The sequence below is a fragment of the Coregonus lavaretus genome, assembly GCF_964263955.1.
Source record: "Coregonus lavaretus genome assembly, chromosome: 11".
NCBI lineage: Eukaryota > Metazoa > Chordata > Actinopteri > Salmoniformes > Salmonidae > Coregonus > Coregonus lavaretus.
The window spans coordinates 54,988,368-55,060,456 of NC_139998.1; the positions used below are offsets into that span (position 1 = coordinate 54,988,368).

A 72,089-nucleotide genomic window follows, 5' to 3' on the forward strand; every position below is an offset into this window, starting at 1 on the left:
GAGCGGAGGGATGAGAGGCAGTGGAGGAAAGGGAGAGCGGAGGGATGTTGAGAGGCAGTGGAGGAAAGGGAGAGCGGAGGGATGTTGAGAGGCGGACCCCCAGTCTGCTGCTCTCTCCCTCCGCTGAGACTGACCATCAGATGCAGGCACCATCAGCCCAGTTAAATAAAAATAACAACTCATTATTTAAATGTCTGCTCACTCAGCTGTGCCTCACAAGTAATACAACAACAGATCTATTACCGGTGGGATCATATAGCCTACCTCAAATGTTTCAATATATCATTTTAAAAGAATGGCCCGAACAACAATGCATTGGCAGGGCAATTCAAGCAAAGCCAATATGCAGTGATAATGTATTGGGCCTATAGCTTACTGCACAAACCTCATTGCTGCAGAACTGTTTTTAATTGGTTAATGTTGCATAGGCTTACGTTTTTTAAGTCATGTTAAAAAAAAAAAAAGATGTGAGCGGTAGATCTCGGCTTGCGTTTTGGCTCAAAGTGATCTGGACTCAGAAAAGGTTGGTGACCACTGTTCTAGAGTTTCCCCTGTTAACATTATCAGCGTTTCCCTTTACTGTGGAGTTGTGATCGAATCAACACAATATTAGCCACTTTCAATACAAAATACTGAAACAAAACAAACTATCCAAGATATTTTGTTGTAGGCAGAACACATCGGAGTAGGATTCTATTGCATTGACACGCACTACTCAGTCGGTACTCTACACAGACCGGTGCGGCATAACCAATCAGAGCTGCAGTAGGCCTATATGCAAATAGACCATTGCCATATATGGATCTGTGCCATTTACTTTGAACTGGACTGTGTTTACAGCATGAGCGGTCGTGAGTAGATGCGCTTGTTTTGAGATCAAAGCGAGAGCTGCATGTAGCCACGTGTGCACGTTTTGTTCATATCTTTTGCTAGTTAGTGAGTTATTAGCCCAGTTATAGATCATTTGTAGTCAGCAATAGGGGAGTGATTGCTTCCTACAAGAGCACAAAACATCAACATTTCTAGACATCTTTTTTGTCTTAAAGGGGCAGTGTTGTATTTCGAGACAGGCTTGAATAAGCTAAGTAGGCAGAGGGTAGCATAATTTGTCTGATTCTCTAATAATGGTATGGAAATAATAATGCATTTTATTTTGTAAAGTGGTTTCTTGCATCAAACACCACAACATTTTCAGTCACCTCCTTGTCTGAAGGACAAGTGGATAAACAGGTTAATGTCAAGCCCTGCATGTTTTTTTCCCCCCTCAAAAGTCTCATGGAATGTAGGCCTACATTGAACACCACACATTGGCTTCTACTGTAGGCTGAATGATACAACAGCTATTTCTATGTTAAAATGTTATGGGATGCATTTTCTCCATTGTTTTTTATTGTAGGCCACTCTGCTAGGCCTACATTATGATAAAATAGCCACAGTAGCCTACATGGCCACAGTTAAAACTGTAACTTAAAGCAGGTACAGCCTGTTTTCACAGTAAACGCGCGCTGGAAGTTGCACAGAATTTTCACAACGTTCAAGTTTGCGCTCAGCAGACCTGAAATTTGCTCAGTGCTGAACTTTAATTCAGCAGTTTTTTCATGTTTTATATTCATTAATTCTATTGCATCAGATACTACAGTACATAATCCCCTCTAGTGTTGTATTTGAGATAATTTATATATAGCAGACAATTGTAATGATATGGAGTGAATACCATTTTGATTGGTCAAAGCTTTCGCATGACCTAGTCATTATTGTTGTCAAATGCAATCAGCCTCAAGTCCTTCCACTCTGAAAGGGGTCTTGCCCCCCACCTATGGAAAGACGTTTTAACATATGCATTGAATTATTGATATTAATAATTGTATTTTTTATATCAATAATAAAATAGTATAAAAATAATTCAAATTGTTTAATATCAAAATTATTTTGCGATATCAAATTTGATTATTGATATAACAAAATAATTAGATTTGTTTAATATTGATAATTGCATTTTGTATAGAAAAGTATATGTTAATTTTACATTTACATTTTACGTCATTTAGCAGACGCTCTTATCCAGAGCGAGTTACAGTTAGTGAGTGCATACATTTTTTTTATTTTATTTTTTCATACTAGCCCCCCGTGGGAATCGAACCCACAACCCTGACGTTGCAAACGCCATGCTCTACCAACTGAGCTACATCCCTATGACCTTCATGGAGGCGGGATTATAATTTGCATGCTCCGACATACAGTCGCTAGTGAAAGTCTACACACCCCTTTCACATTCTTCACATTTTGCTGCCTTAAAATGAAATCTAAAAAGGTATTACATTGGGGTTAAAATAAGAACTGAAAATGTATCGATTGCATATGTCTTCACGTACTGGGTGCAAGCACATTTGGCATTACATTACAGCTGTGAATAATTTTGAATAAGATTGTATTAACCTTGCACAACTCTTACGACAACATGTCCATTGTTTTTGTCAAAATTACTCAAACTCAATACATTTGGTTGGGAATCATTAATGGACAGCAGTATTCAACGCTTGTCACCTGATTTTCAAGCAGATTTAGTTCAGGTCTGAGATTACTGGACCATTCAGGAACACTCAACACCTCTTAGAAAGCCATTCTGGTGTGTCTTTGACATTAGTATTTGTGTAATTGTTCCGCTGAAAAATTAAACTATCGCCGGTTTAGGTTTTTAGAAGACTACGGCGGGTTTTCCTCTAACTTTTCACCTGTCCTTTGCTCCTTTCATATTTATTTTGATCCTAACATACTCCTCAGTCCCTGCCAGTAAAAAGCAAACCCATAACATGATGCTGCCTGTAATTGTAATAAGAAATGAGTTAATAAAGCCACGTACAAACTCTCTTTTTTGCTTTCTTGAGTAAGGCAGCTCCAAAATGCAGGTGTTTCAGCCCAGCTCAGTGTTTTCTGTGGTGGAGGGGCAGCCAGCTGAAAATACGGAATGTAGGGGTTGGTAATGTTCTTGAGTTGCGCTGTGATTGGCTCAGTGTTCTGTCACTCATGGGGACACTAGTCACCGCAAAATCTACGGGTAGAGCTTGAAAATTCAAGCCCCTTGGGTGCTGCCATAGAGTTACATTAGAAGTGCCCATCCAAGAAGGCTCGAGATCATTGGCCACAGATAAAATGACGTCAAATCACGTTATATCTACAGTAGCTTTGATTGGACTGATCATGTCAACGTCATACTTTCAGAATCTTAGCTAGCAAGCTAGCAGTCATCATCATGAATCAAGTCGACAGTCTACTGGCAAATCCTTTTCAATCCTTGTCATATGAAGAGAAATAATGAAGGGAAATTATAGATCAAACGTTTCGGTGCTCATCGGCCATTGGACATAAACATTACACAACAAGTTGGAAATCGTAATTTCAACATTGAGTGGTTTGGAAGGAATCAGTGGCTAACTGCAATCATTGCAAAGCAATCACTAGCCTGCTATACAGTGGAGTGGGTCCTTGGTCCATGTCTGGGTTTAAGGTTCTCTTTTCCAAGCTTAAAATGATAAACATTCAACAATGGCCATGCTGTCAATCCAGCATGACTTCTGCAGCGCTCAAAACAACTGGAAACTCGGGAACTGGGAAATGTCTGACTTCAGTAAGTTCAAGACAACTGGGAACTCTGAAAAAAAACTAGCTCCGACTGGGAAAGTACGTTTTGAACGGTCATCCAACTCGGAATTGCAAGTCAGGAACTCTGGCCTCTTTCTAAAGCTCCGACCTGAAGATCACCTGACGTCATCATGATTAGACCTTGGTTTTTTTCCGAGTTTCCAGTTGTCTTGAAAGTCCCATAAATCCAGAAAATGCCAGACTTTGATGACAAAGTTTGATGACAACATTTTCCCACGAAGGACCGCCGCACAACCTTCCTGTTCAAGTGAGCACAGCACAACAAGGTGAGTCCAAAAATGTTTTGTATGTGTGTTGTTATCTGATAATTTTCTGGTAAAGAAAAACATAAATAACCTATTTGTATTTGCTCCATGGCTCAGGTGGCCAAGTGGACACAAGGCTGTTTGGTTCATCTCAGTAGCAAAGAGGAATAACTTTGCAGTTGTTTCTGATTAATAAACAATGCCATGCTGGTGGGTGGTAACGTTCAAATAAAACCCAGCCCTGAAACTAAATGTAGGCTGAAAATAAAATGTACAGTGGGGAGAACAAGTATTTGATACACTGCCGATTTTGCAGGTTTTCCTACTTACAAAGCATGTAGAGGTCTGTAATTTTTTATCATAGGTACACTTCAACTGTGAGAGATGGAATCTAAAACAAACATCCAGAAAATCACATTGTATGATTTTTAAGTAATTCATTTGCATTTTATTGCATGACATAAGTATTTGATCACCTACCAACCAGTAAGAATTCCGGCTATCACAGACCTGTTAGTTTTTCTTTAAGAAGCCCTCCTGTTCTCCACTCATTACCTGTATTAACTGCACCTGTTTGAACTTGTTACCTGTATAAAAGATACCTGTCCACACACTCAATCAAACAGACTCCAACCTCTCCACAATGGCCAAGACCAGAGAGCTGTGTAGGGACATCAGGGATAAAATTGTAGACCTGCACAAGGCTGGGATCGGCTACAGGACAATAGGCAAGCAGCTTGGTGAGAAGGCAACAACTGTTGGCGCAATTATTAGAAAATGGAAGAAGTTCAAGATGATGGTCAATCACCCTCGGTCTGGGGCTCCATGCAAGATCTCACCTCGTGGGGCATCAATGATCATGAGGAAGGTGAGGGATCAGCCCAGAGCTACACGGCAGGACTTGGTCAATGACCTGAAGAGAGCTGGGACCACAGTCTCAAAGAAAACCATTAGTAACACACTATGCCGTCATGGATTAAAATCCTGCAGCGCATGCAAGGTCCCCCTGCTCAAGCCAGCGCATGTCCAGGCCCGTCTGAAGTTTGCCAATGACCATCTGGATGATCCAGAGGAGGAATGGGAGAAGGTCATGTGGTCTGATGAGACAAAAATAGAGCTTTTTGGTCTAAACTCCACTCGCCGTGTTTGGAGGAAGAAGAAGGATGAGTACAACCCCAAGATCACCATCCCAACCGTGAAGCATGGAGGTGGAAACATCATTCTTTGGGGATGCTTTTCTGCAAAGGGGACAGGACGACTGCACCGTATTGAGGGAAGGATGGATAGGGCCATGTATCGCGAGATCTTGGCCAACAACCTCCTTCCCTCAGTAAGAGCATTGAAGATGGGTCGTGGCTGGGTCTTCCAGCATGATAACGACCCGAAACACACAGCCAGGGCAACTAAGGAGTGGCTCCGTAAGAAGCATCTCAAGGTCCTGGAGTGGCCTAGCCAGTCTCCAGACCTGAACCCAATAGAAAATCTTTGGAGGGAGCTGAAAGTCCGTATTGCCCAGCGACACCCCCGAAACCTGAAGGATCTGGAGAAGGTCTGTATGGAGGAGTGGGCCAAAATCCCTGCTGCAGTGTGTGCAATCCTGGTCAAGACCTACAGGAAACGTATGATCTCTGTAATTGCAAACAAAGGTTTCTGTACCAAATATTAAGTTCTGCTTTTCTGATGTATCAAATACTTACAGTGAGCTCCATAATTCATTGGACAGTGACCATTGTTTTGTTATTTTGGTTCTGTACTCTAGCACTTTGAGTTTGAAAGGATACAATGACACTGAGCGTGAAGTGCAGACTGTCAGCTTTAATTTGAGGGTATATTCATACATATCGGATGAACCGTTTAGAAATGACAGCACCTTTTGTACATGGTCCCCCCATTTTAAGGTACTACAAGTATTTGTTAAATTGGCTTCACAGATGTGTGTCGTTAGGCAGGTGTATTCATTTGTGTCGTTAGTGAATGCAGGAGAGCTGTTGATGAATAGTAATGATTCTAGACGTTGCTATTGCCTTTGGAGGTTGTTATTGGGGTGTGACAACATGAGGAAGACAGCAGTGTCGATGCAAATGAAGTTGGCCGTCATAAGGCTCAGAAATGAAAATCAATCATTCAGGAACATTGCAAAAACCCTGGCCATGCCCAAGTCAACAGTTTTGTTCATCATTAACAAGAAAAAAACAACCGGTGAACTCAATTATGTCAAAAGACCCGGTAGACAGAGGAAGACCACTGTAGTGGATGACCGGAGAATACTCTCTATGGTGAAGAAAAACCCCCTGATAACAGCCCAACAGATCAAAAACACTATCCTGGATGCAGGTGTAGATGTGTCAAAGTCTACCATACGCAGAAGACTACACCAGCAGGACTACAGAGGGTACACTACAAGATGCAAACCACTGATAAGCCTGAAGAACAGAAAGGCAAGATTAGTTTGCTAAAAAGCACCTAAAAGAGCCCCAAGAGTTCTGGAAAAAAAGTATTGTGGACAGATGAGACAAAGATTAACATGTACCAGAGTGATGAAAAGACAAAAGTGTGGAGAAAAAAAAGAAATGCCCATGATCCAAAGCATACCACCTCATCCATGAAACATGGTGGAGGGGGTGTTATGGCTTGGGCCTGTACGGCTGCCAGTGGAACAGGCTCACTTGTCTTCATCGATGATGTGACTGCAGACAGAAGTAGAACAATGAATTCTGAAGTCTACAGAAATATTTTATCTGCTCAGATAAAACCAAATGCCTCCAAACTCATTGGACGGCACTTAATCATGCAACAAGACAATGACCCTAAACATACTGCTAGAGCAACAAAGGGGTTTTTGATGGCCAAAAAGTGGAAAATCCTTGACTGGCCGAGTCAATCACCAGATCTGAATCCAATTGAACATGCATTTTACATGCTGAAGAGGAGACTTAAGGCAATAAGTCCCCGAAACAAGCAGGAACTTAAGATGGCTGCAGTACAGGCCTGGCAGAGCATCACCAGGGAAGATACCCAGCGTCTGGTGATGGCGATGCATCGCAGACTTCAAGCAGTCATTGCATGCAAAGGATATGCGACCAAATATTAACAATGATTACTTTATTCTACATTATGTTAAACTGTCCAATGTTTTTTGATGCCCGAAAATGGGGGGGACCATGTACAAAAGCTTCTATAATTCGTAAACGGTTCATCCGATATGTATGAAAATACCCTCAAATTAAAGCTGACAGTCTGCACTTCACCCTCATTGTCATTGTATCCTTTCAAACTCAAAGTGCTAGAGTACAGAACCAAAATAACAAAAGAATGGTCACTGTCCAGTGAATTATGGAGCTCACTGTATGTCATGCAATAAAATGCAAATTAATTACTTAAAAATCATACAATGTGATTTTCTGGATTTTTGTTTTAGATTCCGTCTCTCACAGTTGAAGTGTACCTATGATAAAAATTACAGACCTCTACATGCTTTATAAATAGGAAAACCTGCAAAATCGGCAGTGTATCAAATACTTGTTCTCCCCACTGTATGTCATATCATAGGAAAAAACACGCATTCACACAGATTTGCACGAAGTGGGCAGTTCGGATTTGTCATACTTTGACTAAAACAATGACTTATTGACTTAAATCGTTGTGCAACTTCATGGGTAAGCTCTGGCCATCCTCTTTGTAGTATCTTCTTGTATACATGGTATCAACACATCAACTGTCATGTTCACTGCTCACAGTCGATTGTTGCTACACTCTTAGAAAAATAATTATACCTAGAACCAAATTCGGCACACGGGAGATTTTATGTTAAAACATTTTCGTTGTTGGACAGAGAATACTGTAAAATCACCAGGAAATCAGCTCAAAGTTATTTTAATGTAGGAAATCTTTTCCCAAGTATTCCAACACATAAGTAAAGAGGCATATCATATCCCAATGTAGTCTAATCAAGGTCTGAAATAATTCTGTTTTTGTCATATACTATATCTGTTTGAGATTCTTGCGGTCAATTTGCAGTGTACAAATTATTTATAACTATGTCCCGGCACCGAACATCCGATCTTTGTCATTTAGCAGACGCTCTTATCCAGAGCGACTTACAGTTAGTGAGTGCATACATTTTTCATACATATATTTTTTTTTTTCAGACTGGCCCCCCGTGGGAATCGAACCCACAACCCTGGCGTTGCAAGCGCCATGCTCTACCAACTGAGCTACCACTCTCCAACCCATCGCTGAAAGTAATTGGGGACCCCTGGTGTGTTTTCAAAAACGTGCAATGTCTCTTTTCTTCGCAGTAAAGGTTGGTACACTTAAACGGCCACACCAGTAGAAATCCACTATTTCGAGCTGAAAGACCATGGCATATTGTATCGGAGGCCAAGTGTCCACTTAGGGGACGCGCAGCCAGGCGCACAGCAGTTGGAGAGCGGGAGACTCCGGTTAACTTGAATAAAGAAGGACTTATGTTTTAAAGAACAGTTGTTTTCTTTAGTAATTCCTAGACAAGAAGAAACATCATGGTACCAGGAGTGGGGTACCTATAGGAATAGCCTATTAATGTATTACATGACTTTTTGTCTGTCTCTACTATATAACACTCTATTGATAGACTCAACATGCCTTTCCTGGAATAACCAAGACCAACAGTCGCAGTAGCCTACGATGAAGTGTGATGTACCATCTCTTGGGCAAATCACATCTAAGAACCATTTTGTCTTTCATGGTCACGCTATCGATCGAGCATTCTATTATTTCTAAACAACGGTATATCTTTCATTCTTCCTGTGTTCTTTCTCAAATAGCATTCACTCAACGAACAACACGTATAGATAAAGACGTTAGAAGTAAATGAATTGGGGGTGTTGAATTGAGTCGATCGTGCATTACATGTCACCATTTTACAAATCTGGAATATATGCATGTGATCACCACCCAAAACCAAAGCAACAATATTATTCTGGGAATGTAGTAAACCACTCCCATTCAGTCCCTATTGATACTACTGGCAGTGATTTTGAGGCAGACAGTCTGACACGGGAGATGAATAAACTCATCCTGCTGGCTAAAATGTTATGCTTCCATTGAGGGATTTAGGGAGCAAAGACCTCCATGCAGCTGACAGGTTCATTGTTCGAAAATGTTGCACTTTTTTTTTACCCGGCGTCAAGCCATCCATCCATCCATCCATCCATCCATCCATCCATCCATCCATCCATCCATCCATCCATCCATCCATCCATCCATCCATCCATCCATCCATCCATCCATCCATCCAGCCATCCATCCAGCCATCCATCCATCCATCCATCCATCCATCCATCCATCCATCCATCCACGTTGACAGACTGCGTCTACTACCCTGAGATGCTCTAGTTTGGGCAATCCAATGAGCCACAAACGCAAGCAGGATTGTCTGTAATCAAAAAAATGGTGTTAGACATTTTCTCTTGCTTGGTTGTCTTCTTAACAGCTATATTGTTGTGGGATATGGAAAGCCTTTTAACAAATACAGTGCATTGCAAAAGTATTCATACCTTTTGGATTTCTTCACATTTTGTGTTACATACAAAGTGGGATTCAAATTGATTTGTCATTTTTTGTCAATAATCTGTACACAAAATACTCTAATGTCAAAGGGGGAAAAATATTATTTTACATTTAAGTCATTTAGCAGACGCTCTTATCCAGAGCGACTTACAAATTGGTGCATTCAATTTATTATTATTTTTATGGGGGGGGTGGGTGGGGGGGTAGAAGGATTACTGTTATACTATTCCAGGTATTCCTTAAAGAGGTAGAGCTTCAAGTGTCTCCGGAAGGTGGTCAGTGACTCCGCTGTCCTGGCGTCGTGGGGGAGCTTGTTCCACCATTGGGGTGCCAGAGCAGCGAATACCTTTGACTGGGCTGTGCGGGAACTGTGCTTCCGTAGAGGTAGGGGAGCCAGCAGGCCAGAGGTGGATGAATGTAGTGCCCTCGTTTGGGTGTAGGGTCTGATCAGAGCCTGAAGGTAAGGAGGTGCCGTTCCCCTCACAGCTCCGTCGACAAGCACCATGGTTTTGTAATAGATGCAAGCTTCAACTGGAAGCCAGTGGAGTGTGCGGAGGAGCGGGGTGACATGAGAGAACTTGGGAAGGTTGAACACCAGACGGGCTGCGGCGTTCTGGATAAATTGAAGGGGTTTAATGGCACAGGCAGGGAGCCCAGCCAACAGCGATTTGCAGTAATCCAGACAGGAGATGACAAGTGCCTGGATTAGGACCTGTGCCGCTTTCTGTGTAAAGTAGGGTCGTACTCTGCGAATGTTGTAGAGCAATTATATAATATATTTTTTTAGATAAAAAAAAATTGCATCACTAAAATATAGTCGTTGCATACAGTGCGTTCAGAAAGTATTCATACCCCTTGACTTTTAACCCCAAAAACATTGTGTTACAAAGTGGGATTAAAATGGATTTGTCATTTTTTGTCAAGGATCTACACAAAATATTCTGTAATGTCAAAGTGAAAGAAAAATTCTAACATTTGTAAAACACACACACCAAAAAAAAACACTAATACAGTGTATCTTCATTAGATAAGTATTCAACCCCCTGAGTCAATACATGTTAGAATCACCTTTGGAAGCGATTACAGCTTTATTCCCATGCATAAATAAAGAGGCAAATCATATCCCAATGTAGCCTAATCAAGGTTTGAAATGATTCTGTTCTTTGCCAATTTTTTTTAGCAGTTTTACTTTAGTGCCTTGTTGCAAACAAGATGCATGTTTTGGAATATGTTTTATTCTGTACAGGCTTCCTTCTTTTCACTCTGTAATTTAGGTTAGTATTGTGGAGTAACTATAGTGTTGTTGATCCATCCTCAGTTTTGCCCTATCACAGCCATTAAACTCTGTAACTGTTTTAAAGTCACCATTGGCCTGATTGTGAAATCCCTGAGCGGTTTCCTTCCTCTCCGGCAACTGGGTTAGGAAGGACGCCTGTATCTTTGTAGTGAGTGGGTGTATTGATACACCATCCAAAGTGTAAATAATAATTTCACCACGCTCAAAGGAATATTCTTTTACACATCTACCAATAGGTACCCTTCTTTGCGAGGCATTGGAAAACCTCTCTGGTTTTTGTAGTTGAAATTCACTGTTCGACTGAGGGACCTTACAGATAATTGTATGTGTGGGGTACAGAGATGAGGTAGTGGTTTAAAAACAAGTGACTTGTTTAGCACATTTTTACTCCTCAACTTATTTAGGCTTGCCATTACAAACATGTTGAATACTCAATGACTCAAGACATTTCAGCTTTTCATTTTTAATTAGTAAAAAATTCCAAAAAACATAATTCCACTTCGACATTATGGGGTATTGTGTGTAGGCCAGTAAAAAAAAAAAACTAAATTCAATCATTTTTACATTCAGGCTGTAACACAACAAAACGTGGAAAAAATCAAGGGGTGTGAATACTTCCTGAAGGCACTGTATGTGTCACTTGACTAACTGACTCAGTGAACTGCAATCAATGCCAGAGAGAAAATGTGATGTCGTAGTTGCCTTTATTTTGTCTTCTGAGTTCACCAGAATCACTAAATATCATACCATTGAACTACTTGTGCAGGGAAACTGACATAGAGGCCTACTTTGACACAGCTAAGTGCTCCAATGTGCAGTGTTGATAATCTCTTTACTCTAAGGTGGTACATGACAACGTTTATTACCACTAATATGTATTTCTATGCATGTGTATAAAAACCCTTTGATTTAAGCAAAGGCTTCACATTTGACAAAGTACATTACAGTGCTGTTAAAACTTATCCTCTGCTGACAGGTATTCCCATGGAGTGATATTAGTGCCACCAAAAATGTATCGGGATTAAATTGATTTAATTTCTAGCACTAATAGCGCTCCATATATTGCTGTCCACGGATGGGTAAGTGCTTATTCATCATTGTCATAGTTGCTGTCCAAAAACAACCATATACAGTCAGTCACTATCATTTACCATACAAGCAAGCTTCAGCCCAACTCAAATACTATTCATTACAATTAAATTAACAATTGTTATAATATTACAGAAAAGACCCCCTTTAAATATTTATAAAATTAATTTACAAAAATCCACAAACAGATGAAATCCCAGACACAATCCTCCAACAACATATTACTATTATATGGAGTAATTATCGCATACTTATCGCATACTTCAAGAACTCTACTCCATGTATTCAAGAACTCCACTCCATGTATTCAAGAACTCCACTCCATGTATTCCCAAGTTTGAGATAATAATAATATAATATGCCATTTAGCAGACGCTTTTATCCAAAGCGACTTACAGTCATGTGTGCATACATTTTTACGTATGGGTGGTCCCGGGGATCGAACCCACTACCCTGGCGTTACAAGTGCCGTGCTCTACCAATTGAGCTACAGAGGACCACCTTTGCGTGATAAGCAGCATAGCACTACCAACAGCAATTTATGTTAAGATTATTTTAAACCTAAAACATTTACAAGCTGTTAAATGAGAACATGTCAAGATAAAGCTTTAGATATGAAGGCCTCCTTTCTTGCATCCATCTTGAAACTGAAAATGAACACCGCACATTCAAAATTCAAAACGGTTACCCAAGGCACCATATGATTCACATAATGTGTTTTGACTGGACTAAATAAGCCATTGTGCATCCGTCAAAACAGCTAGCTAATAACTGGACTATATGGAAACAACAGGAGGGACTGGTGTGTGCTTTAAGCAAGTGTAGAATATGATGCTAACATGCATTTGATGAGTATATTATTTTCAACAGGACTATAGAGGTGTCACCTTATCATTACAGTCAAATGAAGGTTACAGATAGCAAGAGGTTCTGATGCTAAAGAAAGGCTAAAAGCATTGCCATAAATGACACAGCAGTGATATCCAGTGTAAACACACAGCATATACACTATACATATAGCATGCATACACACACCTCTTAAGAGCCTTGTGGAGGGGTACAGGGGCAGGTATGTCCAAGGATGTGGACTGTGTGTTGTGCTTGTTGTGGCTTCCAGTGTTCCCAGTAACACCAGATTTAGGAGCTATAGTTTCCACGGTGGTTTCCAGTGTTCCCAGTAACACCAGATTTAGGAGCTATAGTTTCCACTGTGGTTTCCAGTGTTCCCAGTAACACCAGATTTAGGAGCTATAGTTTCCACGGTGGTTTCCAGTGTTCCCAGTAACACCAGATTTAGGAGCTATGGTTTCCACGGTGGTTTCCAGTGTTCCCAGTAACACCAGATTTAGGAGCTATAGTTTCCACGGTGGTTTCCAGTGTTCCCAGTAACACCAGATTTAGGAGCTATAGTTTCCACGGTGGTTTCCAGTGTTCCCAGTAACACCAGATTTAGGAGCTATAGTTTCCACGGTGGTTTCCAGTGTTCCCAGTAACACCAGATTTAGGAGCTATAGTTTCCACGGTGGTTTCCAGTGTTCCCAGTAACACCAGATTTAGGAGAGATAGTTTCCACGGTGGTTTCCACAGATCCCAGTGCCAGCCAGCAGTGTCATGGACACTGGGCCCAGAGTTTCACTGTCCTGTCTGCGGAGGAGGACAGGAAGGTGAGGTCGTGCGTGTGCCACCTACACTGGATGACCTTGTCCCCGTGCTCCGCCGCCACCGTCAGAGGAAGCTGCTTCGTCAGGTCACCTGGCAATTCATTAACAAACAAACCATGAGGCACGTGGACTCCACACTAAGTGTAAGGCTACATCACGATTCTCCACCCTTCTCCTGAAGTGTGCACTAGCACAATTTTGCAACGTAAAGATTCCCTTTCTGAACACTCGAGATGTGTAGTTCAGTTGCGTAGCTAGCATGACTGACTTTGTGCTAGCTAGCCAACGTTTAATTATGAAAGGAACTAAATGTACTGTAGCTACTGCCTGTTGGGTAACGTCCTGCTAGCTAGCTAACGTTACTGTAGCTAGCTAACGATAGATATTTGGCCGACTAGCCAGCAAGGTACTCTGGCAATGTTAGTTGTAGCTAGTCCGATTTAGTCACTTTTAGCCAACGGACACAATATTGTTACAGTCATTTTAAAAACTCAAGATATATAATATCAAAGTAACTCACGTTAACTGATTTTATCTCAGACAGTGGTGTGACGCATTAGTTAGCTAAACAACAGAGTAGCTAGCCCTGCCAATGTTTTTCTTACACCTGACCTGTTTTAAAATACTTACTTATGGGCCGTTTTTGATGTATTCCTAGAAAACATTGATCCGCTGTAGTTTACAACAATTATAATTTCTAAAGTTAAAGTTGGGAGAGTTATATTTGAGTGTTTCAGTGGAAGGTAAGTGACGGAGGCCCCACTCTCTCGCTTTGCCAGATGTTTAGTTTATTTTATTCCATCTCTCTTGCATTATTGTAGCCTTTTCTGTAGCCTGTCAACTATGTGTCTGTCTATCCCTGTTCTCTCCTCTCTGCACAGGCCATACAAACGCTTCACACCGCGTGGCTGCTGACACTAATCTGGTGGTCCCTGCGCATGACCCACATGGAGTTCCAGGTCTCCGGCAGCCTCTGCAACTGCCGTTCTGCGGCCAACAAGGCAGAGTTCATCTCAGCCTATGCTACCCTCCAGTCCCTCGACTTCTTGGCGCTGACGGAAACATGGATTACCACAGAAAACACTGCTACTCCTACTTGCTCTTTCCTCGTCTGATCATGTGTTCACGCATACCCTGAGAGAATCTGGTCAGCGCGGCGGTGGCACAGGAATCCTCATCTCTCCCAAGTTGACATTCTCTCTTTTCCCCCTGACCCATCTGTCTATCTCCTCATTTGAATTCCATGCTGTCACAGTCACTAGCCCATTCAAGCTTAACATCCTTGTCATTTATCGCCCTCCAGGTTCCCTTGGAGAGTTCATCAATGAGCTTGACAAGTTCCTTTATTGAGGATGGCTCACCCCTCACAGTTCTGGGTGACTAACCTCCCTACGTCTGCCTTTGACTCATTTCTCTCCGCCTCCTTCTTTCCACTCCTTTTCTCTTTTGACCTCACCCTCTCACCTTCCCCCCCTACTCACAAGGCAGGCAATACACTTGACCTCATCTTTACTAGATGCTGTTCTTCTACTAATCTCACTGTAACTCCCCTCCAAGTCTCCGACCACTACTTTGTATCCTTTTCTCTCTCGCTCTCCTCCAACACTCAGATATGTAATGTGCCGTCGCACTCTCTCTCCCGCTACTCTCTCCTCTTCCATCCTATCATCTCTTCCCTCTGCTAAATCCTTCTCCCTCCGATCTCCTGATTCTGCCTCCTCAACCCTCCTCTCCTCCCTTTCTGCATATTTTGACTCTCTATGTCCCCTATCCTCCCGGCCGGCTCGGTCCTCCCCTCCTGCTCCGTGGCTTGACGACTCATTGCAAGCTCACAGAACAGGGTTCCGGGCAGCCGAGCGGAAATGGAGGAAAAGGAGACTCCCTGCGGACCTGTCATCTTTTCACTCCCTCCTCTCTACATTTTCTTCCTCTGCTTCTGCTGCTAAAGCCACTTTCTACCACTCTAAATTTCAAGCCTCTGCCTCTAACCCTAGGAAGCTCTTTGCCACCTTCTCTCCCTGCTGAATCCTCCTCCTCCTCTTCCTCCCCCTCCCTCGCATTTATTAAGTCAAATGACACTGCTGGTCCTGCTCACACTGCCCTACCATATGCTTTGACTTCTTTCTCCCCCCTCTCTCTAGATGAAATCTTGCGACTTGTGACGGCCGGCCACCCAACAACCTGCCCGCTTGACCCTATCCCCTCCTCTCTTCTCCAGACCATTTCTGGAGACCTTCTCCCTTACCTCACCTCGCTCAGCAACTCATACTTGACCGCTGGCTACGTCCCTTCCGTCTTCAAGAGAGCGAGAGTTGCACCCCTACTCAAAAAACCTACACTCGATCCCTCCGATGTCAACAACTACAGACCAGTATCCCTTCTTTCTTTTCTCTCCAAAACTCTTGAGCGTGCCGTCTCTAGCCAACTCTCCTGCTATCTCTCTCAGAATTACCTTCTTGATCCAAACCAGTCAGGTTTCAAGACTGGTCATTCAACTGAGACTGCTCTTCTCTGTGTCACGGAGGCTCTCCGCACTGCTAAAGCTAACTCTCTCTCCTCTGCTCTTATCCTTCTAGACCTATCTGCTGCCTTTGATACTGTGAACCATCAGATCCTCCTCTCCACCCTCTCCGAGTTGGGCATCTCCGGCACTGCTCACTCTTGGATTGCGTCCTACCTGACAGGTCGCTCCTACCAGGTGGCGTGGCGAGAATCTGTCTCCGCACCACGTGCTCTCACCACTGGTGTCCCCCAGGGCTCAGTTCTAGGCCCTCTCCTATTCTCTCTATACACCAAGTCACTTGGCTCTGTCATATCCTCACATGGTCTCTCCTATCATTGCTACGCTGACAACACACAATTAATTTTCTCCTTTCCCCCTTCTGATAACCAGGTGGTGAATCACATCTCTGCATGTCTGGCAGACATATCAGTATGGATGTCGGATCACCACCTCAAGCTGAACCTCAGCAAGACGGAGCTGCTCTTCCTCCCGGGGAAGGACTGCCCGCGCCATGATCTCGCCATCACGGTTGACAACTCCATTGTGTCCTCCTCCCAGAGCGCAAAGAACCTTGGCGTGACCCTGGACAACACCCTGTCGTTCTCCGCTAACATCAAAGCGGTGACCTGATCCTGCAGGTTCATGCTCTACAACATTCGCAGAGTACAACCCTACCTTACACAGGAAGCGGCACAGGTCCTAATCCAGGCACTTGTCATCTCCCGTCTGGATTACTGCAACTCGCTGTTGGCTGGGCTCCCTGCCTGTGCCATTAAACCCCTACAACTTATCCAGAACGCTGCAGCCCGTCTGGTGTTCAACCTTCCCAAGTTCTCTCATGTCACCCCGCTCCTTCGCACACTCCACAGGCCTCCAGTTGAAGCTCGCATCTGCTACAAAACCATGGTGCTTACCTACGGAGCCGTGAGGGGAATGGCACCTCCTTACCTTCAGGCTCTGATCAGACCCTACACCCAAACGAGGGCACTACGTTCATCCACCTCTGGCCTGCTAGCCCCCCTACCTCTACGGAAGCACAGTTCCCGCTCAGCCCAGTCAAAGCTATTCGCTGCTCTGGCACCCCAATGGTGGAACAAGCTCCCCCACGACGCCAGGACAGCGGAGTCACTGACCACCTTCTGGAGACACTTGAAACTCTACATCTTTAAGGAACACCTGGAATAGTATAACAGTAATCCTTCTACCCCCCCCTTAAAATAAAAATAAAAATTAAAATAATATTTTGAGTGGTTGTGCCACTGGCTTTCATAAATTGAATGCACCAATTTTTAAGTGGCTCTGGATAAGAGCGTCTGCTAAATGACTTAAATGTAAAATGTAAATTCCCCATCATGTACACTACCAGTCAAAAGTTTTAGAACACCTACTCATTCAAGGGTTTTTCTTTATTTTTTACTATTTTCTACATTGTAGAATAATAGTGAAAACATCAAAACTATGAAATAACACATATGGAATCATGTAGTAACCAAAACATTGTTAAACACATCAAAATATATTTGTGATTCTTCAAATAGCCACCCTTTGCCTTGATGACAGCGTTGCACACTCTTGGCATTCTCTCAACCAGCTTCACCTGGAATGCTTTTCCCAACAGTCTTGAAGGAGTTCCCACATATGCTGAGCACTTGTTGGCTGCTTTTCCTTCACTCTGCGGTCCGACTCATCCCAAACCATCTCAATTTGGTTGAGGTCGGGGGATTGTGGAGGCCAGGTCATCTGATACAGCACTCCATCACTCTCCTTCATGATAAAATAGCCCTTACACAGCCTAGAGGTGTGTTGGGCCATTGTCCTGTTGAAAAACAAATGATAGTCCCACTAAGCCCAAACCAGATGGGATGGTGTACTGCTGCAGAATGCTGTGGTAGCCATGCTGGTTAAGTGTGCCTTGAATTCTAAATAAATCACAGACAGTGTCACCAGCAAAGCACCCCCACACCATAACACCTCCTCCTCCGTGCTTCACGGTGGGAAATACACATGCGGAGATCGTCCGTTCACCTGTCTTACAAAGAAACGGCGGTTGGAACCAAAAATCTCCAATTTGGACTCCAGACCAAAGGACACATTTCCACTGGTCTAATGTCCATTGCTCATGTTTCTTGGCCCAAGCAAGTCTCTTCTTCTTATTGGTGTCCTATAGTAGTGGTTTCTTTGCAGCAATTCGACCATGAAGGCCTGATTCACGCAATCTCCTCTGAACAGTTGATGTTGAGATGTGTCTGTTGAACTCTGTGAAGCATTTATTTGGGCTGCAATTTCTGAGGCTGGTAAGTCTAATGAACTTATCCTCTGCAGCAGAGGTAACTCTGGGTCTTCCTTTCCTGTGGCGGTCCTCATGAGAGCCAGTTTCATCATAGCGCTTGATGGTTTTTGCGACTGCACTTTAAGAAACTTTCAAAGTTCTTGAAATGTTCCGTATTGACTGACCTTCATGTCTTAAAGTAATGATGGACTGTCGTTTCTCTTTGCTTATTTGAGCTGTTCTTGCCATAATATGGACTTGGTCTTTTACCAAACAGGGCTATCTTCTGTATACCACCCCTACCTTGTCACAACACAACTGATTGGCTCAAACGCATTAAGAAGGAAATAAATTCCACAAATTAACTTTTAACAAGGCACACCTGTTAATTGAAATGCATTCCAGGTGACTACCTCATGAGGCTGGTTGAGAGAATGCCAAGAGTGTGCAAAGCTGTCATCAAGGCAAAGGGTGGCTATTTGAAGAATCTCAAATATAAAATATATTTGGATTTGTTTAACACTTTTTTGGTTACTACATGATTCCATATGTGTTATTTCATAGTTTTGATGTCTTCACTATTATTCTACAATGTAGAAAATAGTAAAAATAAAGAAAAACCCTTGAATGAGTAGGTGTTCTAAAACTTTTGACCGGTAATGTATTTGAAAGCTTTCAACTGGTGTTAGCATTGGCTAAAGGGAGTTTCCACCCTTGTCAAATCCACGAGAGTGAGTGGGAAAGTGCACACTTCAGGAGAATGGAGAATCGGGACAGAGCCTTGGAGAGATCTAGGGGGGAGGGATGCCAGTCAGGATGATGATTATGTCTACGTCTGACATCAGACGACATGAGCGAAGCAGTCAAGACAAAAAAAACTACAAGTAAACCAAACAAAGTTTTTCACAATAGAGAAAGCTGTTGTGTTACACAGTATATGAAACACTTTGAAAGCTGTGTTTGGTTTATGTGTGTGTGGACCAGGAGGTACCTTGCAGGTCAGTGATTATGACTTTGTTGTCGTAGGAACCCGTGAGCAGATAGTGTGCCTCGGGGGAGAAACGGACGGAGCGCACGTCGCTGGTGTGTGGGCGGTAAGTCTGCACCATCCGGCCTCCTCTGATGTCATAGAGCATGCAGCTGCAGTCCTCCTGGCCCGTTGCCAAGAGACGAGCGCTGGGGTCCACAGCCACCGAGGCCACTGCACTGCCTGAGAATACAATACAGGGTCTGTTCAGTAGGGCATGACGTAGCAAAACGCTTTGCAACAGGAAACACAAAATTTGTGTTCTTATTGGACAAGTTCAGTTATAAGCTCAACATCTTCACCCTACTGAACTCAACCCATTGGTTGTCATTTGTTTCAACTAAGGCTAAGGTGAACGCAAGTCCACTGACAATGCTATTAGTGCCCCCTTGTGGGTAAACTGAATCATTACACATACATATTTTGCAGCCTTCGGCTCAGTCTTGTCCAGGCAGATAAAGAAGACTGGGCAGAAAACAGAGTTTTAAACAGATGCTCATCACCATGTCTTGTCCAGTCGGGTCCAGTTGAACTGGTGTGCCAGTCATATTGCCAGGAACTAGTAGGATCCTTACCAGAGCCATGCAGGGCTGTCCCCACCACCCTCACACAGCTGGGCACTCTCAGGTCCCAGAAGCGGACAGTCTTATCCTGGGAGCCTGTGGCGATCATCCACCCCCCCCACGTGTACAGTGACAGGATGTGGCCTGGCAGAAGGACACATGGACACAGTATGAACGTCATGTTGGACACTGTCTAAATGTGCTTGTTCAAGTGTGTGTGTGTGTGTGTGTGTGTGTGTGTGTGTGTGTGTGTGTGTGTGTGCGCGCACCTGTATGCCCACTGAGAGCGTGTAGCCCCTGTCCTCTCTGGCAGTCAGTGGTGTAGATGTTACAGTCTCCGGCCCCAGCGCTGATCAGGATGGACCCTCCACTCTCTGGACCCTCCATGAACGCCAGGTCTCTGATGGTGCCGTCGTGCATACTGAACTCCAGGTCTGGCCCTGCAAACACACACATATACATACACACATACAGTCATGGCCAAAATTGTTGGCACCCCTGAAATTTTTCCAGAAAATGAAGTATTTCTCACAGAAAAGTATTGAAATTACACATGTTTTGCTATGCACATGTTTATTTCCTTTGTGTGTATTGGAATAACACAAAAAAAAAACAGGAAAAAAGCAAATTTGACATAATTTCACACAAAACTAAAAAAATGGGCCGGACAAAGTTATTGGCACCCTTTCAAAATTGTGGATAAATAAGTTTGTTCCAAGCATGTGATGCTCCTTTAAACTCACCTGGGGCAAGTAACAGGTGTGGGCAATCTAAAAATCACACCTGAAAGCAGATAAAAAGGAGAGAAGTTGACTCAGTCTTTGCATTGTGTTTCTGTGTGTGCCACACTAAGCATGGAGAACAGAAAGAGGAAAAGAGAACTGTCTGAGGACTTGAGAACCAAAATTGTGGAAAAATATCAACAATCTCAAGGTTACAAGTCCATCTCCAGAGATCTAGATGTTCCTTTGTCCACAGTGCGCAACATGATCAAGAAGTTTGCAACCCATGGCACTGTAGCTAATCTCCCTGGACGTGGACGGAAGAGAAAAATTGATGAAAGGTTGCAACGCAGGATAGTCCGGATGGTGGATAAGCAGCCCCAAACAAGTTCCAAAGAAATTCAAGCTGTCCTGCAGGCTCAGGGTGCATCAGTGTCAGCGCGAACTATACGTCGAAATTTGAATGAAATGAAACGCTATGGCAGGAGACCCAGGAGGACCCCACTGCTGACACAGAGACATAAAAAAGCAAGACTACAGTTTGCCAAAATGTACATGAGTAAGCCAAATTCCTTCTGGGAGAACGTCTTATGGACAGATGAGACCAAGATAGAGCTTTTTGGTAAAGCACATCGTTCTACTGTTTACCGAAAATGTAATGAAGCCTTCAAAGAAAAGAACACAGTACCTACAGTCAAATATGGTGGAGGTTCAAAGATGTTTTGGGGTTGTTTTGCTGCCTCTGGCACTGGGTGCCTTGACTGTGTGCAAGGCATCATGAAATCTGAGGATTACCAAAGGATTTTGGGTCGCAATGTAGGGCCCAGTGTCAGAAAGCTGGGTTTGCGTCCGAGATCATGGGTCTTCCAGCAGGACAATGACCCCAAACATACTTCAAAAAGCACCCAGAAATGGATGGCAACAAAGCGCTGGAGAGTTCTGAAGTGGCCAGCAATGAGTCCAGATCTTAATCCCATTGAACACCTGTGGAGAGATCTTAAAATTGCTGTTGGGAAAAGGCACCCATCCAATATGAGAGACCTGGAGCAGTTTGCAAAAGAAGAGTGGTCCAAAATTCCGGGTGAGAGGTGTAAGAAGCTTATTGATGGTTATAGGAAGCGACTGATTTCAGTTATTTTTTCCAAAGGGTGTGCAACTAAATATTAAGTTAAGGGTGCCAATCATTTTGTCCGGCCCATTTTTTGAGTTTTGTGTGAAATTATGTCAAATTTGCTTTTTTCCTGTTTTTTTTGTGTTATTCCAATACACACAAAGGAAATAAACATGTGCATAGCAAAACATGTGTAATTTCAATACTTTTCTGTGAGAAATACTTCATTTTCTGGAAAAATTTCAGGGGTGCCAACAATTTTGGCCATGACTGTATATACACACACACACACACACACACACACACACCGTCAGACAAAACAGATGACAAATGCAGACACATGAAAAATAACACTCACGCGCACACGGACAAACACACGCGCACACACACCTGTGGCATTGCAGGTTTCTGCGTTGAAGGGCAGCACTTTGACATATTTATCATTGGAGCCTGTGGCCAGCAGTTGTCCACAGTGACTCCAGGCCACACAGTAGATGGAACCCTTGTGGTGCTTGTTCCTTCTGAAGAGCACCACCGGCTGCTTGACTGGGCCTGGCCCACTAGTGGGAGACAAATCAAGGGAGAAACCATACAACAATTAACAGCCAATGAGCTTTAGGAAGCTTCATCTGTATTGCTTAAACCTGGTTCTTTCCAAACACCCTTGGTCTTTGAGACCAACGGTAAGTAGCAGGCATTTGTTCCAGCCCAGCATTAATACACTTAATCTGTGTATCAGGCTTGTCAACGCTGAGCTGGACCAAACACCTGCACACCCTGTAGTTCTCCAGCACCAGGGGTTTGTGAACACTGGGGTAGGAGCTTTGTTAGTTTTTGGGACTGGTCTGAGTATAGGTAGTTAGTTACCTTGTGTTGAGGGTGTCTGGGTAAGCACAGACGCGCAGGGTTTTGGAGTTGGAGCCCACGGCGTACAGCGCCCCCGTGGGGTGGAAGGCCACCGCGCGCAACGCCTGCGTGTCCTCCAGACTGTTCACAGCCACAAACTGGGCCTTGGGCTTCTCCATCTGAACACACATCAATCCATCGTGAATCAAATCCATCTTTTAAAGCCCTTTTTATACAGTGCCTTCAGAAAGTATTCACACCACATTTTGTTGTGTTACAGCCCGAATTCAAAATGGGTTACATTTATTTTCTCTCACCCACCTACACACGATACCCCATGTTTTTATGAATTTTAGCAAATTTATTGAACATACAGAAATATCTAATTTACATAACTATTCACACCCGAGTCAATCATTTGTAGGAGCAACGTTCGCAGAGATTACAGCTGTGAGTCTTTCTGGGTAAATCTCTAACAGCTTTCCACACCTGGATTGTGCAATATTTCCCATTATTAGTTTCAAATTTCTTCAACCTGTCAAATTGGTTGTTGATCATTGCTAGGCAACCATTTCCAGGTCTTGCCATAGATTTTCAAGTAGATTTAAGTAAAAACTAACTTGTCCTGCTGAAAGGTGAATTCATCTCCCAGTGTCTGGTGGAAAGCAAACAGAACTAGTTTTTCCTCTAGGATTTTGCTTGTGCTTAGCATTCAGTTTCTTTTTTATCCTGAAAAACTCCCCCGTCCTTAACGATTACAAGCATACCAATAACATGATGCAGCCACCACTATGCTTGAAAATATGGAGAGGGGTACTCAGTAATGTGTTGTAGTGGATTTGCCCCAAACATAACACTTTGTATTCAGGACAAAAAGTGAATTGCTTTGCCACATGTTTTGCAGTATTACTTTAGTGCCTGGTTGCAAACAGGATGCATATTTTGGGATATTGTATTCTGTACAGACTTCCTTCTTTTCACTCTGTCAATTAGATTAGTATTGTGGAGTAACTACAATGTTGTTGATCCATCCTCAGAGCCATTAAACTCTGTAACTGATTTAAAGTCACCATTGGCCTCATGGTGAAATCCCTGAGCGGTTTCCTTCCTCTCCGGCAACTGAGTTAGGAAGGACGCCTGTGTCTTTGTAGTGACTGGGTGTATTGATACACATCCAAAGCGTAATTAATAACTTCACCATGCTCAAAAGGATATTCAATGTCAGTTTTTTGTGTGTTTTTCCTGAACCAATCTACCAATAGATGCCCTTCTTTGCGAGGCATTGGAAAACCTCCCTGGTATTTGTGGTTGTATCTGTGTTTGAAATTCACTGCTGTTACACAAAATGTGGAAAAGTCAAGGTGTGTGAATACTTTCTGAAGGCACTGTATAAGTAGTTGTCACAAAGTTATTTTCAGTAACCTGGACTACACTCCAAAGAGCAGGCAGTAGGAGAAGCACAGTGGGCAGGAAAAACTCCCTAGGATGAAGATACCTAGAGAGGAACCAGGTTCAGAGGGGAGGTCCACTCAGAGGAACCAGGTTCAGAGGGGAGGTCCACTCAGAGGAACCAGGTTCAGAGGGGAGGTCCACTCAGAGGAACCAGGTTCAGAGGGGAGGTCCACTCAGTGGAACAAGGTTCAGAGGGGAGGTCCACTCAGAGGAACCAGGTTCAGAGGGGAGGTCCACTCAGAGGAACCAGGTTCAGAGGGGAGGTCCACTCAGAGGAACCAGGTTCAGAGGGGAGGTCCACTCAGAGGAACCAGGTTCAGAGGGGAGGTCCACTCAGAGGAACCAGGTTCAGAGGGGAGGTCCACTCAGAGGAACCAGGTTCAGAGGGGAGGCCCACTCAGAGGAACCAGGGGGAGGTCCACTCAGGGTTGAGTCTCTCAGTCCACTGGAAGCCTACCTTCTGAGAATTGTTGCGCATCGGGGAGCCGCCCGAGTCATCCTGAAGTGTAGGCAGAGGGGCCCTGTTCCTCTGAGCACTGAGGGAATCAAAACACATAGAGTTTTCATGTTATTGTGTACCAGTGGACTTACGTCAAATCCTCCCAAACAAGGGGACAATGCTGTATGGCTATTGTTTAGAACGGTGGTTCCCAAACTTTCCACCCCCAGTGACCACAAGGAAAACCTTGAGGGTCTCGGTGGATACTAATATTCCTTAACCACAGGAAGCATTTTAGGAAAACACAGATTCTTGTCTGGCCCTCTTCGTGACCACTCACCTATGAGTGTTCTGGACGGGGGACTCGTCGAAGGAGGGCATGCCCTGAGACCCTGCCATGAGAGGGGTGCTGCTGACCCCCCCCGGCTTGTCCCTGAGGGGGCCTGTCTCTTGGGTCTGGGTACTGGAGTCGGGTCCAGGGCTCCCGTTACACTGCTGGCTCACAGACTGGACCCCCCCCTCCTCCCCCACATTGTCCATCCCCACGTTCATCTCCTCCAGCTTCTGGATGGACCTGCACACACAGAGACACAGACACAGACACAGACACAGAGACAGAGACAGAGACAGACACAGACACAGACACCAGGGATGGGAGTCAGTGAAGCAGCTGATAGATTATACATTCTTCCACACTAACTAAAACACAAGCTCATTGAACTACTGTGACACAAATAAGACCACTAGATCACTAACCACAAATAAGACCACGAGATCACTAACCACAAATAAGACCACTAGATCACTAACCACAAATCAAATGCATGTATACCTCTGTCATTGTTATTAACACAATGGTAATTGATCAAATTAATTTTTGGAGCGTGTCAAAAAAGTTAATAAAGTATCTACGAATAAAATTATGAGAAGAATAATGGATGTATGGATTAAAGAAAGAACGTATACTTGGAGAGATAAAGCAGATCATGGATAGACAGAAAACTAAAGGAGGGATAGATGGAGGGGTGGAGGGCTGAAAGCAGGTATTATTTAACTTCTATAGCGCTTTTCATTACAAAAAGAAATCTCAAAGTGCATTAAAAAAAAAAGCAAAAACAAACAAGAATCAAATAATACAGATATATGACAGAGTAGAGGTATGGACTACGATTTTCAGCCAGAGTTGAACGTTTAGTGTTTCAAGCCTCCAACAGATGGAGCGACAGTCAAGATGGCGCCACCTAGCTGAAGCAGAGGGAAGAGGCCAAATAATGCCAGGTGAAAAGGATGTTGGGGTGATTGATTTTGATTAGTTTGATGGATAGAGGATGAAAGAATGTATCTGTAATGGAAGGATACCATAAGTTATGGATGGAAGGATGAATTTAGGTTAGAGGGGTTGATGGATGGATAGAGCGGTAGATTATAGATATTATGCAGTTGATAGGATTGAAAGGCTTACAGAGGCTAGAATGTGTGATGTCGTCGCTGATTTAACAATGGGAGCTTTAGAATGTTGTGGAAATACCATTAAAGTGGATAGGATACAAACACTTTATGACATAACGAAGTGATTCTCTGGTTCCGGAATGTTATTTTTCTTATCAGAATTGTTTTTCCATGAGCTCTAACCTTTCTTGGGCATATTTAGCTAGCTGTTTATTGAAACAAACAAGGAAGCTCATCTGTGTCAATCAAGAAGACATCAGCCTGTAAACTTTCAGAAGTTTGTTTTCTGCACATTTTTTACCCTTGTAAAATGAATCCCAGGGGAACTAGAAACCCTAGAGGCTCCCTGTATGTGGGAGACCTTCATCAGGATCCAAACAAGGCTATCCTCTATCAGAAGTTCAGCACCGCCGGAGCATTACATTCTATTAAGGTTTGCAGGGACAAAGCCACACATCGATCCCTGGGATATGCTTATGTCAACTTTCACCGGCAAGCAGATGCTGAGAGGGCTCTGGAGACATTGAACTTTGAAGTGGTCAAAGGAAAACCTATGCGCATCATGTGGTATCAACAAGACCCTACCATGAGGAGGAGTGGCGTTGGTAACATCTATCTGAACAATCTTGATAAGTCAATTTGCAGCAAAGCCCTGCACGACACCTTCTCCATCTTCGGAGACATCAGCTCATGCAAGGTGGTTTGTGATGAGAATGGCTTGTCAAAGGGTTATGGTTTTGTGCACTTCACAATCCAGGAGGCTGCTGATGGAGCCATTGAGAAACTGAACGGCATGATGCTCAATGAGAGAAAAGCGTTTCTCAGACCCTTTAAATCTCACGAAGAGAGAGAGAGGCTGAGAAAGAGCGAGAGGCGGAGCTTAGAGCCAGGGCCAAGGAGTTCACTTACCTGTTGATTAACAACTTTGGCAAGGACATCAACGAGGAGAAGCTCAGCGAGATGTTCAGAAACTATGGTGAGTGTTTGCCAGACGTGTGTCATATTATCTTGTGTGTTTAGTAGCTTTTTTATTGAGTCAAGGGTGATTCTGTCCATTTCAGGAGAAACCCAGAGCGTCAGGGTAGTAACTGATGACAGTGTCTGCGTTGAGAGGCATGAGGATGCCCAGAGGGTGAGTGATGCCATACATTACCATCACAGTCTAGATGTGGAATAGAGCTCAGTGTCTGTGAGTCCAGTGTCTCAATGGAGTATATCTGACCTCCTCAGGCAGGGGAAGAAATGAACGGGAAGGAGTTCAAAACGGGAGGCGGATCTATGTGGGCCGCGCCCAGAAGAAAGGAAAGAGCCAGACTGTGCTGAGACACACGTTTGAGAAGATGGAGGAGATGTTGGGTGAGTCTGATGTCCCTCTGTTCCATTTTCTTCACTTTACTAACATAATTCAGGAAATTGTAAATCCTGGGTCCTTACAGATGGTTTGCGTCTCCCTCCAGGTGTCCACAACAAGCGTCCCAGTCTGGCTGAGAGGAATACAGGCATGGAGAAAGACAACTCTGAGTCCCTGTGCTAAAAAGATGGATGAGGCAGTGGCTTTTTGCCTCCCAGTCGCTCCTTTTATGTGGAAGCTATAAAGTGTCTCATCTTGACACTTATCTCACCGGAGCAAAAATGGAATATTGAAAAATATGAAACTCTTTTAAAACGCATTGAAAAATTCATAAAGTATTTCTTTAAAAAAATGATTGCGTGATTGACCGTCTGGTCTAGATAAGGTTGAGCTAGCCAGGTATAACATCTACGATCACTGGATAGAAAGCAAGATGGCGCCGACAGACACGGTCACCCTGTTTCCAACTCCTAGACAACTGTGCAGTATTTGGCTTTTTTTGTGTTATTCCTTACACTATTTGCTCAGAACGTTTCTAGTATTATTTCCTACAGCCGAAAATAATTTTGGGACATTAGATTGGCGGTCACCAGTGACCATCCTTAGTGAATTTCATATACATAAAAAGTGAAACATAGAAATAAAGTCAACAATGAATTGATTAAAACACACTGTTTTGCAATGAAGGTCTACAGTAGCCTCAACAGCACTCTGTAGGGTAGCACCACGCTGTAGCCGGAGGACAGCTAGTTCTCACCCCCTTCCATAGACTTACACAGTAATTATGACAACTTCCAGAGGACGTCCTCCAACCTATCAGTGCTCTTGCAGCATGAACTGACATGTTGTCCACCCAATCAAAGGATCAGAGAATTAATCTAGTACTGAAAGCATAAGCTACAGCTAGCTAGCACTGCAGTGCATAAAATGTGGTGAGTAGTTGACTCAAAGAGAGAAAGACAATAGTTGAACAGTTTTCAACAAATACATTTCTTTAAAAATGAAGGAGAAGCAAGAGAGCGAGCTAGCTATATTTTGTTGTAGTTTTTTTCTTCACTTTCACTAGTCGCTAGTGACTACCCAAACACCCGGCTCAAACAGACACACAGTGCATTCGGAAAGTATTCAGACCCCTTGACTTTTTCCACATTTTGTTACTTTACAGCCTTATTCTAAAATTGATTAAATAATTTTTTCCCCTCATCAATCTACACACAATACCCCATACTGACGAAGCAAAAAAAGGTTTTTAGAAATGTTTACCAATTTATAAAAAATAGAAAACTGAAATACCTTATTTACATAAGTATTCAGACCCTTTGCTATGAGACTCGAAATTGAGCTCAGGTGCATCCTGTTTCCATTGATCATCCTTGAGATGTTTCTACAACTTGATTGGAGTCCACCTGTGGTAAATTCAATTGATCGGACATGATTTGGAAAGGCACACAGCTGTCTATATAAGGTCCCACAGTTGACAGTGCATGTCAGAGCAAAAACCAAGCCATGAGGTCGAAGGAATTGTCCGTAGAGCTCCAAGACAGGATTGTGTCGAGGCACAGATCTGGGGAAGGGTACCAAAACATTTCTGCAGCATTGAAGGTCCCCAAGAACACAATGGCCTCCATCATTCTTAAATGGAAGAAGTTTGGAACCACCAAGACTCTTCCTAGAGCTGGCCGCCCGGTCAAACTGAGCAGTCGGGGGAGAAGGGCCTTGGTCAGGGAGGTGACCAAGAACCCGATGGTCACTCTGACAGAGCTCCAGACTTCCTCTGTGGAGATGGGAGAACCTTCCAGAAGGACAACCATCTCTGCAGCACTCCACCAATCAGGCCTTTATGGTAGAGTGGCCAGACGGAAGCCACTCCTCAGTAAAAGGCACATGACAGCCTGCTTGGAGTTTGCCAAAAGGCACCTAAAGGACTCTCAGACCATGAGAAACCAGATTCTCTGGTCTGATGAAACCAAGATTGAACTCTTTGGCCTGAATGCCAAGCGTCACGTCTGGAGGAAACCTGGCACCATCCCTACGGGGAAGCATGGAGGTGGCAGCATCATGCTGTGGGGATGTTTTTCAGCGGCAGGGACTGGGAGACTAGTCAGGATCTAGGCAAAGATGAACGGAGCACAGAGAGATCCTTGATGAAAACCTGCTCCAGAGTGCTCATGACCTCAGACTTGGGGGAAGGTTCACCTTCCAACAGGACAACAACCCTAAGCACACAGCCAAGACAACGCGGGAGTGGCTTCGGGACAAGTCTCTGAATGTCCTTGAGTGGCCCAGCCAGATCCTGGACTTGAACCCAATCGAACATCTCTGAAGAGACCTGAAAGTAGGTGTGCAGCGACGCTCCCCATCCAACCTGACAGAGCTTGAGAGGATCTGCAGAGAAGAATGGGAGAAACTCCCAAAATACAGGTGTGCCGAGCTTGTAGCGTCATACCCAAGAAGACTTGAGGCTGTAATCGCTGCAAAAAGGTGCTTCAACAAAGTACTGAGTAAAGGGTCTGAATACTTATGTAAATTTGATATTTCCCTTTTTTTTATTTTGAATAAATTAGCAAACATTTCTAAAAAACAGTTTTTGCTTTGTCATTATGGAGTGTTGTGTGTAGATTGATGAGGGAAGAAAACAATTTCATCGATTTTAGAATAAGGCTGTAATGTAACAAAATGTGGAAAAAGTCAAGGGGTCTGAATACTTTCCCGAATGCACTGTGTGTGTGTGTATGTGTTTATCTATATATATATATATATATATATATATATATATATATGCTTTTTCTGAAATGTCTTAATTTAACTTTCTGGTTATTATTCATTTTTATTTTAGTCATTTAGCAGACGATCTTATCCAGATCGACTTACAGGAGCAATTAGGGTTAAGTGCCTTCCTCAAGGGCACATTGACAGATTTTTCACCTAGTCAGCTCAGGGATTCGAACCAGCGACCTTTCAGTTACTGGCCCAACGCTCTTAACCGGTTGAGTGTTAACCGCTTGGCAGTTTATTAGGTACACCACCCCATTCACGAAAAAATGGTTCGCTCCTACAGACAGTGAGTCATGTGGCCGTGGCTAGCTATATAAATCAGGCAGACAGGCATTGAGGCATTCAGTTACTGTTTGGTTCAATGTTAGAACGGGCAAAACTAGTGACCGAAGTGACTTTGAGTGTGATATGATTGTTGGTGCCAGGCGAACCAGTCCCAGTATCTCAGAACAGGCCGGCCTCCTGGGCTTTACACGCACGACAGTGTCTAGGGTGAATGGTGCGACAAATAAAAAAAACATCCAGTCAGCTGCAGTCCTGTGGGTGAAAACAGCTTGTTGATGAGAGGTCGAAAGAGAATGGCAAGAATCGTGCAAGCTAACAGGCGGGCCACAAACAGGCAAATAACGGCGCAGTACAACAGTGGTGTGCAGAACGGCATCTTGGAACGCACAACTCGTCGGACCTTGTCACGGATGGGTTATTGCAGCAGACGACCACACCGGGTTCCACTCCTATCAGCTAAAAACAAGAAGAAGCAGCTCCAGTGGGCACGCGGTCACCAACACTGGACAATTGAGGAGTGGAAAAACATTGCCTGGTCCAACGTATCCCGGTTCAGGATTTGGCGTAAGCAGCATGAGTCCATGATAATAATAATAATAATAATATGCCATTTAGCAGACGCTTTTATCCAAAGCGACTTACAGTCATGCGTGCATACATTTTTTTTTTGTGTATGGGTGGTCCCGAGGATCGAACCCACTACCTTGGCGTTACAAGCGCCGTGCTCTACCAGCTGAGCTACAGAGGACCACGACACTATCCTGCCTGGTGTCAGCGGTACAGGCTTGTGGTGGTGGTGTAAATGGTGTGGGGAATGTTTTCCTGGCGCACGTTAGGTCCCTTGATACCAATAAAGCAACGTTGTCATGCCCCGAAGAAGTCCGGCTGTTCTGGAGGCAAAAGGTGGGTACGATCCGGTGCGAGATGGGTGTACCTAATAAACTATATAAATAATGTGTATAGACAATATGGATAGTATATGAATAGAAAAGGTGTGTACGGCTGTAGTTATATAGGATGGTACAGACAGTATCAGTGGCGGTCAGTGCCGTTTATGATGAGGGAGGACAATTTTTTTTTTTTATGAGCATGGCCTTATTTCTATTACAGCATGTTGGATGACTGTCATTCATATTCCATTCACCCAGTTCAATGTAACATCGATAAGTTTAGGCTACTACATGTTCCCTATACCCATCATGAGGTTGCTACAACCTAGCCTATGAAATGAAAGTTTACAACGTAGGTGCACACAGGTAGAGAGACAAATTTGAGATGATAGACAGTGACACATGGACAGACAGTGACACATTCAATACCGCCTTGCACACTCTTGCCTGCATCTAGCTGATCTAGGATGCAATCATTAGTCCAACAGTTGCAAACGAGAGTTTCTATTGGACAAATTCTGGTATTTTTAGCCCGTTTCGTTTGCTTCCGTTTATGAGACGTTTTTCAACAGAATCGGCAGAATGAATACACCCCTGATCACGCATAGGCACAGTTCACTTTCAAACATACCAGCTACGTTGTATTCATTCTAGCCTCTATGCACTCTCCTCCTCTCACCTTTTCCCTTCGTTTGTGGACTTCAATGAATAACACATCAGCTGTATGTGACCAGGCGAAAAAACCTTTCCAAACCTTGTCATAACCGCTACACACAGCCTACATCATTGTCCCCATATTAGCTAAAGTAACGTCCTAGTCAACATAGCTATTAGAACTAATGCGTTAGTAAACCCGCTACAATCATGCAGTAATGTTACAGTGTATAGTCAGTAAGCAGTTAGACCAGCGGGCCCCGGTGGCAATAAATTAATCAAACCAAAAGCTTACCTTGACTTGGAAGAGTTCCAGTGTTGGATAGTCATAGCCAGCTAGCTAACATAGCATCCCTCTGTTTGAGCAGGGTGTTTCAGTAGGCTAAACTAGCTAGCTGCATATGCTAGCTAAGTAAGTGAAACTGAAAAAAAAAATAGAATAAATCTCTCTCTCTCTCTTGCTTCTCTTTCATTTTTGAAGAAATTAATTTGTTCAAAACTGTTCAACTATTGTCTTTCTCTCTTTTTGAGTCAACTACTCTGTAGCTTATGCTTTCAGTACTAGATTCATTCTCTGATCCTTTGATTGGGTGGACAACATGTCAGTTCATGCTGCAACAGCACTGATAGGTTGGAGGACGTCCTCCGGAAGTTGTCATAATTACTGTGTAAGTCTATGGAACGGGGTGAGAACCATGAGCCTCCTAGGTTTTGTATAGAAGTCAATGTACCCAGAGGAGGACGGAAGCTAGCTGTCTTCCGGCTACACCATGGTGCTACCCTACAGAGTGCTGTTGAATATATTTAGTATAGTTTTATCTAAAAAGGATAACTTTTTCAATGTTTTACCATTTAATTTTTTTTTGAAATTCACTGAGGAGGATGGTCCTCCCCTTCCTCCTCTGACCAGCCTCCACTGGACAGTATATAAATAGAAAAGGTGTGTACAGCAGTAGTTATATAGGATGAGCCATGACTACAATTATTGCTAGATATTACTACACTGTTGGAGCTAGAAACATAAGCATTTCACTGCACTTGCTATTTATTTTATTTAACCTTAATTTAACTAGGCAGGTCAATTAAGAACAAATTCTTATTTACAATGACGGCCTACCAAGAGGTAAAAGGCCTCCTGAGGAGACTGGGATTAAACATCTGCAAATCTTTGTACGCGACCAATACAATTTCAGTCAATTTAATTTTCAACACTGTCAGACAACTTGTTTGGAAGACAACAATGAACGACAATCTAATGAGTGAGGTTTTTTCTCAGTGAGGTTGTGCTCCCTCCAGGTGTGTGTGTGTGTGTGTGTGTGTGTGTGTGTGTGTGTGTGTGTATGTGTGTGTGTGTGTGTGTGTGTGTGTGTGTGTGTGTGTGTGTGTGTGTGTGTGTGTGGTCTCTAACCTGTTGAGGAACTTCTCAGTGAGGTTGTGCTCCCTCCAGGTGAGGTTGTGCTCCCTCCAGGTGTGTGTGTGTGTGTGTGTGTGTGTGTGTGTGTGTGTGTGTGTGTGTGTGTGTGTGTGTGTGTGTGTGTGTGTGTGTGTGTGTGTGTGTGTGTGTGTGTGTGTGTGTGTGTGTGTGTGTGTGTGTGTGTGTGTGTGTGTGTGTGTTGTCTCTAACCTGTTGAGGAACTTCTCTGTGAGGTTGTGCTCCCTCCAGGTGAGGGTGTTCTGGGCATCTGGCCCCTCCTGTGTGTGAACCCCCCCCTCTAGGAGCATCTGCTGGTACAGCTGTCTCTGCTGCTGCTTCTGCTCCAGGTGCTGCTGGACACGTTTCCTCTGCCTGTAGTACTCCTGGACCTGCTCACTGTCATGCTGTTGAAGACACACACACACGCATTCAGAAAGATAGACGGATATAGTACAAAGACTGAAACGCGCCCACACACCATTATGTCAGGTCATGAGGTTACTTCCAAAAACAAGCGGCAAGCTACTGTACAGCCAACTCCACAATTTCAAGGCCTCAAAGTTCATCCCCATAAAACATTTAATTAAATTACCAAGGACCCCCATCAGACACACAATGGGACAACTCTTCATCTCTCTAAAGTGACTCTATGCATGCACAGAAAAATCCAATCTAAACCTGCTGGGCTTTAGCGATGCATTAAAAATGAGCAATGAGTATGCTAGCAGATTGGCTGTCGAGACCAGCCATCAAAGCAGATTCTACACCGCTGTCCGTGACCTGTGTCATCAGATTATGGCCACCATAGCAGATGAGGTGGCCGCTGTTGGCAGTAGCTCATAGACTCCCCTGTCAGGTGACAGGGTGTCTGTGGGGTCGACTCCCTCGTGGACGAGGTCGTTGAGGTGGATTTATAGGTAACTAATGTCAGTGGGTGAGGAGATGGGAGTGTGGGGGGGACGACCATGAGAGAGAGGGGTGGGGGGAGGCCATGAGAGAGAGAGAGAGAGAGAGAGAGAGAGAGAGAGAGAGAGAGAGAGAGAGAGAGAGAGAGAGAGAGAGAGAGAGAGAGAGAGAGAGAGAGAGAGAGAGAGAGAGAGAGAGAATAGGTGGGGGAGGCCATGAGAGAGAGAGAGAGAGAGAGAGAGAGAGAGAGAGAGAGAGAGAGAGAGAGAGAGAGAGAGAGAGAGAGATCACAAGATGTATTCCCTTTTATAATGTATGTCCTAATGGCCAGATGGGGACACCATCTTTCAAAGGTTTGCAGGAAATTGGGATGAAATGTTAGTGGCATTTACAGTTAGATGCGCTGGTCTCACTAATTGTCACAGGAAATGCCTTGCATGATACGAGGGGGTGAAATTACCTCTTTTTCGTTTGGTGGCCCACCGTCCGTCCCCGGTGCCAGTGGGGTGCGCATGACATTTGGTCCACTGGAGGCCAGAACCGGTGGGACAATCCTGTTGACAAAGGGACAAAATATCCACATGACTATAGGCTTGGCAGGGACACATTTACAGTGTCCTCTCCAAAATGGCATACACTGCAAAATACAGTGCCTTCGGAAAGTATTCAGACCCCTTGGCTTTTTCCACATTTTGTTACATTACAGCCTTATTCTAAAATTGATTCAATAGTTTTTTCCCCTCATCAATCTACACACAATACCTCATAATGACAAAGCAAAAACAGATTTCTAGAATGTTTTGCTAATTTATCAAGATAAAAAAATTAAATGTAATGTTACATTTACATAAGTATTCAGACCCTTTACTCAATACTTTTAGAATAAGGCTGTAAAGTAACAAAATGTGGAAAAAGTCAACGGGTCTGAATACTTTCCGAAGGCACTGTAAGCACACTTTCAACCAATCCCAAATCGCCCCCCTACACCCTAGGGAGGTGGTGGTGGTGGGGCTAGTACCATATTGCATATAGGCCATAGACCGTCACCATCATCATCGTTTGACTACAGAACAGTCGACCGGTACAGACCGCATATACAATAGACCCTATAGGTAAAGACCTACCTATTAATTCCTTTCAGATCTACACAAGCCTAGGTAAGACCTAGGGGTCGATGTGTGCATCTGGTCCTCTGTAGCTCAATTGGTAGAGCATGACGCTTGTAACGCCAGGGTAGTGGGTTCGATTCCCCGGGACCACCCATACGTAAAAATGTATGCACACCTGACTAAGTCGCTTTGGATAAAAGCGTCTGCTAAATGGCATATTATTACTATTATATATATAGTTTTTTTCTACTAATGTTTTCATACTTCATTCAGTCGCCCTTAGAGACCACAGTCAGCTTGTCAGCGAACCAGTACGTGACATGATGCCAAACTGAGTCCCTGGAGGACATGTCTTCGCTTACATCACAACAATATACATGCCAAACTGAGTCCCTGGAGGACATGTCTTCGCTTACATCACAACAATATACATGCCAAACTGAGTCCCTGGAGGACATGTCTTCGCTTACATCACAACAATATACATGCCAAACTGAGTCCCTGGAGGACATGTCTTCGCTTACATCACCACAATATACATGCCAAACTGAGTCCCTGGAGGACATTATGTCTTCGCTTACATCACAACAATATACATGCCAAACTGAGTCCCTGGAGGACATTATGTCTTCGCTTACATCACAACAATATACATGCCAAACTGAGTCCCTGGAGGACATGTCTTCGCTTACATCACAACAATATACATGCCAAACTGTGTCCCTAGAGGACATTATGTCTTCGCTTACATCACAACAATATACATGCCAAACTGAGTCCCTGGAGGACATGTCTTCGCTTACATCACAACAATATACATGCCAAACTGAGTCCCTGGAGGACATGTCTTCGCTTACATCACAACAATATACATGCCAAACTGAGTCCCTAGAGGACATTATGTCTTCGCTTACATCACAACAATATACATGCCAAACTGAGTCCCTGGAGGACATTATGTCTTCGCTTACATCACAACAATATACATGCCAAACTGAGTCCCTAGAGGACATGTCTTCGCTTACATCACAACAATATACATGCCAAACTGAGTCCCTCGAGGACATGTCTTCGCTTACATCACAACAATATACATGCCAAACTGAGTCCCTGGAGGACATGTCTTCGCTTACATCACAACAATATACATGCCAAACTGAGTCCCTGGAGGACATGTCTTCCCTTACATCACAACAATATACATGCCAAACTGAGTCCCTGGAGGACATGTCTTCGCTTACATCACAACAATATACATGCCAAACTGAGTCCCTGGAGGACATGTCTTCCCTTACATCACAACAATATACATGCCAAACTGAGTCCCTGGAGGACATTATGTCTTCGCTTACATCACAACAATATACATGCCAAACTGAGTCCCTGGAGGACATGTCTTCCCTTACATCACAACAATATACATGCCAAACTGAGTCCCTAGAGGACATTATGTCTTCGCTTACATCACAACAATATACATGCCAAACTGAGTCCCTAGAGGACATGTCTTCGCTTACATCACAACAATATACATGCCAAACTGAGTCCCTCGAGGACATGTCTTCGCTTACATCACAACAATATACATGCCAAACTGAGTCCCTGGAGGACATGTCTTCGCTTACATCACAACAATATACATGCCAAACTGAGTCCCTGGAGGACATGTCTTCCCTTACATCACAACAATATACATGCCAAACTGAGTCCCTGGAGGACATGTCTTCGCTTACATCACAACAATATACATGCCAAACTGAGTCCCTGGAGGACATGTCTTCCCTTACATCACAACAATATACATGCCAAACTGAGTCCCTGGAGGACATTATGTCTTCGCTTACATCACAACAATATACATGCCAAACTGAGTCCCTGGAGGACATGTCTTCCCTTACATCACAACAATATACATGCCAAACTGAGTCCCTAGAGGACATGTCTTCGCTTACATCACAACAATATACTGCTACAGCTCCTATTAATCCTCAACTGCAAGAGTTCACCATCACCACTATGGGGTCGGTCTTTCATCAAATTGAATCATAATGAAATCTATATTTAAATACTAGCTATCTTTTACCAGATATAAATGCCAAAACAGACATAGCCACATTGTCCAATATGTGTCCGAATACTGAATGTTTCCACTTCTATACCCAGCCCTGATGGGCTCTTTGCAAGAGCAGAGTGGTGGACCTCTCAGACAGTGGACAACAGCTAATGTATGTCAAAGCATTGTTAACAGGATTACTGATAATACTATTAAGGCTAAATAAAGTGCCATATTCAGAGATCCACTATTTGTAAGGGTATAGGTCTGCATTCACTTTTGGGCAGTTACTCAAAACCGCATACACACAGCAATGCTTTATGTCTCCACATGGATCTAGTACTAGTAGGGTATAAACGTGTTCCACATGTTAAAGCTTAAGGAAAGGTTAAAGCGTGAGGAAAGGTTAAAGGTTAAGGAAAGGTTAAAGCGTGAGGAAAGGTTAAAGGTTAAGGAAAGGTTAAAGCGTGAGGAAAGGTTAAAGGTTAAGGAAAGGTTCAAGCGTGAGGAAAGGTTAAAGCGTGAGGAAAGGTTAAAGGTTAAGGAAAGGTTAAAGCGTGAGGAAAGGTTAAAGGTTAAGGAAAGGTTAAAGCGTGAGGAAAGGTTAAAGGTTAAGGAAAGGTTAAAGGTTAAGGAAAGGTGTTTGGACCTGAATGGAATTGGGATTCATTGTGAATCCTGGTAAGAGTGCATCTTGTTTACAGTAATAGTATTGTCATGCCGTACCTACTGATTTCAATACATCTGTATTAACCCTGAAGGGCCTAGCGTTGTACCTCTCTGGCGAGTCGTCGTCCAGCTGGCGCACATTATTCTCCACCATGCTTTGGCTGAGCGCTGGCCTCACGCTGCCCTCCGTGCCCCTCTTGTTCTGGGTCTGGGCAGCCAGGCCATGGGATAGCCCGTCCAGCGCCGGGTTCAGGGACCGCGACATGTAGGTGTCTGCCGACTGAGGCCTCTGCAGGGGCGAGGAGGGACAGGGGGAAAGCCGGCTGATGAGGGGGGTGAGCAGGTCGGCGTGGCCGGCCTTGGTAGGCTTGACGAGGGGATCCACGTGGATGGCCAGGGTCTTCTGCTGGAAGGCGCAGGAGAAGGCGCCTGGCGAGAGGTTCTGGAGCCACGAGAGCAGGGAGAGGTCGAGTTCGTCGCAGCCATTGCCGCACAGCACGTCCACGCCCAAGAGCACCTCGTCCTCTGTGATCTCCTCCCCCGTGGCTTTGCTCTGGAAGAGAAGAGGACAGACTGTTTGTGTCTCATTTCCTCCATCTGAACTGGTATTACCTAGGCTAGAGACTCCTGGTAGTCATATCTCTATAGTAACTTCACCTATCAGCAAGGATGAGTTAGACTGAGCTACTGTGAAGCTCCCCTTCCATTATGTACGTGGTGAAGCGTCTCATCCTTGGGACCTCTGTAGAGTTTTGGAAACGGAGAACATTGGTGTCTCAAAGAGACATTTTTCAACCTTTCTCAAAACACTTGACATTCCGAAACAAGGTAAAGGAACTGACCTCACTCACCTCCAGCCAACACATTGGCCATATTTACTGAGCCTGATTCCTCTCTAGGTTACTACCTTCTAGGGAATTCTAACTGGCCACTGTGCTTCTGCTTCTCCTTAGTCGTTGGGGCCCTGGTTACCGTAAAGCACGTTGTGACAACTGCTGATGTAAAAAGGGCTTTATAAATACATTTGATTGACTGATAAAGCCACACCCACCTGACAGAACTCCACACAGCACTCATACAACACTCCTTTGATGAGCAGCTGGAAGAGGCGGTTCCCTGAGGCCCTGAACCCAGCCTCGCTCAGCTTCCTGTCGGCAGGGATGAACTCAGCCACCATGGCGCAGGCCTCCTCGAAGCAGTGCACCCGGGCCGTGCTAGGGTTCCAGTCCTTGAACTCAGCGTGTTGGGTGAGGCAGGGCAGGGTGAGGAGCAGGCAGAGTTTACTGTAGTCGTCTTTAGAGGGGCAGAACACCTCCAGGCTGTGGAGACACTTGACCGCTTCCTGCATGGACAGCTCCAGCTGTCGGCAGCATAAGGAAAGGGGCAGGAGCTTCATTCAATGGCGTTTACTGAGTAGAGTAATACTAAATATAACTGTTATTTCATAGTATATCACACTAATACTAAGCCAATTTAAGATAATTTAAATGTAATTCATGAATTAAGAAGTGCCTATTATTATATTTTCCTTGAACATGAAGTTCACTTCCAAATTACTCCCAAACTACACTGGAAGGGGGTCACGTTTTCCTTCCGCAGTGATTTTTTTAGCTTGCTACACCTGAAGCATAAAAACAGTTGATCTCTTGAAATGGATCTTGCTCAACAGATGGGTGGCTTTTGCTGCCAGTATCTCAGCATGTCTATTTGAATACAGTACCACCTGCAATGCTTGCGGTATAGATTGGCTGCCCACTCACATTCTGAGGGTCGTCGGCAGCTGACATGGCGTTATTCACACACAAGGCTTCCAGAAATTTCTGTTTCAGGACGATGTAGCGGAACCTGGACAAGCCAGGGAGGATCACAAGACACATTTATAACATTCAGTAAAAAAACAACTCACTGTCAACTGGGTTCGTCTATTAACCTTTGGCCAATGTGCCAAAATTGAAAAGGGAAAATTGGCATTGCTTCGTATGTAATTGAACAAAATAGGTCGACTGTACAAAGATAAGACCTCATTTCACCTCTCGGTCGAGACCTCACTCTTGACTGGCTAATCAAATCTCTGAAGAGTTAATGTGGTCTGTGTATCTGGCAAGAGTTAAGATTCACATTTGGGTGGCAGATATTGGGTCATATAAGCATTAAAAAAAAGGTTATCTCACCTCTTTTTGTCAAACTTGTCCATGCCCTCTAAAGGCTGAATGAACTGTAGGACCTCTTCCCACTGGCCATCTAGAATCAGCTGCCTGTGGAGAGAAGAACAGAGTAGGAGGGTTGATCTTCACCTTCTCAATAGAGGCACAACATGGGAATAACTGTCAGGGCATAGAGTGAACAGGACCCTGTTGTTCTGAAACTCTGTTTTACCTTTATCCATTCACCATGCTTGTACCTTATGGTAGCAGTGTGGTGATATTAATGATAAGCTAGTTGTTAGCTACAGATGTTTTATGAAAAACTGTACAGTGCCCTTTGAATGCTGTTAGTATTTGTGTGTAGTACTGTAAAAGAGCATCCTAATTTGCTAGTATTTGTGTAGTACTGCAACAGAGCATTCTAATTTGTTAGTATTTGTGTGTAGTACTGCAAAAAAGCATCCTAATTTGTTAGTATTTGTGTGTATGTCACGATCGTCTGGGTAAGGAGTCGTAGACCAAGGCGCAGCGTGTGAAATAAACATGACTTTATTTAATTAAAGTTTCTAAATACAAACAAAACACGATTCGTGAAGTCCACGGTTAAACATACCGACACGGAACAAAAACCCACAACACCCAAGGGAAAACATACAGATTAAATATGGCTCCCAATCAGAGACAACCAGCCGACAGCTGACACTCGTTGCCTCTGATTGGGAGTCACACAGGCAAACATAGAAACAGAACAACTAGAATACCCAACATAGAAAAATAACACATAGAATGCACACACCCTGGCTCAACATATAGAGTCCCAGAGCCAGGGTGTGACAGTACCCCCCCCCTAAAGGCGCGGACTGCGACCGCGTCTTAACAAAACCCCAAACAGGGGAGGGCTGGGTGGGCATTCCTCCTAGGAGGCGGCTCCGGCTCCGGCCTTGACCACCACCCTTCCATAATTCCCCCGTAGCGCCCCTGGTCCGGTCTGACCCCGCTGGCTGGATCTGGACTGGACATTGACGGAGCGGATTGCTTACGCTCCGTTGTGGAGCAGCTGACCGGTCTTACCAGGCTGACGACTCGCACCCCGGGCTTGGTGCGAGTAGCAGGAATGGGCCTTACCAGGCTGACGACTCGCACCCCTGGCTTGGTGCGTGGAAGAGAGACGGGCCTTACCAGGCTGACGACTCGCACCCCTGGCTTGGTGCGAGTGGCAGGAACAGGCCGGACCGGGCTGGCGACGCGCACCGTAGGTTTGGTGCGAGTGGCAGGAACAGGCCGGGTCGGGCTGGCGACGCGCACCGTAGACTTGGTGCGGGTGGCAGGAACAGGCCGGACCGGGCTGGCGACGCGCACCGTAGGTTTAGTGCGTGGAGCAGGGACAGGCCGGGCTGGGCTGTCGACGCACACCGTAGGCTTGGTGCGTGGAGCAGGGACAGGCCGGGCTGGGATGGCGACGCGCACCGTAGGTTTAGTGCGTGGAGCAGGGACAGGCCGGGCTGGGCTGTCGACGCACACCGTAGGCTTGGTGCGTGGAGCAGGGACAGGCCGGACCGGGCTGGCGACGCACACCGTAGGCTTGGTGCGTGGAGTAGGGACAGGCCGGGCTGGGCTGGCGACGCGCACCGTAGGTTTAGTGCGTGGAGCAGGGACAGGCCGGGCTGGGCTGTCGACGCACACCGTAGGCTTGGTGCGTGGAGCAGGGACAGGCCGGACCGGGCTGGCGACGCACACCGTAGGCTTGGTGCGTGGAGTAGGGACAGGCCGGGCTGGGCTGGCGACGCGCACTGTAGGTTTAGTGCGTGGAGCAGGGACAGGCCGGGCTGGGCTGTCGACGCACACCGTAGGCTTGGTGCGTGGAGCAGGGACAGGCCGAACCGGGCTGTGGAGACGGATAGGAGGCCTGGAGTGAATAGCGGCCACCACCCGTCCTGGCTGAATGCCTACCCTCACACACTCTGTGTGAGGCATCCGCACAGGACGTACAGGGCGGTGTACCCCTGGCCTGGTGGCCTTCTGGATCCGCCCCCTTTTCTCCTCCGTCAGCCCCGTCGTCCATGCCGTGTGCCCCCCCCTAAAAAATTTCTGGGGTTGCCTCACGACCGTCCGACGACGACCCTGATCACGCCGTAGCTCCTCTCTACGGCGCGCCTCCACCGTCTCACTCCATGGCCGGCGATCCATCCCGGCCAGGATTTCCTCCCAGGTCCAGGACCCCTGCCCATCCAAGATCTGCTCCCACGTCCAGGCTGCCTGCTCCTGGACACGCTGCTTGGTCTTGGTATGGTGGGTTTTTCTGTCAAGGTCGAGGTAGGGTAAGGAGTCGTAGACCAAGGCGCAGCGTGTGAAATAAACATGACTTTATTTAATTAAAGTTTCTAAATACAAACAAAACACGATTCGTGAAGTCCACGGTTAAACATACCGACACGGAACAAAAACCCACAACACCCAAGGGAAAACATACAGATTAAATATGGCTCCCAATCAGAGACAACCAGCCGACAGCTGACACTCGTTGCCTCTGATTGGGAGTCACACAGGCAAACATAGAAACAGAACAACTAGAATACCCAACATAGAAAAATAACACATAGAATGCACACACCCTGGCTCAACATATAGAGTCCCAGAGCCAGGGTGTGACAGTGTAGTACTGCAACAGAGCATCCTAATTTGTTAGTATTTGTGTGTAGTACTGCAACAGAGCATTCTAATTTGATAGTATTTGTGTGTAGTACTGCAACAGAGCATTCTAATTTGTTAGTATTTGTGTGTAGTACTGCAACAGAGCATTCTAATTTGATAGTATTTGTGTGTAGTACTGCAACGGAGCATTCTAATTTGATAGTATTTGTGTGTAGTACTGAAACAGAGCATTCTAATTTGATAGTATTTGTGTGTAGCACTGAAACAGAGCATTCTAATTTGATAGTATGTGTGTAGTACTGAAACAGAGCATTCTAATTTGATAGTATTTGTGTGTAGCACTGAAACAGAGCATTCTAATGTGATAGTATTTGTGTGTAGTACTGAAACAGAGCATTCTAATTTGATAGTATTTGTGTGTAGCACTGAAACAGAGCATTCTAATTTGATAGTATTTGTGTGTAGTACTGCAAAAAAGCATCCTAATTTGTTAGTATTTGTGTGTAGTACTGCAACAGAGCATCCTAATTTGTTAGTATTTGTGTGTAGTACTGCAACAGAGCATCCTAATTTGATAGTATTTGTGTGTAGCACTGAAACAGAGCATTCTAATTTGATAGTATTTGTGTGTAGCACTGAAACAGAGCATTCTAATTTGATAGTATTTGTGTGTAGCACTGAAACAGAGCATTCTAATTTGATAGTATTTGTGTGTAGTACTGAAACAGAGCATTCTAATTTGATAGTATGTGTGTAGCACTGAAACAGAGCATTCTAATTTGATAGTATTTGTGTGTAGCACTGAAACAGAGCATCCTAATTTGATAGTATGTGTGTGTAGTACTGAAACAGAGCATTCTAATTTGATAGTATTTGTGTGTAGTACTGAAACAGAGCATTCTAATTTGATAGTATTTGTGTGTAGTACTGAAACAGAGCATTCTAATTTGATAGTATTTGTGTGTAGTACTGAAACAGAGCATTCTAATTTGATAGTATTTGTGTGTAGTACTGAAACAGAGCATTCTAATTTGATAGTATTTGTGTGTAGTACTGAAACAGAGAATTCTAATTTGATAGTATTTGTGTGTAGTACTGAAACAGAGCATTCTAATTTGATAGTATTTGTGTGTAGCACTGAAACAGAGCATTCTAATTTGATAGTATTTGTGTGTAGCACTGAAACAGAGCATTCTAATTTGATAGTATTTGTGTGTAGCACTGAAACAGAGCATTCTAATTTGATAGTATTTGTGTGTAGCACTGAAACAGAGCATTCTAATTTGATAGTATTTGTGTGTAGCACTGAAACAGAGCATTCTAATTTGATAGTATTTGTGTGTAGCACTGAAACAGAGCATTCTAATTTGATAGTATTTGTGTGTAGTACTGAAACAGAGCATTCTAATTTGATAGTATTTGTGTGTAGCACTGAAACAGAGCATTCTAATTTGATAGTATTTGTGTGTAGCACTGAAACAGAGCATTCTAATTTGATAGTATTTGTGTGTAGTACTGAAACAGAGCATTCTAATTTGATAGTATTTGTGTGTAGCACTGAAACAGAGCATTCTAATTTGATAGTATTTGTGTGTAGCACTGAAACAGAGCATTCTAATTTGATAGTATTTGTGCGTAGTACTGAAACAGAGCATTCTAATTTGATAGTATTTGTGTGTAGTACTGAAACAGAGCATTCTAATTTGATAGTATTTGTGTGTAGTACTGAAACAGAGCATTCTAATTTGATAGTATTTGTGTGTAGCACTGAAACAGAGCATTCTAATTTGATAGTATTTGTGTGTAGCACTGAAACAGAGCATTCTAATTTGATAGTATTTGTGCGTAGTACTGAAACAGAGCATTCTAATTGATAGTATTTGTGTGTAGCACTGAAACAGAGCATTCTAATTTGATAGTATTTGTGTGTAGCACTGAAACAGAGCATTCTAATTTGATAGTATTTGTGTGTAGCACTGAAACAGAGCATTCTAATTTGATAGTATTTGTGTGTAGTACTGAAACAGAGCATTCTAATTTGATAGTATTTGTGTGTAGTACTGCAACAGAGCATTCTAATTTGATAGTATTTGTGTGTAGTACTGAAACAGAGCATTCTAATTTGATAGTATTTGTGTGTAGTACTGAAACAGAGCATTCTAATTTGATAGTATTTGTGTGTAGTACTGAAACAGAGCATTCTAATTTGATAGTATTTGTGTGTAGTACTGAAACAGAGCATTCTAATTTGATAGTATTTGTGTGTAGCACTGAAACAGAGCATTCTAATTTGATAGTATTTGTGTGTAGCACTGAAACAGAGCATTCTAATTTGATAGTATTTGTGTGTAGCACTGAAACAGAGCATTCTAATTTGATAAGCCTGATGGAAAACAAAGAGGGGTTATAACAACGACCTTGTAAATCGATGATAAACGTTTATGTAATCAGCCACTTACCGAAGCTAAATTGAATAATATCCCAAGGGGATCTTTTGATTGAGTCTCTCTGGTGAATGTCACTGAGTACTGTACAAGGTGCAGTGCATCATGAAATACGCATAATGTAAAAAAGGGGATATCTAGGAATGGAGCTCGGGACCTCACATATGACAACACTATCGGTGTACTTAAAGGGACATTTCACTCCAAAGTCAACAATTGTCTGATGTTTTCAGAATGTAAAAGTTGTCTAACATCCCATGCCATCAGTTGTGTAGCTCTATGAATGGAAAAGACCGGGAGATAATACGGTTCTTAAATCTTCCATTGATTTTGGATAGCTGGATCTACAAAACAGATGGTCTGAGACATGGACTTGTTTACAGAGTCTTAGAGCGTAAGGTAGCTCCATTTAATGCAGTCGTCATCAAGCCTTTTGATTAGCTGATTCAGGTGTATCAGAACTGGGCTGGAGGGAAAAACCTGCACACGGGGATTGAAGAGCACTGCTTTAAAAGAGTCCTAATGGGGTGATCTTTCCGAAGATTCTTCCCCCTGAGGGAGGTATGCCTAGCCAGGGTTGCTCCCATACACACTTTAGAATGACACTGTGTTTGTAGCAGACTAAAGCAATGGTAGTACCTGAGGAAGAGCATGTCATCAGAGTAAAGGCCATTGATGACGCCGCTCTCCTTCTCCAGGGCCAGCATGCTGATGTGGAGCTTCCTGGAGTTGAGGAAGTCCAGCATCAGTTTGATCACCTCCACCTCCTTGATGTTAATGGTCTCCTCCGCTGTCATGGCGACTGTCTGTCAGGTTAGGTAATGGGAGAGACTATCTGTCAGCAAAAAATATAATAATAATAATTTAGGGCAGCTGTTCCAATGTATGAAATAATTTTTATTTTCAAATACAATTTATTTTTAGGCTTAGTTGTGGTCAATTTGAAGTGTACAAATTATTATAATGATGTACCCGCCCCACTCCCTCCCACCATCAGCGTCGTTCTGCTGGCCAGTGTTGCCATGTTCGCGGTTCTCCGACAATTGGGCTACTTTGAAAACGATGTCGCGGGTGAAAATGTATTGGTCGCGTGTGGCGGGCTACTTCCGAACTGCACTGCATCCGCCATGGCATTTCTCTTTAAAAATATACACTGCTCAAAAAAATTAGGGGAACACTAAAATAACACATCCTAGATCTGAATGAATGAAATAATATTTTTAAATACTTTTTTCTTTACATAGTTGAATGTGCTGACAACAAAATCACACAAAAATTATCAATGGAAATCAAATTTATCAACCCATGGAGGTCTGGATTTGGAGTCACCCTCAAAATTAAAGTGGAAAACCACACTACAGGCTGATCCATCTTTGATGTAATGTCCTTAAAACAAGTCAAAATGAGGCTCAGTAGTGTGTGTGGCCTCCACGTGCCTGTATGACCTCCCTACAACACCTGGGCATGCTCCTGATGAGGTGGCGGATGGTCTCCTGAGGGATCTCCTCCCAGACCTGGACTAAAGCATCCGCCAACTCCTGGACAGTCTGTGGTGCAACGTGGCGTTGGTGGATGGAGCGAGACATGATGTCCCAGATGTGCTCAATTGGATTCAGGTCTGGGGAACGGGCGGGCCAGTCCATAGCATCAATGCCTTCCTCTTGCAAGAACTGCTGACACACTCCAGCCACATGAGGTCTAGCATTGTCTTGCATTAGGAGGAACCCAGGGCCAACCGCACCAGCATATGGTCTCACAAGGGGTCTGAGGATCTCATCTCGGTACCTAATGGCAGTCAGGCTACCTCTGGCGAGCACATGGAGGGCTGTGCGGCCCCCCAAAGAAATGCTACCCCACACCATGACTGACCCACCGCCAAACCGGTCATGCTGGAGGATGTTGCAGGCAGCAGAACGTTCTCCACGGCGTCTCCAGACTCTGTCACGTCTGTCACGTGCTCAGTGTGAACCTGCTTTCATCTGTGAAGAGCACAGGTCACAGTTTGATTTCACAGAAGTGTGATTGACTTGGAGTTACATTGTGTTGTTTAAGTGTTCCCTTTATTTTTTTGAGCAGTGTATATATATTTAACTGTGACCTGCTGCTGCTGACTATCAGGCAGTGAGCAGGATGTTACTGATTGAGTTAGTGAGCAGGATGTTACTGAGTTAGTGAGTAATTGAGTGAGGAGGATGTTACTGAGTTAGTGAGTGAGTGAGGAGGATGTTACTGAGTTAGTGAGTGAGAAGGATGTTACTGATTGAGTGAGTGAGTGAGGAGGATGTTAGTGAGTTAGTGAGTGAGAAGGATGTTACTGATTGAGAAGGATGTTACCGAGTTAGTGAGTGAGTGAGGAGGATGTTAGTGAGTGAGTTATTGAGTGAGAAGGATGTTACTGATTGAGTGAGTGAAGAGGATGTTACTGAGTGAGTGAGTGAGAAGGATGTTACTGATTGAAAAGGATGTTACCGAGTTAGTGAGTGAGTGAGAAGGATGTTAGTGAGTGAGTTATTGAGTGAGAGGGATGTTACTGAGTTAGTGATTGAGCAGGATGTTACTGAGTTAGTAAGTGAGTGAGGAGGATGTTAGTGAGTTAGTGAGTGAGTGAGGAGGATGTTAGTGAGTTAGTGAGTGAGTGAGAAGGATGTTACTGAGTAAGTGAGTGAGTGAGGAGGATGTTAGTGAGAAAGTGAGTGAGGAGGATGTTAGTGAGTTAGTGAGTGAGTGAGAAGGATGTTACTGAGTAAGTGAGTGAGGAGGATGTTAGTGAGTTAGTGAGTGAGTGAGCAGGATGTTACTGAGTTAGTGAGTGAGTGAGCAGGATGTTACTGAGTTAGTGAGTGAGTGAGTAGGATGTTACTGAGTGAGTTATTGAGTGAGAAGGATGTTACTGAGTGAGTGAGTGAGAAGGATGTTACTGAGTTAGTAAGGGAGTGAGAAGGATGTTACTGAGTGAGTGAGTGAGTGAGGAGGATGTTAGTGAGTTAGTGAGTGAGTGAGAAGGATGTTACTGAGTAAGTGAGTGAGCAGGATGTTACTGAGTGAGTTATTGAGTGAGAAGGATGTTACTGATTGAGTGAGTGAGGGGGATGTTACTGAGTGAGTGAGTGAGAAGGATGTTACTGATTGAGAATGATGTTACCGAGTTAGTGAGTGAGGAGGATGTTAGTGAGTGAGTTATTGAGTGAGAAGGATGTTACTGAGTTATTGAGTGAGAAGGATGTTACTGAGTTAGTGATTGAGCAGGATGTTACTGAGTTAGTAAGTGAGTGAGGAGGATGTTAGTGAGTTAGTGAGTGAGTGAGGAGGATGTTAGTGAGTTAGTGAGTGAGTGAGAAGGATGTTACTGAGTAAGTGAGTGAGAAGGATGCTACTGAGTGAGTTAGTGAGTGAGTGAGAAGGATGTTACTGAGTTAGTGAGTGAGTGAGCAGGATGTTACTGAGTGAGTTATTGAGTGAGAAGGATGTTACTGAGTGAGTGAGTGAGAAGGATGTTACTGAGTTAGTAAGTGAGTGAGAAGGATGTTACTGAGTGAGTGAGTGAGTGAGTGAGTGAGCGGGATGTTAGTGAGTTAGTGAGTGAGTGAGAAGGATGTTACTGAGTGAGTTATTGAGTGAGAAGGATGTTAGTGAGTTAGTGAGTGAGAGGAGGTGGGCCGGAGGGGTGTGTGTGCGTTGAGAGAGCACTGCATCAGAGGCTGAGTCACGGAGACAGAGCAGCACGTGCGCATGTCCTGACAACTTTTTACCAGTTGTAGGTAGGCTATTTACACTGAACAAATATATAAAACGCAACATGTAACTGTTGATCCAATGTTTCATGAGGTGAAATAAAAGATCCCAGAAATGTTCCATACGCACAAAAAGCTTATTTCTCTCAAATCTTGAGCACAAATGTGTTTACATTCCTGTTAGTGAGCATTTCTCCAAGATAATCCATCCACCTGACAGGTGTGGCATATTAAGAAGCTGATTAAACAGCATGATCATTACACATGTGCACCTTGTGCTGGGGACAATAAAAGGCCACTAAAATGTGCAGTTTTGTCACACAATACAAGTTCTCTAAAGTTGAGTGTGCAATTGGCATGCTGACTGCAGGAATGTCCACCAGAGCTGTTACCAGAGAATTGAATGCTCATTTCTCTACCATAAGCCGCCTCCAACGTCGTTTTAAAGAATTTGGCAGTACGTCCAACCGGCCTCACAACCGCAGACCACGTGTATGGCATTGTGTGGGCGAGCGCATTGCTTTGCCCCATGGTGGTGGGGGGGTTATGGTATGGGCAAGCATAAGCTACGGACAATGAACACAATTGCATTTTATCGATTGCAATTTCAATGCACAGAGATACTGTGACGAGATCCTGAGGCCCATTGTGAGGCCCATTTCTTTAAAGGTATCTTTGACCAACTGTATTCTCAGTCATGTGAAATCCATAGATTAGGGCCTAATGAATTTATTTCAATTGACTGATTTCCTTATATGAACTGAAACTCAGTAACATCTTTGAAATCGTGGCATGTTACGTATATATTTTTGTTCATTGGTCATGATGGAGACACCCTTTTCCCATAAAACATATTTTAACGCGCTAGAACTGATCTAACGGCGACAAAGCATTGGCAAACGACTTTAGGCACGCTACAGCTCTTTAGATAAATTAGCTCAGGGGTGGTTTAAAGTCAACTGCATTCTAATGTCGGCTTTTCTTATGGATAACAGTATCAAGCGAAGGGTTTTACTCGTGCTCAGCTCTAGGGTCTTGAGCGCTGCGCGAGTGGAAATGTAAACATTGAAGTTATGGAACTTGTGTTATGGGCAAAAAAGTCCACAATGAAAATGACATTACATGTGGAGAATGATAGGCTACATTTGCATCTGTTGGCCATCTAGTAGGCTATTTAAGTTATATGCTATTGCAGGCTACTGTAGCCTACCATTTGATACAATAAATATATATATATTGAAATTACGATATCACTGGAGTCACTGCAAATCCATTTGTGCCACTTGTGTAGCCGACCTGGAGCTGGCAAACGGATTCAATAAATAGCATATAACTCAGTTTGAGTTTGTTGTTGTAGCCTTGCGTTATTATGCAATTATTAATGGCCATGTTTAGTTAATTAAATTGGAAGTTATCAATTGTGATCATGGTTACAGCTCTATCACAAATGTATCATTCTCCACATTTAATGTCAGTTTCATTGTGGACTTTTCCCTGAAATTAGATGTAGGCCTATCAGGGGCTATAGGCTATCTGCATCTAGCTCAGCAAACCATGGCAAAGTTAAATTGCAATTGTAAACCCAGATTTGAGTCAGTAGCCTATGCCTATTGAAATAACAAGTCAATCTCGCAAATAGGCCATTTATAACGGTTTGTAGTCTTAACATCTGGCACATAATAACAGCACAATTGCCAGAAAATCACCTAACATTTGTTTTTTTAAGTTCGTCCAAGTGTTTCTTGCACAGAGATTTCGAGATCCTCTGTCCATCTTTTATCACTCAAACTCTCCTGTCGGATTTATCTATAGTTATGCACATGCGCAAAACGGGATTTATTTACAATTATAAACTGGGTGGTTCGAGCTCTGAATGCTGATTGGCTGACAGCCGCGGTATATCAGACCGTATACCACAGGTATGACAAAACATTTATTTTCACTGCTCTAATTACGTTGGTAACCAGTTTATAATAGCAATAAGGCACCTCAGGGATTTGTGGTATATGGCCAATATACCAAGGCTAAGGGATGTATTTTACGGTTATATTTTCTTTGTGATGTGTTCTAAATTGCACTTTGGAAAAAGTGGTTGTATAACCAATAGAATGTGATTAATTAAAAACAAGCATAGGTGTCTGTCAAACTCAGAGGATCGTCAGGGGAAAAGATCAAGATGTTGTCAAGGGCAAGCAAAAGTAAGGATCAAAACCGTGTAAAAGACATTAAATGGGAACCTAGTACCGGGTCTACGTTCAGTGCTGTGGTAAGGAGAACTACATTCTGCAACACCTTGTTTAGGCCCGACATGGGAGGACAAGTTGTAAGCACTGGTACATCATCCTCTCTCTACCTCCCATGTTCACACTATACTATCTGAAATCAGTGTCACCGGCCAAATTCAAGCTGTGTGTTGATTACATTTGCATTGCAAACATCTAGGCTACCCATGGCTGCTGGTTGAGTAGCTAAATAAGCGTACCTTATGTGAGCTACCTGACTTTTCGCTGGCATAGACATTAGCACTGCGCACGTACAATTATTATTCTATCCGAGTAGGCTAGCACCAGGAACAACGCAGTGACAGATAGTCTCCTAAATAAACTTGCTAGATAATCGAATGTATCACGTTTATAGATCCGATTAGCAAAGCATGCATTGATTGAGCTTCGGCAATAAAACACACTATAAACCACCAACAGGCGCCACCCGAAAACAAATTGAACCTTCTCACCTGTTTATTCCTACAAATAACGTCACATGAATTGCGAATGTGATCCGCGGGTTCGCCAGCAGATGACAACGTTTACAATGTATTGGAGCAAGGATATTTAATACAAATCTTTGTTTCTTCCTGCTTTCCCACCGTATTTCTAGCAGCCTATACACAACCTCTGGTTGCCAAGTGCACAGCAGCAAAGCACCAATCAAACGGAAGATAAGCTGCCTGTCCACGCCCACGGCTCAGCAACTGTCAGCTCGAGCCCTGCAGAGGATTAAGGCTCGGTCAATGCATATATATTGTCATTTAGTCCCTTAATAACGGCATTACAACTGTTTACATCCCTGGCAATTGCTTTCCCAGACGTGTGTGCATGTAGCATGTTCCAGCCATTAGATTCAGTGAAGTAGACGAAGACTAATGGCAGGGTATGACATCCCTTGGCAATAGGAGGGTGTGCCGTCTGTCGAACGAATATTTCTTAAGATTGCCAAAATGCACAATTGCATAAGAAAGACAGTATAGCCTTCAATGCTAAGACTTAATCATAAAGCCTCAATCTGAAAAATATCAGATTTTCTGGTAATACGTTTATAGCCTATAGCCATTGTACATATATTTCGGTAAAATAAGAGTTGATTTTGGAGTTATTGCAGTATGCTTTGGGGGATATCACCATTACACAAAGCATAATAATAATTAAAGCAATCTTTAAGAGAATTTCCTTGAACAATACTGAGGCAGCAAGGCAGGGGACAATCATCAGTGACCTTGGTTTCTTATGACTGGTTATTAGGGTTGCAAAATTCTGGTAACTTTCCCCAAATTCCTAGGTTATTCAGAAACCCAGGTTGGAGGGTACCGGATTTCCTGCATATTCCATTCTAAACTCTGGAATCTTGCAAACGGGATTTCCGGAAAACCTGGGAAAGTTTCAACCCTGATTATCCAGGGAGACTATTTACATGACACTTGAGGAACGAACACTTGAGGCCATGCTACTTGTTTTTTTTTTACAGTAAAGGGTGTGTGTGTGTTTTTTTTTTTTACAGTAAAGGGTGTGTGTGTGTTTGTACAGTGAAGGGTGTGTGTGTGTGTGTGTAGAATGTGTGTGTGTGTGTAGTATGTGTCGTCAGATATCTTCATCCACAACCTTCACAAGTTGTTGCTCGAGGAGGCTCCTTTCGAGTAGTTTTAAGAAAGGAAGTGTTGAAGTCTCTAACCGTATGTAGCAACAAAGTCTGTCACATTCTGCCTTCAGTCAGCAATAAAACAAAATAAATCAGGGGTCTCTAAAAAAGCACTTATCAAAGTGCTTTATCTTACCAGAGTACGTTTATTGAAGAGAAGAAGTGTGGCATCTACCACAAAATGTGATACATAATTGACTTAAAATACTTTAAATGAAATAAATATTTGGATTTTTCAATTCATGATGAAAGTGCAAAATAATACATAAGCTGTGTCTTTATCTCACTGTCAAGCAGTATCCTGATGTCACCGTAGCCTGGTGTCAAGCAGTATCCTAATGTCACCGTAGCCTGGTGTCAAGCAGTATCCTGATGTCACCGTAGCCTGGTGTCAAGCAGTATCCTAATGTCACCGTAGCCTGGTGTCAAGCAGTATCCTAATGTCACCGTAGCCTGGTGTCAAGCAGTATCCTAATGTCACCGTAGCCTGGTGTCAAGCAGTATCCTGATGTCACATTAGCCTGGTGTCAAGCAGTATCCTGATGTCACCGTAGCCTGGTGTCAAGCAGTATCCTAATGTCACCGTAGCCTGGTGTGAAGCAGTATCCTGATGTCACATTAGCCTGGTGTCAAGCAGTATCCTAATGTCACCGTAGCCTGGTGTCAAGCAGTATCCTAATGTCACCGTAGCCTGGTGTCAAGCAGTATCCTAATGTCACCGTAGCCTGGTATGACAAGTCATTTCACATTAAGAATTTATAAAAGGAGAGGATTCTGAAAACGTTTGAGGTCTACTAATCAACTGAAGCAGAATTAACAATAACTACTGTTATCAGCCGTTCCATTTTCAAAGAAGAAAATCTAAATCACAATTCTTTAAAACAATGTTCTATATCATGGGTTTATGTCCATAATTGTAATACTAATTCAAAACGTATTAGCATTTTTATAAATGGCCCAAATCATTAGACAGACGTATCAGATATTTCACAAAATCTGGTCCATTTTGTGACAATTGAAAGGAGATAACATAGATTTGTGTTTATTTTTGGTTCACAAACCTGCTGTGAAACCACAGCATCAAGGTACAGTCTGGTTTAAGATGCTTTCTTAAAAAAAAAAAAACACTTAAAGAGGAGGAATAAGCTGTACAAATAAATTAGTGGAATACTATATCGGGCTGATAGATGTATTGTGTGGATAACACTAGCTAGCTAACATAGCTAACACTAGCTGTATGCTTGCTGCAAGGCATTTCGCTCTTCTTTGTTGGCCATTAATCTTGTGTATAGCTTACAGTGCCTTGCAAAAGTATTCATCCCCCTTGGCGTTTTTCCTATTTTGTTGCATTACAACATGTAATTTAAATGGATTTTTATTTGGATTTCATGTAATGGACATACACAAAATAGTCCAAATTGGTGAAGTGAAATTAAAAACATAACTTGTTTCAAAAAATTCTAAAAAGTAAATAACGGAAAACTGGTGCATGCATATGTATTCACCCCCTTTGCTATGAAGCCCCTAAATAAGATCTGGTGCAACCAATTACCTTCAGAAGTCACATAATTAGTTAAATAAAGTCCACCTGTGTGCAATCTAAGTGTCACATGATCTGTCACATGATCTCAGTATATATACACACCTGTTCTGAAAGGCCCCAGAGTCTGCAACACCACTAAGCAAGGGGCACCACCAAACAAGTGGCACCATGAAAATACCAAGGAGCTCTCCAAACAGGTCAGGGACAAAGTTGTGGAGAAGTACAGATCAGGATTGGGTTATAGAAAAATATCCCAAACTTTGAACATCCCACGGAGCACCATTAAATCCATTATTAAAAAATTGAAAAAATATGGCACCACAACAAACCTGCCAAGAGAGGGCTGCCCACCAAAACTCACAGACCAGGCAAGGAGGGCATTAATCAGAGAGGCAACAAAGAGACCAAAGATAAACCTGAAAGAGCTGCAAAGCTCCACAGCGGAGATTGGAGTATCTGTCCATAGGACCACTTTAAGCCATACACTCCACAGAGCTGGGCTTTACGGAAGAGTGGCCAGAAAAAAGCCATTGCTTAAAGAAAAAAATAAGAAAACACGTTTGGTGTTCGCCAAAAGGCATCTGGGAGCTCCCCAAACATATGGAAGAAGGTACTCTGGTCAGATGAGACTAAAATTGAGCTTTTTGGCCATCAAGGAAAACGCTATGTCTGGCGCAAACCCAACACCTCTCATCACCCCAAGAACACCATCCCCAGTCCCTGCCGATGTTTTTCATCGGCAGGGACTGGGAAACTGGTCAGAAGAATGATGGATGGCGCTAAATACAGGGAAATTCTTGAGGAAAACCTGTTTCAGTCTTCCAGAGATTTGAGACTGGGACGGAGGTTCACCTTCCAGAAGGACAATGACCCTAAGCATACTGCTAAAGCAACACTCGAGTGGTTTAAGGGGAAACATTTAAATGTCTTGGAATGGCCTAGTCAAAGCCCAGACCTCAATCCAATTGAGAATCTGTGGTATGACTGAAAGATTGCTGTACACCAGCGGAACCCATCCAACTTGAAGGAGCTCGAGCAGTTTTGCCTTGAAGAATGGGCAAAAATCCCAGTGGCTAGATGTGCCAAGCTTATAGAGACATACCCCAAGAGACTTGCATCTGTAATTGCTGCAAAAGGTGGCTCTACAAAGTATTGAATTTGGGGGGGTGAATAGTTCTGTTTTTTTGTCTTATTTCTTGTTTGTTTCACAAAAAAATGTGTTTGCATCTTCAAAGTGGTAGGCATGTTGTGTAAATCAAATTATACAACCCCCCCCACCCCCCCCCCAATTTTAATTCCATGTTGTAAGGCAACAAAATAGGAAAAATGCCAAGGGGGGTGAATACTTTCGCAAGCCACTGTATGTGTATAGCTTATGCAGACTTATCATGTTACATCTTAACCGAAAACATGGAGAACGCGTTCTCCCCTTAGCATAGAAAAGTCTCTCTAAGGTATAGTTTTATTGCACTGACATACAAAAACCAAACAAGCCTAAGGCCACACATGTTAACAGATAAGCAACATTCTGTCTATACAGATGAGTAACATTCAGTGCTTCAGTGTCCCAAATAAAACATCATATGGCATTCATAACTTCTCCTTTTTGTTGCTCTTTGGGCAAAAAGCCACATACACACGTGCTGTAATAAAATTACTCGAAATCAGACAATCTCTTGCACTAAACACATCAGTGAAATCCATTTACACATCTTAAATAGTGTTTTACATTCCAGTTGTGCATTTCTGTGCATGTCCAGTTTGGAATTTTGAAGGAAAATGGACAGGAATTAAAAAAGAGAGAGAGAGAGAGAGAGAAAAAAAGAAGTATGCATTCATCTAACTGGCATTGCAGGTGCTGAATCCTCATGGATACAGTGGGGGAAAAAGTATTTAGTCAGCCACCAATTGTGCGAGTTCTCTCTCTTAAAAAGATGAGAGAGGCCTGTAATTTTCATCATAGGTACACGTCAACTATGACAGACAAATTGAGATTTTTTTTCTCCAGAAAATCACAATGTAGGATTTTTAATGAATTTATTTGCAAATTATGGTGGAAAATAAGTATTTGGTCACCTACAAACAAGCAAGATTTCTGGCTCTCACAGACCTGTAACTTCTTCTTTAAGAGGCTCCTCTGTCCTCCACTCGTTACCTGTATTAATGGCACCTGTTTGAACTTGTTATCAGTATAAAAAGACACCTGTCCACAACCTCAAACAGTCACACTCCAAACTCCACTATGGCCAAGACCAAAGAGCTGTCAAAGGACACCAGAAACAAAATTGTAGACCTGCACCAGGCTGGGAAGACTGAATCTGCAATAGGTAAGCAGCTTGATTTGAAGATATCAACTGTGGGAGCAATTATTAGGAAATGGAAGACATACAAGACCACTGATAATCTCCCTCGATCTGGGGCTCCACGCAAGATCTCACCCCGTGGGGTCAAAATGATCACAAGAACAGTGAGCAAAAATCCCAGAACCACACGGGGGGACCTAGTGAATGACCTGCAGAGAGCTGGGACCAAAGTAACAAAGCCTACCATCAGTAACACACTACGCCGCCAGGGATTCAAATCCTGCAGTGCCAGACGTGTCCCCCTGCTTAAGCCAGTACATGTCCAGGCCCGTCTGAAGTTTGCTAGAGTGCATTTGGATGATCCAGAAGAGGATTGGGAGAATGTCATATGGTCAGATGAAACCAACAGAACTTTTTGGTAAAAACTCAACTCGTCGTGTTTGGAGGACAAAGAATGCTGAGTTGCATCCAAAGAACACCATACCTACTGTGAAGCATGGGGGTGGAAACATCATGCTTTGGGGCTGTTTTTCTGCAAAGGGACCAGGACGACTGATCCGTGTAAAGGAAAGAATGAATGGAGCCATGTATCGTGAGATTTTGAGTGAAAACCTCCTTCCATCAGCAAGGGCATTGAAGATGAAACGTGGCTGGGTCTTTCAGCATGACAATGATCCCAAACACACCGCCCGGGCAACGAAGGAGTGGCTTCGTAAGAAGCATTTCAAGGTCCTGGAGTGGTCTAGCCAGTCTCCAGATCTCAACCCCATAGAAAATCTTTGGAGGGAGTTGAAAGTCTGTGTTGCCCAGCGACAGCCCCAAAACATCACTGCTCTAGAGGAGATCTGCATGGAGGAATGGGCCAAAATACCAGCAACAGTGTGTGAAAACCTTGTGAAGACTTACAGAAAATGTTTGACCTGTGTCATTGCCAACAAAGGGTATATAACAAAGTATTGAGAAACTTTTGTTATTGACCAAATACTTATTTTCCACCATAATTTGCAAATAAATTCATAAAAAATCCTACAATGTGATTTTCTGGAGAAAAAAAATCTCATTTTGTCTGTCATAGTTGACGTGTACTTATGATGAAAATTACAGGCCTCTCTCATCTTTTTAAGTGGGATAACTTGCACAATTGGTGGCTGACTAAATACTTTTTTTCCCCACTGTATGTACAGTGAAGTGCAAATTGAATGTGGACTGTTCCATTTGAAGGGAAATGGCGGGGTTGGCTAGGAGTGTACGGTAAGTTTCCATTAGGACTTGGCAGGTAACACTTTCTTGGGGGTGGTTGGTTTCCTGGTCTGCCATAGGTGGCCGTGGATCGTGATGGCATCCACACTCGCCGACATGGTCTTGGCGGGGATCTGGCTGAACTGCTTCCTGTCTGAGTTGTACTTGTGGAGGCCCTCGATCATCTTGCTCGTAATGCTCTTGGGCCCGATGCCGATCAGCTTGGTGGCCTTGTCCGTCTCGGGGCAGTACGTGTACAGGGAGCGGAACTGGCAACCCCCGTCCCTGAACAACACCAGGAAGTTGTTGGCTTCTGATTTCTCCATTTCCTGCAAAAGCGAAGCAAATAAATGATAATCATCGTACATCATCGTGACAAGACAACAGACGTGTCATGATTTGCATTGTGACCAGCTCTAGCTGCCTTCTAAGGTAAAAATGTCAGTCGTCAGAAATATGACCACTTTCTGCATATTCTTAGTAAATAATCTATTATAATATGCCATTTAGCAGACTATTTTATCCAAAGCAACTTAAAAGTCATGTAAACATCACCCTAATCAAATGAATATACACTAATGTTAAGAAATCATTCATCTGAAAAGTGAAATTCATTGTATTGAAGTGATGTACATTAAAGATGACCGACACTGTAGAAATAGAATGACCAGATTACCTCCAGAATCTTGTTCTTCTGTCCTTGGTTGACCTTGCCGGCCAGGCAGCAGTGGGCCAGTGCGTTCTGGATTATATGCTTGTTCGATTTGGCACACGGCACCTTGTACAGTTTGGGCCCTGTGCACACAATGGAAAGATGATCAATCGTCATAGCAACCGCTCGATCTAGGGCCTCTTGAGGTTGTCCCCAGCAGTCTGTCAGTAAATCATTTATAAGCATCATCTTAACATCCCTCGTCATGAAATCTCAAGACCAAGGGCCTTCTACGCTATCATCACCTGATCATTTCTGACTGAAACTTTTGCTTAGTTAATATCACTCCTCTGTTTTGCTTGTCTCAAGTTAAAAACAATCATTAATGCAAAACGATCATGGCATGTATGCACATTGGATTCAACATGTTACTCATCCAATGAGCAGAGTAGGGTAGCAGAATTCTGGTAACTTTCCCAAAACACCCTGGTTTCCCAGAAATCCCGGTTGGAAGATTCCTGGAATCAGGAGGTAATAAGCAGAAGATCTGGGAATCCTCCAACCTGGATTTCTGGAAAACCAGGGTGTTTTGGGAAAGTTACCAGAATTCTGCTACCCTAGTGCAGAGTGACAAAAACATATCTTAGTGGTATTCTAATTTTAAATATTCAAATATGCTAGCGGTTTGGAATGATGAATCGGAAAAACCAAATCAGATGTCTAAGCAGCATGACGTGACCCGCTGTATTCAGAACTTCACAAAGCTAATCAAGAGAAATTATAATACAGCTCCTAAAAAGTATTCTATGATGTGTCTTAGTGGTGACGGGGGTGACCACCCACCGGTGTACTCTGTGTTTGATTTCACAGATGACGTGTTGGAGCCATTTTCCCAATTATCCTCCCCATTCTGGCTCCCAGATCGACAAGGGGACAGAAAACCATCTGCAGAATCAGGCCTGACACGCGCACACGCACACGCACACACACACACACACACACACACACACACACACACACACACACACACACACACACACACAGTTAGGTCACCTCTCTCCACGGTTAAAGCGCTGTTACCTCATATGTAGAGTATCTTCAAGGACTTCTTGCTTGCCAAAGCGAAACTATTTGTGTGCAAAGTACAAACAGTGTCTACCCCAAAAATGTGATAATCGCTGACAGGGATGGGCTTCGGCTACTACTGTTCTTTGTATATCGAGTACGAGCTCTCTAAAGGGCTCTACACAGTCTACGCAAACGGAGCCGATGGAGGTCCGTTTGAGTCGAGTTTCCAAAGATTCTGCCGCACACAAATGTACGTTGGCTCCGTTTTCATAGACTTCAAACAACCTAACCAAACTGTACTGAGCTGGCCTGGTTATGCATCCACCATAATTGCTAAAATCGTGTTGGAAAGGACAATGTGAAAAGTCCCAGTTTGGTTCAGGTCAGCACAGTAAAAGAGGATAACTCTAGTGTCATGCAAGCAGCAGTGAAGCAATGTGACGCCATCAAGTGCTCTATGGGGCCAGTTACTACAGGGGCCTATATCTCAACCAACTCATCTTATTGAGATAGACTTAGCATAGGGAAGACGTTGACAGTCTGTCAGTGAAGCATCAAGTGGAATATAGGCAGGAATAAATCCTGTTTTGTGTAGAGAGGGCAAAAAGCATTAAAGCAGGGGTTGATGGTGAGATCTGACAAAGTCACATTGAAGGGTGTTGGTGGGACCATGAGGCATCACATGGGTCATGTTCATTAGGCACCAAACGGATGAAAACGTTGCAAACTTTTTCCTTTGCATACCCTAATGAACATAACCCTGGACTTGGTATTGGCCAGTGTTTTAAGACTTGCCATAAGGACTCTCGTTCTTACATTTTTACATAAACATTTTAGTCATTTAGCAGACGCTCTTATCCAGAGCGACTTACAGTTAGTGAGTGCATACATTTTTCATACTGGTCCCCCCGAGGGAATCGAACCCGCAACCCTGGCATCGCAAGCGCCATACTCTACCAACTGAGCTACCGTTGCACAGAAGCTGGGAGAGTGAGGTGGCTTTAGGGTTAAACTACTACACAGGAACTAACCTTCTCCTTCTCCGTTTAGGAGAGCTCAGTAAGAAGCACAGACTGCCAGAGCGTAAGCTGACACTTCTGACAGTTCCCGAACATTACGAGGTCAAAGAGAGAGTAGGTTAAAGAAAGAGAGAGCAGAGAATATAGAACGTGTTAGCTAGGTTAAAATCTGTTGGCTAGAGAAAGGGGTTAACAAAGCAGGTCAGAAGCGTCAATGAAACTGTGTCAATAGTGTTATTTTAGGGTGAATCTTAACTTCCACTTAAGTCAAATTTGCACTTAGTCTCCCATTGACTTCAATGCATGGCTACGTGAAAATTAAACTGAAGTGGAAGTTATAATTTACCCCTTAAACTAGAAGAAATGTTAAGATAGAATTCAAGTAGGCATACATATGCATACTTTTCCTATACTGTTAACAGAAAGGAGTCTTACCTTGGTGTTCTCTTCTCAGAGTGCACAGTGTAGCTGTCTCCCAGGTTGAGAGAGGCCAGAGACAAGTTGGACACTGAAAAAACACGAGGTTGTGAAACACAAGTTTGGCACAAGACGGGATCACAGTTACACCACGATCACAACACGATGCCGTCCTTCCCACTTCGTGCCCACCTAGTAACGGCTATCTGCAGCATCATCTGATATGCGCAAACACACACACACACCTCTGTATGGCTCATTCAATTTGGCAGGAATTTGATTTTGAGTTCAAAGACTGACGGTGGTTGCCATGGAAACCAACCAGCGTCCCACATAGCATAATTAAGTGTCTTTGCCAGACTACCAGAGATCGATTCATGCAACACATTACATTACAAGATCAAATGAGTCAAATTGGTTTGGCAAAGCGGTTAAGAAATCCGGCAGGGTTAACTACTGCATTTAAAATAAGATGCTTTCACAAAGAAGCAATGCAATTTGTTAGTAGTACTAGTAGTTTGCATGCAGATCTCAACTACACCTAGAACAGTCTCTAATCTTCCATAAGAAGCCATGCTGAGCTGCAGAGAAACAGTGTTTTATCACAGGTGGCACTGAGCTGCAGAGAAACAGTGTTTTATCACAGGTGGCACTGAGCTGCAGAGAAACAGTGTTTTATCACAGGTGGCACTGAGCTGCAGAGAAACAGTGTTTTATCACAGGTGGCACTGAGCTGCAGAGAAACAGTGTTTTATCACAGGTGGCACTGAGCTGCAGAGAAACAGTGTTTTATCACAGGTGGCACAAAGCTAGCTGTGGTGGCATGCTCAGGCACATTCGCCACGCCAAACACGACCCCAACATTGACCCCCGACTCCTGAGAGAGGTCATTGCCACGGTTACCTGCTGCCCTGGCCGGGGTTCTGGGGGATTCCATGCTGTCCCGGTGGATGGACTTGGGCCGGGCTCTCCTTTGCTTGGCGCCGGACGGTCGGTGCTTGATCACCGTGTCCATGTCCTCCACGAGCTTGAGCTGCTTCCTCCTCAGGTACTCCTGCTTGATTAACTCCCGGCGGACTTTCCCCTCCTCCTTCCTCATGTGCTCCTCCTCCGCTTTCACTCTAAGAGGAAGAGGACAGGTTACTTGTGACCACAGCGTCAATAGAAGACAATAGATTATACTAGATGAAGAACAGCTAAAACTATGACCAGGACGTAATCATACATAAACTCTGGTATGTAATTGATCATAGTATGTGACTCCTGATGGAGGCATACGACCAGACAATCAGTAGTAAGGTACTTTGATCCATTGCATCGGCATTTTATGCACTTTGACCAAATACAATGTGATTGATTAACATATAACAGCGTGATGCAACGTGTGACCACATTTTTGTTTACTCTATAATCAAGTGGGAGTGTCTGGACGTGGGTCTGGTATGTGCAAGCGTGCACCTGTGTGGGCGGGAGGGAATACATAGCCTACCGTGACTCCTCCTTCTTCTGCTCTAGCCCCGCCTCCTGCTGCAGCTTCTTCTGCTGCGTGTCCTTGTCCCTCCTCAGCCTCTTCTCCAGGAGAGCAACCCTCCTCTCTGCCATGTTGTCTTCCTCCTTCCCATCACCCTGGAGACAGAGACACACAAACAGTTACAGCCAGGAACCCTCTCTACAGGGTCGCATTCAGCCAACTTTCAGATAGAAATACGCGACAGTATGTAGAACAAACATGCCTCTCTGATATGTAGAATAAGGAATCACGTTGGCTCTATTCATGGCATTTCTATCTGCAACGTTGGACACAGTTTGGCTACTGAATGTGGTCCAGGAATTCCCTGCCTAATGTGAGCTGTTGTTTTTTCTGGTACATTTAAAGGAGCGGTTTCACAGACCAATATTATACAGTACCTACTCCTCTGGACTGAAAATCACTTTAAGTGGAGACTCTCCCTTGAACATGCTAGCACTTTCAATGGAGATTATTAATTGAACATGTTTTTTTTTGTCTAAGAGTCTAAGCAACAGCCCCTTGTTGAGTTTATTTAAAGCAATTTTACAACTAAACTGTGAACGGTGCTCTCTCTAATAGCAACATCCCTGTACTGACCAATATTTCTTACTATGGCACACTCAAAATCCAATACAAAGTGGTAGAGCATGGCGCTTGCAACGCCAGGGTTGTGGCGTTGCAAGCGCCGTTTCCCACGGGGGGCCAGTATGAAAAATTAAAAAAAGAATGTATGCACTAACTAACTGTAAGTCGCTCTGGATAAGAGCGTCTGCTAAATGACTAAAAAATAAAATACAAAAATAGATTTCATCGTGACCTCATCACAGCTATCCTACAACTAGCTCAACATCTCTGCCAACCCACTTCTTAGCAGCTGCATTTAAATAATTCACAAGCTCCAGTTTCCTGACCTAGATGAAGCCACAGACGACTGGCTAGCTACCGTCCTCACAATAGGAAGAACCATGTTGTCCTCAGCCCGACCTCTTTAAAGAGCCATTCATCATCTCATATTAAAAACGGAGTGTTTCCTTTCAAAAAACAAAGATGGCTGCCAACAGAACCAAAGCAAATTGCTTTGTCATAGAACTGGGGCACAGGTTTTTTCAATTACATAGGAAAATAGTAATTTTTGGCAGTCAAATGTCCAGAATCTGTCATTTACACACTGATGAAATGGCTAAAATAACACACTTATGTGATGGCTATTGTTTTGGAGATTATTCAGATGCGGCAGGTAGCTTAGTGGGTAAGAGCGTTGTGCCAGTAACCGAAAGGTCGCTGGTTCTAATCCCCGAGCCGACTAGGTGAAAAATCTGTCGATGTGCCCTTGAGCAAGGCACTTAACCCTAATTGCTCCTGTAAGTCGCTCTGGATAAGAGCGTCTGCTAAATGACTAAAATGTAAAATGTAAATGTTAAAGCCATTCCAACTGTTCAGTGAGTGAATACAGTTGAAATAGCAACTGTATTAAAGAGGCTATACAGAACGTTTGCCTCTGGGGGAGCTCTTGAGCCAAAAGGGGTTCCCTAAATGGACAGAAATATTGAAATGACCTCACAACAGTGGAGGCTGCTGAGGGGAGGACAGCTCATAATAATGTCTGGAACAGAGCAAATGGAATGGCATCCAACACATGGAAACCATGGAAACCATGCGTATGATGTATTTGCTACCATTCCACTAATTCCACTCCAGCCATTACGACGAGCCCGTCCTCCCCAATTAAGGTGCCACCAACCTCCTGTGGCTCACAACTATTAGCAACTAAACTTCCATAGTGTATCTTTAACTTCATACCTTAAAGAAAAAGCCACAGGCCATGTTGTGGTCATCGCCATAGGTCCCTTGCATGTCTTCACTCTCCTCCATTTCCTCTCCCTCCAGGGGCTTGAGCACGTACAGAGGCACCTCAATCAGGTTGCTTCTGGCCTGGCCAAACATGTCTAAGATAAGGGGGGTCTCTGTGGGGGTGACCGTAAAGGACTCTTTCACTGGCTGGGCCAGCACTTCAGATACGGTCGACACCATTATGGGTTGGATCTCCTCCATTTTGTCCTTCTGCTCCTCTATCTCCTTCTCCTCATCTTCCTCGTCTACCTCATCTTCATCCTTCTTGGAAATCTCTAGGGTCCTTTGTTGTGTTCTCTGGTTGTATTTGGCTGGGGAGGTGGGTGACGAGTCACTAACAGCCTCTCTCTCTGGGGATAGTACAGGCTCAGTGTCCCTGTCTCCGGTCTCGGTGGTGTCTCCGGTGGGTTTGTCCCCCATGTAAGTGAAGGCCATGGGCTGGCATGGGGAGAAACGGCGTAGGCGGGGGAGGCTGTCCACGGACTGGGGCGCTGTCAGGCAGCGGTTATAGGGGGCCAGCTTAAGCTCGCTGGGGCGCGGCGTGCGGGGGTTCCGCGAGTGGAAGGAGGCCGACTTCCTCTTGATGCTGGTGGGTGAGCGGTGGGTGGAGCGGGGCGAGTCAGCCGGGGAGGGCGAGTCGGAGGATCGGGCGGAGGTGCGAGCGTATTTCTGGGGCGAGGGCTGGGTCTGGGGAGGGGGGATGACCCAGGCCTTTTGTTGCTGTTGTTCCCTCATGGCCATGATGACCTCCTGCTGCTGGGCCAGGCGCTGCATCTCCATCTGCAGGAAGCCCAGTGAGTGGTTGAGCTTCTCCATGGAGCGTGTGTAGTTTGCTAGATCCACCTCGCTGGGACCTTGACCTCCCTCTTCTCTCATGCTGCCTCCTGGGGATTTCAGCCAGCAGACCCCAGAGGGCATGTCCGCTTTGCTCCTCCCAGTTTTCCTCTCCTCCTCCGCAGTCATATTCCCCCTTTCCCCATCTCCTCCTCTCCTACTCTTGACCACGTCCAGGAAGGCGGAGCGGCCCATCCTCTGGCGGTGGCGCATAAACGCCGCCTCCACCATCTTCTTCTGTGTCTCAATGGCTTTTCGCTTCTCCTCCAGGCGCATGCGCAGCTGCACCATCTCCGATGCCATGGCTTGAGCCGGGTCGCTAGGGGGAGGGGCCTGGGATGGCCCAGTGGGAGGGGCTTGGGTAAGGGGCATGCTCTGTTGATGGACGGGGCTGTGCTCTGGGGTGGGTGCCCAGGAGACGGACAAGGGGAGGCCTAGTTCCGAGCCCTCTGGAGTGGTCTTGAGGGAGCTTCCGCCCCCGCTGCTGCTGCTTCTTCTCCCTGATTCAGGGATGTTGAGCTTCCGCAACTTCTGCTCTGCGAAGCTGGTCATCTTGATGCCGGAGCTAGTGGAGGGAGATTTGCCGTAGCTTGAAATGCTGGGGCAGGTGCTGGGTGTGTCCATGTCCAGTTCCATGCTCGCAGCTTCCATCAGCGAAGAGTCCTCGTCCAGCCTCTCGCCGATGTCCTCCGTCCTCACGTGGTTGTCTGTGTTCAGTGAGTCCAGTTCCATGTTCTCCGGTTGAGCCTTGGGGTCCAGGCCGACTACGCCTCTGCCCCGGTTTTGACTGTGCAGGAAGAAGCCACGGTTGATGCCCTCCGCCAGGGGGCACTGTGTGGGCTTCCTCCCGGTGTTGTGGATGATCTGGAGGGCCTCCTCCATGCTGGGGATGGCTGCGCCGTTTCCATGCCCATCCAGGGCTGAGGAGCCATCAGGGAACCTCAGCAGGCCTCCAGAGGGTTGAGGCCTGCCAGGCTGTCTTGGCAGATCAGGACCTGCCAGGCTGTCCGGGCAGCCCTCGTCCTCAATGCCCACGCCCGGCCCATTGATGGGCTGGAAGGACAGCTTCCTCTTCATGTCCCTGGGCATTTGGTGGACCTTGAAGCCCTCTGTGCTGGCAGAGTGAGTCATGCCACGGCCGGGGGGAGTGGACGTCTGGGTGGTGTCCTCTTTGTCGAAGGGAATGTCGAAGGATACCCCGTAAGGCCCGGACCTGGCAAAAACAAACAGTCCGTCAGTCCATCCATCCATCCATCCATTGTTATGTGTGTAGTGCTTTTAATAATCCTACAGCCCAAAAAGTAAGACACAACTAACAAGAGTAATTGAAGCATAACAGGGGTCCAATTTCACATCAGAAACATCCTACTCATATACCAAACAATAATGCAAACGTATTCACGTAGTCCATGACACCTTTGCTCCTTGGGCCAGGTTCCTACGCAGCCATCCACAAAGGACATTGAGGTCGATCTCTTCATGTCACCTTGATGATGAGAATGAACAAAATAAGCATCTCATATCGGATACAACTAACTCCATTCAAATTCAAATGTTTATTAATGTTGAAAGCCAAAAGTTATCTTGTTACCCGAGTTCCTAGGTTGAGGTCGTAGAGGCAGACTAGAGGGAGAGACATTTAGAAAATTAAATTGACAATCATGAAAACTTAATGAAAGCTTTTTAAAGCTTTGGCCCCATAGCTTGAGCGGTATATCATGTATGTCCAACCCAGAATACATTCCAGATGGGTTTGCATAACCTCTATCCAATATCCCATGTAGATGCTGTAGCTTTAACAGATAACCACATCAAAATAATCCAGGTCAGAAGAGCTAGGGCATACTGAACTGGACTGAACTGAACTGGACTATATTGAACTGTACTGAACTGTACTGAACTGGACTATATTGAACTGTACTGAACTGGACTCAACTGGACTATATTGAACTGTACTGAACTGGACTGAACTGGACTGAACTGAACTATATTGAACTGTACTGAACTGGACTATATTGAACTGTACTGAACTGGACTATATTGAACTGTACTGAACTGGACTCAACTGGACTATATTGAACTGTACTGAACTGGACTGAACTGAACTATATTGAACTGGACTATATTGAACTGTACTGAACTGTACTATATTGAACTGTACTGAACTGGACTATATTGAACTGTACTGAACTATATTGAACTGTACTGAACTGACCTCACCTAAGTAAAAGTATGTGGGCTACTGCTGTTCTATTGCAGTCATTAGGTCATTATTCTAAAAGACAATGTGTTCTTCATATTGACTAGTCTCTTTTCACAGTGGAGCGTGCAGCGCACCGTGGGTCTGGCCAGAGAGACAAGACTTCTCAATAACCAACCTGGTTAAATGATGGTCATAAATAAATGTACCTGGTTAAATGATGGTCATAAATAAATGTGTATATATATATATATATATATATATATATATATATATATATATACACATTTATTTATGACCATCATTTAACCAGGTCAATATGAAGAACAATATGAAGAACACATTGTCTTTTACAATAATGACCTGATGACTGCAATAGAACAGCAGTAGCCCACATACTTTTACTTAGGTGAGGTCATATATATATATATATAAACTGTTGGTCCCATGTTTCATGAGCTGAAATAAAAGATCCCAGAAATGTTCCATATGCACAAAAAGCTTATTTCTCTCAAAATTTGAGCACAAATTTGTTTAGATCCCTGTTAGTGAGCATTTCTCCTTTGCCAAGATAATCCATTCACCTGACAGGTGTGGCATATCAAGAAGCTGATTAAACAGCATGATCATTACACAGGTGCACCTTGTTCTGGGGATAATAAAAGGCCACTCTAAAATGTGCAGTTTTGTCACACAACACAATGCCACAGATGTCTCACAGATGAGGGAGTGTGCAATTGGAATGCTGACTGCAGGAATGTCCACCAAAGCTGTTGCCAGAGAATTGAATGTTCATTTCTCTACCATAAGCCGCCTCCAATGTCGTTTTAGAGAATTTGTCAGTACGTCCAACCAGCCTCACAACCGCAGACCACGTGTAACCACGCCAGCCCAAGACCACATCCGGCTTCTTCACCTGCGGGATCATCTGAGACCAGCCACCCGGACCGCTGATGAAACGGAGGAATATTTCTATCTGATAAAGCCCTTTTGTGGGGAAAAACTCATTCTGATTGGCTGGGCCTGGCTCCCCAGTGGGTGGGCCTATGCCCTCCCAGGCCCACCCATGGCTGCGCTCCTGCCCAGTCATGTGAAATCCATAGATTAGGGACTCATTTATTTATTTCAATTGACTGATTTCCTTATATGAACTGTAACTCAGTAAAATCTTTTGAAATTGTTGCATGTAGCGTTTACAGTGCATTCGGAAAGTATTCAGACCCCTTGATTTTTTTCCACATTTTGTTACGTTACAGCCTTATTGTAAAATGGATTAAATAGCTTTTTCCCTTCATCAAACTACACACAATACCCCATAATGACAAAGCAAAAACTGGTTTTAGAAATCTTTGCACATTTATAAAAAATAAAAAACGGAATAACACATTTACGTATGTATTCAGACCCTTTACTCAGTACTTTGTTGAAGCACCTTTGGCAGCGATTACAACCTTGAGGCTTCTTGGGTATGACGCTACAAGCTTGGCACACCTATATTTGGGGAGTTTCTCCCATTCTTCCCTGCAGATCCTCTCAAGCGCTGTCAGGTTGGATGGGGAGCATTGCTTCACAGCTATTTTCAGGTCTCTCCAGAGATGTTTGATCGGGTTCAAGTCCGGGCTCCGGCTGGGCCACTCAAGGACATTCAGAGACTTGTCCCGAAGCCACTCCTGCGTTGTCTTGGCTGTGTGCTTAGGGTCGTTGTCCTGTTGGAAGGTGAACCTTCACCCCAGTCTGAGGTCATGAGCACTCTGGAGCAGGTTTTCATCAAGGATCTCTCTGTACCTTGCTCCATTCATCTTTGCCTAGATCCTGACTAGTCTCACAGTCCCTGCCGCTGAAAAATATCCCCCCACCATGCTTCACTGTAGGGATGGTGCCAGGTTTCCTCCAGACGTGACGCTTGGCATTCAGGCCAAAGAGTTCAATCTTGTTTCTCATGGTCTGAGAGTCCTTTAGATGTCTTTTGGCAAACTCCAAGCGGGCTGTCATGTGCCTTTTACTGAGGAGTGGCTTCCGTCTGGCCACTCTACCATAAAGGCCTGATTGGTGGAGTGCTGCAGAGATGGTTGTCCTTCTGGAAGGTTCTCCCATCTCCACAGAGGAAGTCTGGAGCTCTGTCAGAGTGACCATCGGGTTCTTGGTCACCTCCCTGACCAAGGCCCTTCTCCCCCGGTTGCTCAGTTTGGCCGGGCGGCCAGCTCTAGGAAGAGTCTTGGTGGTTCCAAACTTCTTCCATTTAAGAATGATGGAGGCCACTGTGTTCTTGGGGACCTTCAATGCTGCAGAAATGTTTTGGTACCCTTCCCCAGATCTGTGCCTCGACACAATCCTGTCTTGGAGCTTTACGGACAATTCCTTCGACCTCATGGCTTGGTTTTTGCTCTGACATGCACTGTCAACTGTGGGACCTTATATAGACAGGTGTGTGCCTTTCCAAATCATGTCCAATCAATTGAATGTACCACAGGTGGACTCCAATCAAGTTGTAGAAACATCTCAAGGATGATCAATGGAAACAGGATGCACCTGAGCTCAATTTCTACGTGACCCCAAACTTTTGAACGGTAGTGTATACTGTATATGCCATTTAGCAGACACTTTTTTATCCAAAGCGACTTACAGTACACTCTTTGAAAAAAGGGTTCCAAAAGGGGTTCTACGGCAGTCCCCATAGGAGAACCCTTTTTGGTTCCAGGTAGAACCTTTTTGGTTCAAGGTAGAACTATTTTGGGCTCCATGTAGAACCCTCTGTGGAAAGGGTTCTACATCAAATCAAATGTTATTTGTCACATGCTTCGAATACAACAGGTTAACTAACAATGCAACGTTTTTTTAAAGTAAGAAAAATTTGCTAAACTAAAGGAAAAATAGTAACACAATAAAATAACAATAACGAGGCTATATACAAGGAGTACCGGAACCGAGTCAATGTGCAGGGGTATAGGTTAGTCGAGGTAATTTGTACATGTTGGTAGGGGTAAAGTGACTATGCATAGATAATAAACAGAGAGTAGCAGCAGCGTATGTGAAGAGTGTGAAGGAATGTGAATGTACTTGTGTGTGGCATCAATATGCATGTGTGTGTGCAGGAGCCTTTTGTTCCCAGACTTGGCGCTCCGGTACCGCTTGCTGTGCGGTAGCAGAGAGAACAGTTATGACTTGGTTGGCTGGAGTCTTGACAATTTTTAGGGCATTCCTCTGACACCGCCTGGTATAGAGGTCCAAACATTTTCGGCCTCCTGACGGTTACTGCACTGTTGGAGCTAGGAACACAAGCATTTCGCTACACCCGCTAAACATGTGTATGCGACCAATAACATTTGATATGATTTGAATAGGTGTTGTCGTGCCCTCTTAACGATTGTCTTGGTGTGTTTGGACCATGATAGGTACTTAGTGATGTGGAACTCAAAAGGGTTCTACCTGTAACCAAAAGGGTTCTACCTAGAACCAAAAGGGTTCTACCTAGAACCAAAAGGGTTCTACCTAGAACCAAACAGGTTTCTTCAAATGGTTATCCTATTGGGACAGCCAAAGAACCCTTTTAGGTTCTAGATAGCAACTTGAGAGTGTAGTGCGTGGCTACATATTCTTCTGGGTGCCCCGAGTGGGAATCAAACATACCAACTGAACCACACTGGACCATTAATGAATAACAAATAGTACCTGGGTGGTTCTGGGCTGGACGGTCTCTCCATGAAGCTCTTCTTGGTGACATTGGAGATGGGAACAGAGGGCATGTTCCTCAACGATGTGAGGGCTGGCTCTGAAAACATAAACACATAACTCTCACTGAAACCAATCCGTAGAGCAGGAATTCTTTCACTGGGATGTCTGAAGGTTTGCCCCCCCCCCCCCCCCCCCTCAAAAAAAAAAAAACAGTTCTGGGGTTACATAAAAAACGATTTCCCCTGTCTTACCTTCAGTGTCCAGAACTCTTGGTTGTACAAAGGTGGGCTTCACCACCTCAAACCAATAGAACAGCTCGGCCAGGAACACAAGGTGGTTATTCTGGAAAATACGAAAACAGACAGGATATGGGGTTAAGGCAGTAGTACAGAGAAAGCACACAGTCTCAGCATCAACATTAACACACCAGGCAAAATAATCCTGCAACATGAACTCTTTGAGAAAAGCATGACAGTTCAAAACTGTCAAATGCAGTATACCTGTGCTTCCACAAGATGTCTCTGTTCACTTAGAAAAAGACAAAAACCTTGCATAAACTTCTATTTTTTTATCTGTCAGTGCACATCATAAATACTTAATTAAGTACGGTGAGTTAGTACATTGAAATTCTCTTAACAAAAACCTTTTTTATAGACCAAAGTCAATCCACCGATCTGTTTAGGGTAAGAATGTGACCTCCCTCAGTTACTTCTCTCACCTTATTTATACAGCATTTCCCCCTCAATCAATCAAATCAATCACACTGAAAACAGAGGTCACATTATTTTACAGTACAAGAGTGATCGTGTTAACTTAATCTATCATTTAGATAATGACATGTGGTACTGTTGGTACTCAAATGTGCCTATGAGTGAAATCAATATAGGGATTAGTCTAGTTTCTGCTATT

General features: G+C 44.0%; 1 protein-coding gene and 1 pseudogene across 2 annotated transcripts in view; both read right to left on the reverse strand.

Moving 5' to 3' along the window:
- Positions 1-13,450: 13,450 nt before the first annotated feature.
- On the reverse strand, positions 13,451-46,026 carry LOC311137124 (WD repeat-containing protein 47-like; the record flags this gene model as incomplete). The annotated part of the gene is made up of 15 exons (XM_084171462.1): positions 13,451-13,593; positions 19,266-19,484; positions 19,877-20,008; positions 20,134-20,304; positions 22,088-22,257; positions 22,565-22,722; positions 24,453-24,531; positions 24,775-25,008; positions 33,463-33,656; positions 34,619-34,712; positions 38,097-38,542; positions 39,041-39,349; positions 39,750-39,834; positions 40,161-40,244; positions 45,869-46,026. The coding sequence occupies 15 exons, from the start codon at positions 46,024-46,026 to the stop codon at positions 13,451-13,453; spliced, it is 2,676 nt and encodes an 891-aa protein (XP_084027588.1).
- An 11,945-nt stretch (positions 46,027-57,971) lies between these two features.
- Positions 57,972-72,089, reverse strand: part of LOC311136976 (calmodulin-regulated spectrin-associated protein 2-like) — a 95,089-nt pseudogene continuing 80,971 nt past the window's right edge. The window contains exons 7-17 of the transcript in view: positions 71,432-71,522; positions 71,178-71,277; positions 66,900-66,931; positions 66,725-66,824; positions 64,424-66,521; positions 62,603-62,739; positions 62,017-62,234; positions 61,132-61,204; positions 59,453-59,568; positions 58,634-58,752; positions 57,972-58,286 (exon numbers count right to left, since the gene is read on the reverse strand). The product of the transcript in view is annotated as a calmodulin-regulated spectrin-associated protein 2-like (transcript). The remainder of the gene's footprint in view (positions 58,287-58,633; positions 58,753-59,452; positions 59,569-61,131; positions 61,205-62,016; positions 62,235-62,602; positions 62,740-64,423; positions 66,522-66,724; positions 66,825-66,899; positions 66,932-71,177; positions 71,278-71,431; positions 71,523-72,089) is intronic.